Here is a 72,089-nt window from a genome sequence, read left to right on the forward strand (position 1 = left end):
CCCCTCGCGGCAAACCTTACCACCCTCCCTTAATAAGATTTTTCCGTTATTTTACATTCTATGGAACATATTTTCCGCAAAGGAGCATTTCGATTATTTATTTTTTTCTTTTCAATACAAGATCAATACACCTTACGTTTACTTTGATTATCGACCGGCACTAAAACACAACAGGCCATTAACCATTCTAACACACTGCAGATGTGGATAAAAATTCAAAACAGATCATTTTTTTCAAAAACAAATACCTTTGTAAAAATAATGTAGACAATAATGATTTTTTAAATGAAACAAAAAAATATACATACTTAAAACATTGCTTTTTTAAAAGCTTTGTTTTCGTAATCGAGTATCATTTATTTAACAGAATTAAATAAAATACCCTTCATTTACCAACATCAAAACAGTTGCTAAGTGAACTTATAGCGGTGAATTATGAACGATATAATTCACTTCTTTATTAAATGTATTGTGATAATTTCGTATCCCTTAAGTTTTGCGTTTCGCGGATCAAGCACTTAAACAAGTTAACGTTTCAATGGAGTAATTACTTTGCTTACGAGAACAATATTAATCCAGGCTGTCTGCTTACTACCCATACATAGTACTGGAGTAATGAATAATATTTGCGCCTTACTAAGCCCGCTTTGTTTCCTGAATCGATACCCGGAAATGCAAAATGAAGGATGTGAAATTTAATCGTATCGAAAAAGGTTCAAGTCAGACGTTGCGAGGGAGAAAATATTCAGAAAATATTCTTGTTTACTGTAATTAATAATATAAATTGAACGTAGTTGTGCAGAAATTTTGAGAAAATTAGAAATTGGTGTTTTCCGGCGCAGTAAAGTCAATTCTATGTTCTGCTTAAAACATTCAGACCGCTTTTATACAAAAAACTGTTAAAATCACCTTCTGAAAATAGTGTCGATCACTTGCACGGTATTTCTCAATTTGCAGAAAACACTTAAAATACAAGAAAAATTTAGGGTACTTAAAATATTATAAAAATTGGTCAAATGCATGATAAGACTCTTGTTTGTGATATAAACTAAACTCATGTTTTCATTTGTCAAAGACAAAAATATTGCAGCGATTGTGTAGATTTGATTATCAACTATTTTTTTATAAAAGTGCTATTATCTCCGTTTTTCTTTTCTATGGCTGGCTGCTTTCTACATAACAACGTTCAATTGTTGCTGCTTGTAGATGATACCAGCAAAAAAAAACCTTGCTTAAAATTGTATTATTTACATTGTTAAACAGTGCGGCAGCTGGCAACCGGGGTGTGACATACCTTGAAAAAAAGTTTCTGCTAAATACTCGATAAGTAGACCAATTCATGAAAAACTGAATAATTTTATTTCATGATCCAAATATATTTGAGTAACATGAACTCATCCGGGCCTAAAGAGGGTATCTACATTCGAAACTTTGGCCAGTTCACACGAATGCTTCTTTCTGTTTGGTGGTCTGTTTCCAGCGATATCCACAAAAATCCGGATTTCATGGGTTAGATTTTACATGGATTCACCTTCTCAATTCCAGGTTGTACCTCCCCGCTACCAAATTGCTTTGCTTTAAATGAGTGTTATTTAACGAGTAGCGCCAAAAAGACCACGATGTGATATAGTATTCTCTCGAAATAGTATTTTATAAAAAAATAATGAATTTCGTAAAAAAATCCAAATATTCTGGAACAGTTTTATTAACACTACTATGAAAATAATAAATATTTAATTCAATTTAATTTTACGGTCACATAAATTCGATTTAAATTGGAGTATTCCTGGCACACCTCTCAGGAATTTACGGAATTTTTTCTCGCTAAGGCTCGGAAAGATTAAAAAAATAATTTAGTTATACATATAAAACACACCTTTTCGCATTAATATCCGCAAGCACACATTTAAGCTTATACTATAAACTGCACTTGTCTATCTATAATCTTAAATATGTAGTTGATAATTTTCCACTATTGAAAAAAAAACATTGATCTTAAAATGGTGTAAAGTTTTTCAACGTCACTGTTATCAGTATGTTTATTTTTTGGGTACTACCGTTTGTGTAAGATTTGTTTCGACGTTCAAACAGTTCACTTTAAAGACGGTTCCTGCAATGGTAGCCGGAACGTCAGAACAGATCCAACACACAAGGTATCACCCAATATTGATTTTTCGCTTTTATTTATAAAATTCAATAATTTTATGAAAACCCTGTGGTGATATCCTAAAATGGTATCATATTTTCAGCCATAAACCGTGAAAAGTCCCGCGGGTGATGTGCAAAACTAGGGATGCCACAGACGTCTCACACAGAAGGGTAAGCAGGTGTTCTTCTTTAAATATTTAGGGGTTGGAGGGTATATAATCTTATCGTGATGCAACTTGACATACACTAAGAAAATTCAGGTGATAATGAACTTTAGCAAACCGAAACTATCTTTAATCTTAAACACTCAAAATATTATATTTCAATTTTTAAAATGTTTTTTTTTTTTATTTTTGTTATTAAAGAAATATTGTTGGAATTTTTTCACAAGATATTTACTTGTCTAGATTTTGGCATTACCTATCATTTTGTTATGGATGTTACATTTCTTATTCTCTCTTGATTTATTGGTTTAATTCAATATTTTAACAAATATTGAGTATTGGAGAGTTACGTATTTGTTAATATATTAGTATGTATATTTATTGTTTCATATAATAATATTTTACCCTGAGATTGCTCTTCAGCATGAACTGTGAAAACTGTTGAAGTCGATCTCTGCGATCGGCGACTGTCTGTTTAAAAATCTGTGATGGATCCAAAGAAAATGAGATACGTACATTATGCAGGGCTAAAACATGCATTATCAACAAAATGAAACTGGTGCTGCGATGGTGTGAACAAGTTGAACGGATGGACAGCAAAATAACGTCCGATAGGTGTGTTGGTAGATAAAGAAAATAAGGAAGATTGAGATAGACTTGACCGCGAGATGAACGAATATAAAAGATGTGAAGTCTGTATGCAAAGACCGAGTGATGTGGCGTTTTATCCACGTCACTCTCCTCCACTGGCTCCTACGGGCAAACGGTATGATGACTTCTTTCTTTGTTTGTGTATATTTAAAAAAAACATATTTATTGCACGTTGAATATCTACGATGTAAACTTCAACATTATGTGTGAAAAAACTCCCTCGAGTCACTGAGTGGTAACTTAAAGTAAGGAAACAATCACCCAAGAATCACTGCCTTCTTTAATTTTATTTAAATTATATGCGTGTCTTATCGACACTCTCCAACGAATGAATTATATTTTTGATTCAGGGTACTCGATATTTTGTATTTTTCGTAGATCCTAATGGACAAAATATTTTATTTTAAATAACCTGATGTACCTACCTCAATATGTTACAACCATTTTTTATGAGAAAAGAGACAAGATAAAAAAAAGTGTGGTAATATTCACAGTAGTTGCCAACATATTAATAAATTGAGTGCAAGTTTACAGGAAAAAAGTGGCGGGTTAAAAATCAGAAATTTGTATTTATTTCCAACATATAAATGATTTTATAAAGAACAGTCCCTATAAATTTTTGTTACTAGATTATATAGTATTGTTATATATTATTAAAATAACACAAACAGTTTATGCTACTGTTCATGAGATTCCAATATGTCGATATCCGAGTGCCATTTCGAAAAAGAAAAATGCTCATGTGCTTGATGTATGCAAACGTGAAATAGTATATCGTCGACGGTAATCTATCTCCGCGGATGTAACACTCGTATCGCCTCCTATGTCATCCAGTTATGTCGTTTGGCGTATTTATCCGAGTTGAAAAATGAGCACCGAAGTGAAATAAAATGGTAAAGGTTATAAGTTATTTAATATAAAAAATTCAGTTCTACAAGATATTGTGTTTATTTTTACGTTACATAATTTATTTTATTTGATTATGAGCCTTTCAATTTTATTTGATTATAAGACTTTAAAATGAAATATTAAGTAGACAAAAATAAGCATTTTTAACACCTCCGTTTGTTTACGTTCCATCAAGAGAATGAAGCTGCTAAAGCAGCTCGTGTTATTTGCGCGGTGAACGGTGAGGATGCTTTAAATTATTGACCAATTTATATCAAAACGATGAAGTGGAATACAGTATTGACAAATTTGTCATATTTTTTTTATTTTGCCCTCTTGTTCTTTTTATTTGGAAAAAAAACTAACAGAACTTATGTTGATATTTTATATGTTCAAATATTATTAATGCAAACAAAAAAACATGTATAATATGTAATGGTAAAGTAAGATTGACAAAAATATATTTTTCAAATACATCATTTGACAGAACACATGAAAAATAAAGTTTGAATCTCTCTCCTCTTAAGTGGTCAAATTTGAGTTGGGCGGTGATGGATTGAGGTCGACGATATTCAAGTTTGTTTTTAAAAATTATTGATCAAAGTTCAATAGAATTCATTTTTAAAATCAAATAAAAATTATGCATTTTTTTAAAACAAATAAATAATACAGTTTCGTGTGAACATCGAACCAGAACTCTAAGCGACTGTTTTTGACTCAATGGCTACTCTCAGGTAAAAATTCTGAAAAAAGAAACAGTTCGCTCCGTTATATAATAATTAAAGCATTCAGCCATGATTTTTAAGATCCTAGGTTCGGATTCTGGCCAAGTGGACACGAAACATTTGTTGAAATAGTGTTGAGAATGAAAATTTATGTAAATATTTTATTGTATTAGGTGTAAACATACATTGTGTTCGTTTTTTGTCAAGTTTGAAAATTGAAATTATGATTTTATTTGAGGACAGTTGGTGTTTACTAAGTTTTATACTAATCTTAGAAGTTCTAGTTTAGGGTCATTCAAATATCTTGTATGCATATTTTTAATTTGATTTGATTTAACGGCTATCATGAGATAAATCAGAAGATATATAAGCGCAAATTCATGCAAATTGTAGTAGTATTTTGTTTTTGGCTACTGAAAAGGAAAACGATAAACTTACCGTTCTACAGAATATGAGTTATTTTTAGAAGGAATATATACACTGGGATTAAATTGAGGAAACAAACAAAAATTATGACAGTACCTCAAGTGATTTATTTTAATGTAATGTTTTTCGTTCACAAAATGATTGATGGTTATTCCTCAAAAGAGTTGACTAAAAAGGTTTTTTCTAATCAATGTGAACATGGATATGAAAATGAAGTAAGACTGCGATTTCGTAAAAAGACAAAGGCACAAAACTCGTTGATGCACCGAGCTGTACAGTAATATTATAAGGAAATATCATTAAAAATAAGAGAACAAAAAAATAATTTAAATGTAAGTTAAAAAAACATGTGTAAAAGTTAAGTTAGCTCTTAGAAAGTAATCGAATTCGGGTTGACTTTACAAAAGTTTTTGTAGGTTTTCCAAAATTATGATTAAATGATTTTTTAAACAAAAATCATTATACCGAAGGGTTTTTCTTTGTTTACAATAAGTAAGTACTTTAGGTAAGTAATTAAGCATTGACCTTACCCTTGTGTTAATGTTTTTTTTATTCTTGGGATTATTTTTAGAGATTTGTTTTGTAATATGATGAATTTGTTTTAAATGTTTTGTTCTCAGTAATATTTTTGAGATAGCTTTCAAGTGTTTACATATTGTTTAGAAATATTATGAATAAGTACATATTTTAATGATAATTAGATATAAGTTTATATAAGGACATGCATGTATTATGTTTGTACTATTTTAAGACTAATTTTTTTTTTAAGTTTAAAAATATAATATTTTATTACTAAACATATTTTTTGAAGCACTGTCCTTTGAAAACGTAAGTTCATAGAAAAATATGTAGAAATCGGAACTTTATGCGAAAATTTATGTGACGTCTTTGTTTTATAGTCCAAAATGCGCAATACCAGGAAACCATAAGGCGTAATTCCGCTTGCACTGGAAGTGCACCCTTGAGAATATAACCCTACCTGAGGAGACGGGTTCCAATTTTGGAATCTAATCCTTAGGAAAGTAATTTAGTTTAATATTAGGAAATAACTTGTATTTCGTGAATTATTTAGTGAATTTTTTTTTTACCCATGATTTATAAAAAAAATGAACCTAAAAATTATCCAATATATTCAGTAGAAAGTTTAAACAATTTTAGAATAAATGTAAAAAACAAATTATACAATAAAAACATTTAAAGTAACATAACAAAAAAATCATGAAAGACTATTTCATACAGCTGGGTAAAGTGAACAAAAAATTGTATGTATTATGAAATGTATAAATAAATAAATATTATTACCATTCAAGATCTTTGAAAAAGTTCAAAAGATTTGTTTTATAAGAACAATACCCTACACTAAATATATCCGATACGTGGAAATAACTATTGCCGAGTTCATATAATATAATGTTTAATACGATATTACAAGTATTCACTACATTAATAATTAAAATAATAATAAGCATTTCTAATTAAGAAATAAAACATAAATATGAATAAGAAAACAAACCGATAATAATAATAACTGAAGCATTAATATTAAGTTCAATATATATCGATAATAATAAAAATTGTAGAACAAATGAACGTAGTTATGCAGAAAGCAGCCGGTCCACAGTTTTGAAAAAATGATATTTTGGTGTTATCGGATGCAGTAAGGTCTATTCTATGTTTTGCTAAAAACTGCCGGGTTGCTTTCGTACAAAAAACTTTTATAATCCCCTTCTGAAAATAGTATCGATCTCAAAATCGGCATTTCTCAATTTGCAGAAAACACCCACAGAACTAGAATAATGTAACGGTATTTTAAAAATCATAAAAACAGGTCAAATACGTAATTAGATTCATGTTTGTAACAACAAAAAACTGATGTATTCATTTTTTATCATCTGCCAAAAGTAAAAATATTTCAACTGTTGTGGAGATTTGATTATTCACTCTTTTCACAAAAGTGCTATTATCTCAGTTTCACTTTTCTATGGCTGGCTGCTTTCTGTATAACTTCGTTTTAATGTAAATAAGAGAATATACCATTTAAAATTAAAAAATGAAACATACGTGTTAATAGTAGTAATGCTTAAAAAATTAAAACAAATGTAAATGTCAAAACAAACAAAGTAAAAATAATGTAGCCGACGTCATAGTCCTTTATTTTATTATTGTATGTTCGTATAAATGTTTCAATTATTATTTTACTTGTATTTAATATATAACCTAGTATGTATGAGTCTGCGAGGCTAATTCCGTGCCTAACCGGCCGCTGCCGTAAAAAGGACGAATTGAGCGGGAGCGTGTCAAGCTAGCGGCCCTTTCACGTCCGCTCTAGTCGGCGCTCGATTGTGCAATGAAGGGACGGAGGCGGGGGTCGGGGCTTATACGTTGGCTAGGGGGCGCCTATTTACGTTGGCCGCTCGGGAGAATACTTGACAGGAGTGGGGGGCCGGCACCAATCCCATACCTAAGTTAACCGTAGGGTCAGATTTTGTAATCTTGTATAAAACTGTGCACATGTGAGAAATAAAGACATCGATCGAAAACAGTAAACACTCTCTTTTAACTCTACTCTGCCCGATTACTTCGCCACTTCGTCTTCAGATCTTCACTGCATCTTTCCTGGACTCAGCCGAATCCAGAAGCGGATTTACAACCTGCTAGCCGCCACTGTCAGCCGACAGTATTTGGAATAAATATTCATACCTACGGGCTACTGATACCTATCGCAGCTCGCAGTAGAATACCAGCGCCTTGCCGAGATTTTTACAGTCTCACAATTCTTTATACGAGGCGGAAACGCGTCTCGTACAAAGTGGTCCTTCACTGCCGAATCTTCTACTGAATATCACAGCCGCCCAAGATGACTCCTGTATTGCGATCGGGGAAGAACGCCGCCGAACTGGTGGACCCCGCCATATCTGAAAGAGAATCATCCGACGACGATGCTTCTGACAACGCTTCTCAAGCATCAGCCAACACCATCAGATTCCTGAAGGCACAGAACAAGGAGCTTCGCATCCAACTGAAGCGCCAGAGTAGAAGAGAGAGCCGCCCACAGCCGTTGGACGGAGAACAGGGACCATCTACACTCCCACCATTGGAAGGATCTGAGGAGAGCGCTGCTGGACTCACAGAGACGTGGGTCAACCGCTCCGCAGATCCCATGGCGCAGATGGCCACCGCTATTGCTGAGATGGCCTCAGCAATAAGAACCTCGTCGATAGGGAGCCCCAGGCCGCCTAACGTGGAAGACGACAGCAGAGTTGGGGCCATGATGGCCCGACAGTCCAGCGCCAAGGACCTGCCCGTCTACACAGGAGAGCCGCTGGAGTGGCCCACCTTTAGCTCTCAGTATCATCAATCGACTGAGATGTGCCGCCTATCAGAGCCGGAGAACCTCCTACGTCTGCAGCGCGCCCTGAGGGGGCGAGCGAGAGAGGCGGTCTCAGCGCTACTCGTAGAGCCGCGTAACGTCGGACAAATCATCCGAACTTTGGAGCTGCGCTTTGGCCAAAAAGAAGTCATCGTCGCAGCCATGCTGGATAGAGTAAGGAGACTCCAATGTCTTCAGGGTACTGGTTCGACGGAGTCACTGATCGAGCTATCTGGTGCCATCAGCAACGTGATCGCCACTCTGGAAGGCTTCGGTGGTGAATATCTTACTACCCCGCAGTTACTAAGCGAGCTAGTAGCGAAACTACCGCTATGTATGCGTACATCGTGGTGGGGGGCCAGAAGAGGTGATAATAACAGAGCCACTGTTAAAGATTTTTCTGTCTGGCTAGAAGAAATATCGAGCGCCGCAATGTTGTGCGGAGGTATCGAACCGAACATTTATAGTGGAAAAGGCAATCGAAAACGCGAGTTAGTTAATACCGCGGTAGTGCCTCAAATACCTACAGGTGAGAAGAACAAGTGTGCATTGTGTAATCGATCTCACCCTATTCAGTCGTGCCGGGACTATTTAAAGTTATCAGTGGCCGAGCGATGGCAAATAGTTAAAAGTAAAAACTTATGCTTTTCGTGCTTAGGGGAATCGCATAGGGTTACGCAATGTAAACATTCGCGTGAGTGCAGCGTTGATAGGTGCCGTTCATTGCACCATAAAACGCTTCACGAATCTAACCGCGGAGAAGTGCGCGAATATCGACCTACCGCCGAGGTCGGAGCCTCGAGCTCATCGTTTTCGCGACAAAACAATTCCTTGAACGGAAATCAATCCGCAAGGAGAGAATCAAGTGAGAATTTAGTGAGTGAAAGTGAAAACCGCTATGACAATGAAAACTCACGAAATAGAACAGTTGTGAACACGTGGTCAACGAACGGACCGATTCTTTTAAAATTATTACCGGTGGAAATAAGTGGACCAGCGGGAACAGTGACTTCGTACGCCTTGTTGGATGAAGGGTCTACAATCACCCTCATCGACAGTGAAGTGGCGGACCGTGCAGGTGCGTCAGGGAAAATACGAGGACTAAAAATTCACGGGGCCGGTGGCATGAATGTGACGGACGAGTCATCACGTCGCATAACAGTAAATATCCGCGGCGATAACAGTGAAATATACAAAATGCGAGCTAACACGATGCAATATTTAAATTTACCGCCTCAAGCCGTAATGGACGCCGGACAAATTAAAACAGTGCGCCCGCAAATTTTAATTGGCCAAGATAATGCTTCCTTGATTGTAACGAGGGAAGCAAGGAAAAGCGGGAGATATATTATCTCCGTTACTGCATTAGGAGAGGCGATTCACGGCGGTACAAATACAATGCCGTTTCAAACAATCGCCGCAATACAAGACAACGCCCGATTAGAAAATCTTGTGAAGAAAAATTATGCCGTTGACTCGTTAGGTATTTTGCCGACAATTAGAATATCTTTTAGTGAAAAAAGAGCAATTGATATTCTTCAAAACACTACTCGACCTCTGATATCGGGACAATGGGAAACAGGACTTTTGTGGAAAGACGACGTCATAAGCCTCCCAAATAATCGGCAAACGGCGCTACGAAGACTAGAACTTATTGAAAAGAAATTTCGCAAAAACGAATCCTTTGCTATCGCGTACAAATTAAAAATAAATGAGTATATCAGTAAGGGATATGCCCGAGAGCTCACATGCATTGAGAAAAATACATTGACGAATAGAACGTACTACCTACCGCACTTCGCAGTTAGTCATGTGAATAAACCCGGAAAGCTACGTATTGTCTTCGACGCCGCAAGTAAATATCGCGGTGTTTCGTTGAACGATTGCTTACTAAGTGGACCAGATATGCTAACTTCACTTCTAGGGAACGTGATACGATTTCGAGAGGGAAAAATCGCCCTCGCGGCGGATATTAAAGAAATGTTTCTGAGAATCCGAATACGCGACGAAGATCAACAGTCACAAAGATTTCTTTGGCGTGATAATGAAGACGAACATATCCGCGAGATGGTCATGAGCTCAATGACGTTCGGAGCTACATGCTCACCGAGCAGCGCTCAGTTTGTTAAAAATAAAATAGCGGAGGAACAATCACTTGGAATGATGAAAGCAAAGATGGCCATTTTAAATAATTTTTATGTAGACGATTTTCTAATAGGAATCGACTCGGTAAAAGAAAGCATTCAATTGCGAAGCGATATTACCACAGTGCTCGGACGAGGTGGTTTTGAGTTAACAAATTGGGCCTCAAATAATCCAGAGGTAGTACGAGCAATACCGGAAAATCTGCGTGCGAATACATCTATAAATATAATAAGTGGACAAGATGTAACCGAAAGAGTGCTCGGGATAAAGTGGAATCCAGTTAGTGACAATTTTTTGTTTAAATTCAAAGAAACTCCAGCGGTGTCCGAACTCTATATACCTACCAAGCGCGAAATGCTTAGTGAAGTAATGAGCATTTTTGATCCCCTTGGATTCATTGGGTGTTTAACAATCCGACCTCGTATCTTACTACAAGAGGTATGGCGTTCGAAAACTAATTGGGACACTGAAGTAGATGGAAAATACGCGGTAAAGTGGCATAAATGGTTGAAAATCTTACAAGAAACAAATTGCGCGATTCCGAGGCAATGCACAAGCTATAAAGAAGCACCGGTAGAATTACATGTGTTTTGTGACGCTTCGGAGCAAGCAAGCTGTGCGGTGGCATATTTCGTCGAAAGGACAATGGACAAAAGTTTAATCACATTCATAGGCAGTAAATGCAAGGTGAGCCCATTGCGTGCCTTATCGATACCGCGGCTCGAACTGCAAGCCGCTCTTATAGCAGCGCGTCTAGCGGCTACTATTAAAAAGGAATGTGATAGCCGTATTATAAAAACTATTTACTGGACGGACTCGACAACTGTCTTAATTTGGGTACAGAGTGATGCGCGAACATACTCACCATTTGTCGCACACAGATTGGGTGAGATAGACGAACTTACTAACTCAACGGAATGGAGATGGGTGCCCACAAAGCAGAATCCAGCAGATTTAGGTACCCGAGATGGAGAGATACCTGACCTTACGATGAAAGGAATGTGGTTCGGAGGTCCTGAATTCCTCAAATATTCTGAAGATATGTGGCCACCTGTCAAAGGTTTAAATACAAATCGAAACCTGGCTAACACAGAGTTGCGGACCGAAACAATATGTTTGAACAGTGCAATAATGCTGAATGCTCTCCCGGATCAGAACAGGTTTTCGTCGTGGCAACGTTTAATTAGAACTACGGCGTGGATTTTTCGATTCGTCAACAGGTGTCGCAAAAGAGAGCGAATCATTAGCGCTACACTAACTGCTCAAGAAATATCAGCATCGGAACTTACATGGATTAAGATTGCGCAATCCGATAGCTACAACAAAGAGATAGAAATCCTTTCACGGGGGGAGTCTCTCCCGAAAGCTAGTAAAATTTCATGTCTAAATCCATACCTGGATAAGGATAATGTTTTAAAAATGGGTACTAGATTAATGGCAACAGACAACATGGCCGCCGAAATAAAGTCACCCATAATTTTAGACGGAACTCATGCTTATACACGCCTGCTTGTAAGAAATTTCCACGAAAAAGCTAATCACGCAAGTACAGAGAGGACGATGAGTGATCTAAGGCAGCGTTTCTTCATCACAAAATTAAGATCAAATATTCGACAAATAATACACCGTTGCCAATTTTATCGAAATGAAAGGAGTCATCCGATTGCGCCATTAATGGGACAGTTACCGGTAGCACGCCTAGATCATCACGTTCGTCCGTTTACACACTGCGGAGTCGATATGTTTGGACCTTTATATGTAACTGTTGGGCGACATAAAGAAAAGCGCTACGGGGCCTTATTTACATGTATGACGATACGTGCGATTCATATCGAAATAACTCACTCTTTAAGTGCGGACGCGACCATCCAAGCTCTTCGAAGGATGGCCGCGCGACGCGGACACCCTAACACGATGTATTCCGATAACGGAACTAACTTCAAAGGAGCGGATAAAGAAATATCGGAAGCAGTACGACAACTCGCAGACAATCCTGAGCTTCAGAATGCAGCCACCGTGCGGGGAATTCGATGGAAATTCAACTCTCCGGCAAGCCCATTTATGGGGGGTAGCTGGGAAAGGTTGATCCGAAGTGCAAAGCGCGCGTTAATGGCAATATTAAAAGAACAGGCCCCAAAAGAGGAAGTCTTATTGACAGCCATTGCAGAAGCAGAGTTTACTGTGAATACAAGACCTCTGACTCACCTGTCACTTGACGCGAGAGACGCTCCACCACTAACACCTATGCATTTCTTGATAGGTGATGACGGTAGCCAACCTCGCTTAGCGGACTACCGAGACACGCCCCCAGAAGTGTGCCTTAAAAAACAATGGCGAATCGCCCAAAGAATGGCCGATCAATTTTGGAAAAGATGGCTTCGTGAATACCTACCAACCCTGGCCCAGAGACAAAAATGGAGGGAGATTACAAAACCGCTAGAAGTAGGAGATGTAGTGATAATCACGGACCCAGCTCTACCTCGGAACGAGTGGCCACGTTGGATAATTATCGAGGTCAACCCGGGACGAGATGGTATCATCAGAACCGCAAGGGTCAAGACAGCGAAAGGCGAATTCACGCGACCAACGGCCAAACTCGCAGTACTTAATGTAAAACAAGATGACGTCTGATTACTAAGGAGTGTCTCTCGACAGGGGGGAGTGTAGCCGACGTCATAGTCCTTTATTTTATTATTGTATGTTCGTATAAATGTTTCAATTATTATTTTACTTGTATTTAATATATAACCTAGTATGTATGAGTCTGCGAGGCTAATTCCGTGCCTAACCGGCCGCTGCCGTAAAAAGGACGAATTGAGCGGGAGCGTGTCAAGCTAGCGGCCCTTTCACGTCCGCTCTAGTCGGCGCTCGATTGTGCAATGAAGGGACGGAGGCGGGGGTCGGGGCTTATACGTTGGCTAGGGGGCGCCTATTTACGTTGGCCGCTCGGGAGAATACTTGACAGGAGTGGGGGGCCGGCACCAATCCCATACCTAAGTTAACCGTAGGGTCAGATTTTGTAATCTTGTATAAAACTGTGCACATGTGAGAAATAAAGACATCGATCGAAAACAGTAAACACTCTCTTTTAACTCTACTCTGCCCGATTACTTCGCCACTTCGTCTTCAGATCTTCACTGCATCTTTCCTGGACTCAGCCGAATCCAGAAGCGGATTTACAACCTGCTAGCCGCCACTGTCAGCCGACAGTATTTGGAATAAATATTCATACCTACGGGCTACTGATACCTATCGCAGCTCGCAGTAGAATACCAGCGCCTTGCCGAGATTTTTACAGTCTCACAATTCTTTATACGAGGCGGAAACGCGTCTCGTACAAATAACTAATAATTAAAAACAATATTGAGGGAGGTATGTCAGTAAGTAAATATTGAAAAAATCCAATGTCATTCGACCCGCGAATAACTGCATAGGAAAGTACAGTGTTTTTATTGTACTTTGTATTTGAAGAGTGTAAAGGTCAACGAATCTCGCTTTTATCACATGAAGTTTATATATTTTATTTCACACACGGCCGTGCGCAATCACTCCAAACAATGGCGACCATAAAACAGCAAGGTAAGCGACACGAAGATACCGGTGTTATATCGCATAATTTCGGTGATTTATTCCTTCGCCCGCATTCATATTCGCACTATAAAACTTATCAATGCCGTAAAAACCAATGTTAAGTTTTTAACGCCTGATCGTAAACCATTTTTGGGCGTTTGACCGATTTTACTGCCCATTCTTGTGTCACGTACCGATTTTTCTCGAAACTGCTCGGGAGCGTAACTTGCAATTATCCGGTGTCCGTTATTTGAGGCAGTAAAATTGGCAGTATAACTCACACTGAGATTAAATTATACAGAGATTGAAAATAAACGTGATATATAAATGAAGATCTTAACATAATAAAAAATATAACATAATTTTTTTTTTCAAAAATATTTACACTATAGTTCTCAAATTAAAGTCCTGCTAAGTTGTTCGTCAGCAGGTTCTTATATATTGCTTCGATTTTTCATACTTAACCTACATTAATTATAATTTTATTTGAAAAATTTTACATATTTCACCAAATTTTATTACATTAATACAATTAATACAAAATTAATATAAAACTAGAAATTCTCGATTTTAATAAATTAAAAAATTAACTCGAGGTAGAGTTTTTTTATTTATTACTATTTTTTTTATTTATTTTTTATTCATTAGATATAAAACAGAGTATTAAAAAAATAAAGCAAAGTTACATAGCAATGAAATACATACTAATAGTAAAAATAGTAAACAAAAAATCCCACAAAGGCATGGCCTGTTCGTGGGTATACAACTAATTTATGAACATATTACACATGTCCATTTTCCATTACTATACCTATTATAATATATTTTTACCCTTTGTTTTTCAAAAATCATAATTGACAAAAATCACCCTAAAGAAGGATTTTACACTAAAAATAAGAATAATATACCTAAACTCATTAATAATATTACACCAACTCATTAGTTAACCCGAAAAAAAATTCATAATGATCCTTAAGACAAAAATAACTTTATTTAAGAAACTTAATTCCTATCTTTACCTTTGTTTTGTATGAATACATTGAACTCATTAATAAAGATAACACTCGCGAAAATGTCGCGAAAGCGATGAAGCCGGCCACTGGATATTACAAATTTGTGGAAAGTATCACTCGTCTATTATTTCCATAATAAAAAAACTTAATTCCACTAACCATATTTGAGCATATGTCTCAATCCTGTAAATCACTATTTTTAATATGGTTTGTTAACATGTAAAATATCTTAGGTTTACTGTATTGCAGTGTCCTTTTGCCATATATAGTACAATTTCTAGAAGAATTTAACATATTACAACAGAGATGAAGAACATTTCAGAGAAGGTAATACAGAAGTCTAGGCATAGACAAGGCTTATGACGTATCATTGGCTCGTTTAAGTGACCACTTAACACACTACGTAACATTCACCATTGTGCATCTATTTTATATATATGTTCAAATGATTAATGTTACACAGGGTGTAACATTCATTATTTTGTGGTCACTTAAACGAGCCAACGACAGTTTATAAGCTCTCTGGATTTCTACACTTCTATATTCCACAACAATAAAGGTTTCCAGTTCCTCACTTCAAAAACGCCAACAGATGGAAAAGTTGAAAGCACATAGTTGTTCAAATATAGGCAGGATGGCACATGTTACACAGTGGGTAAAATAGTCACTTAAACCGGCCAATGTCCGGTCATAAACCCTGTAAATGCCTAGATTTCTATATTGCCTTTTTAAAAATGTTCTTCATCTGTGTTGTAATATGTAAATATTAATAGCTACCCAGGTAGTTGAATCCCGTCCTTGTCAAAACAAAAATTGACAAACTCAAAATATTGTTGATAATTGAATTAAATAATTATCTTCATGTATCCTGGAGGTGGTGAATCGCGGATAAGATGTTCAAATTCCAATCCCTATTTTATTAAATTTTGTTACCTTTTTTCGGTAGGTACCGTTGTTATTTACGACACGTGTGGATAAAGCATGAAAGGGTTCGGAAAAGATTATATTATCATTTTTGGATAGTTAGGTTAATATATTATTGTCAATAAACTAATATTATACCAAAAACTATATCTTAACACGGGGTCCTTCGCCTCATGGAGTTTGGGATACGATATTATTGTATTTTTTTGGAATATGTATGTATTTGTATGAATAAAATAAATAAATAAATTTACACAATTCATAGAATATTGCACAATTAGAACCGACTCATGGATCCAAGTTTTAAGGTTCGATTCCTTCCATCTGTCACAACTTGATTCCAATTTTCCAATAGTGAATTATTTACAACTTATTAAAAATGACCCTGAAATAGGGTATTTTCACAAATCTGGAATAACTTAAAACATACTTAAATCCCTTTCTGGTGCAGTAGATGTAACTATCACAGCTTTCATTAATAGTTTTAGAGTTTATAAGCTAATACATACATACTTTTGTCACTCGTCAACTTCAGGGTGCCTGGAAGGATAACTAGGCGGGTGCCACCGTTTTGCAGTAGTAACTCACGCACAGTGTATGATTGTAATGCCGTATTGAGCCGACTTCATGAACTCGGCAATAGTTGTTCCCACATATCGGATATATTTAATGTGGGGTATTGTTCTTATAGAACAAACCTTATAAACTTTTTCAAAGATGAGCAGTAATCATATTTAATGTAGTTACTTCATATATGATTTTCTGTTTTTTTTTTTATATATATTTTTACTATAAACCTTGTTATGTTTAAAATCTGATTTACTTTTTATATTAATTTTTAAAGTTCTCGTATACTTTTTATTTCAAACTTTTGTTTTATTTAAACTTTTTTTTAAAAAAAATATTATGTTATATAATTTTTAGGCTTGATTATTGTTCCTTAGTTTTGAGTGCAAATATGTAGTTTAAAAAATATAAAAACTTATATGTTTATATTATAAATTCGTAAAAGGCAATTATGCCGTGTATGTTAATAAATAAATAAATAAAAAACGGTTTCAGTGGGCGTTACGTCAATTTGACGTCACAAGTCATGCCCGTTGAGTGCGCTTCTAACAAGCATTGTGTACAAGTATGGCGCAGAATCATAATATATGCCATTTGTCTCAAAGGGCACGTAGCGTCTCATTTTCAGGTTATTCAAAATACGAGTATATGTATTTAAACCACTGTAAAAAAAAATTTTAAGTCGCTCGGAAAAAATTATGAAACAATTACCATTATTAATTCTTGTTCATTTAAAACTTCCAATATATAAAACAAATAAAAAGGCCTAATTTAAATCTATAGACAAATCATAAAAACACAAAGAGTGATTTAAAAATTTATGTTTGAGTAAAATTGACCTTTTTCCATTTTGAATTAACATTGAAAAATTTAATTTTTCTTTTCATTTCTTCATTTGATTTTTTAATTATTTTTTTTAAATAACAAAAAAAAAATCTAAATAACTAAGACTATTTTTTTATATTTTTAATAACTATTAGCATAGTTTTTTTCTATTATTATTTTAACTAACCGAAAATAAATAATAAGCAAAACAATTAACCTACATCACCTAAGAATGTTATATAATATGAAAACATCACAAATTCATCAAAATTAAGTTGTTATTCCAGAAATAGCATCAAAATAAAGTGCATGTTTCCTAAATAATATAAAATTAACTAATAAAAATGTGTCTTATATTGATGATGAATAAAAATGTACATAAAAATATTAATACGCTGAAATTGTCTTTATTTAAAAACCGTAATTAAAAATTGCTAAATAAATGACAAAATTTATTTGACAAGCCATACAATTTATCTTCTAAATATATTTTACACCTACCGATTGTTTGAAAAAACAAACTTCTAGAATATTATATCGTTAATTGATTGAATTTATATTTCAGTCTATTCAGGACAAATAAACCCAATTATTATTTACCACAAATGCGAAAATGTTTTTATTCCATTTTGGATCTTTTTTTAAATGACTGAAATCCCTTTCAAGATGAAAGGGTTTCCTAAAACATCAAACGCTCTAAGAAGTTTATCGTTTAAAAATAAACAAAGAATAATTTATTTCTTTTTTTGTGCTTTGTTTTACTCGCTTTTAGAATGCGGAATAAAACATTTTAAATACCTGAGTACATAAAGGAAGAAATAATTGTAAAGATCCACGTTTATTTTTAGTAAAAATATTCTCATTAGATCACGGTTGAATTTTCGGCACGGTTGATAAAAAAATATTTATCTCAAAATGTTATATTTTATGCTGGAATATTTATTTATTTTAAATCTTTAAGTACAAATAAAAAGCACTTTGGCGGACTTCTTGCTTAAAGCAACATCTTCCAGCCAATCAAAAAACAAACTGGTCAAAAAAAGAGTTGATAAAAAAATTGTACTAAAAAACAAAAATTTATATAAATATGTCAAAAAATACACACATGAAAAAACCCATTTAATTGAAAAATTAAACTTGTTTTTAAGCGGGGAGATAAGGGTTGCATATATATATACTTAAATAAAAGTACTTTATGTTATACATATTGACTTAGTCAAACCAAAAGGGGGGGGGGGGTTCAAGCCCCTATGGATCGATTTTGATTAGATAAGTCGAGTTTTTTTAAAGCTATTTTCCCTATATTTTTTATTATCGTGAAAATAACATAAATAAGCATTTCCCTGTTTTCGTTTTTTAATTTTTAAATAGTTTAATATTGAAACAAAATAAGACGTAAATAATACGAGGGCACACATTTTCGATGTTTTATTTTCGCCACGGTATATACGAATAGACGCTGGGGTCATTTGGTCCCCCCGTTCGGATAATGTGTAATTTTGGGATGCTTAGTGAGGAAAAGGTTAAAAGATGAAGAATGTGGAATCAGATATTAAGTTTGAAAGGAGAGAAAAAGTAGAACCAAGGAAAGAAAAGGAATAAAAAATAAATATATTAAAACAATAAAATGCGTTCAGGAGATCATTATTCGAATATTGCTTAGTGTCTGGCCTAGAATTTGAAATTAAAGACTGATTATCTTTCCTTCGTGTAACAAATATGATCAATAAACGCTGCAGGGATGTACCAATGTACCATTACAATTTATTTTATTTATTTTTTTAAAAGTTTTTTTTAAAGCCAATCAACGGGTTTAAGTTTGCCCTAATAGATTGGCATTTATGAATAATACTTAATCGTAACAGTCTTAAAATTAACAAAATGTATAATCAACAAAAGGTTTAAATATGGCATAATCTAGGCGGAAATGGCAAGTGTGACATCGCCAGTCAGGAGAGACAACACCGCTTGCTTCTTGAATGCCTGCCCTTGCTGTAGGAACACATCGACAGTACCGTTTAGTGAGATTTCGTTCACTATTCTGAGGATCCTTAGCAGAGGGTGAAAGGAAATCCGATGTTAGTTTTATAATTTTTCACAGCAAAGACAGGATTGGTACACAAGTAACGGCGAGGTACATTAAAGTTTATCTGAGCAAGGATATCATGGGTATCTAAACAGTTAAATATTAATTTGTGTAAGAATATCAAACCAGCCAAAATCCCTCTGAATTCTAAACTAAAAATATGAAAGTACTCTAGACAATCATAATAGTTGATTACGAAAGTATTTGATCCGATTGTAAATATTAACGATTTAAATTTTTTTCGCTGTACCGATTCCATCCGCGTTATATGAATATTAACATACGCGTAAAATATAACAGTGAATTTATTATATCTATTTTTATTTGTTCTAAGTACTTTATTTTAGATTTTTTGAGATATACCTAGGTCTCAACTCCAGTGAAACAAAGCCCTGAGTTGGTTTGGGACGAATAAATACCTAAAACAACATAGCACAACAAACATTAAACGAAATATAAAAAATATATATCTATTTATTCAATTTACCCATAGTCGCTATCATGTTATAGCATTTTAGGCTGTGCCAGTGTTAAGCCATAATAATTAATCTCAAAAATACGTTAAAATACATTAAAATAATAAATAATCACAAATGATATTATTTAAAAAAATAAATATCCACATAAAACAAAACTAATCTATATATATATATATATATATATATATAATTCCTCGGTACGCGTGATGTAACTGAACTCCTTCTAAACGGCTCAACCGATTTACCTGCGGTTTTCAGAGAAATATAGATCTTTGTGTTAGGCGTGTTTGTAGATATTAAAACCGTTAATTTAATATGTAAAATAGAAGTGAGGAGCATAAATGTTTTATTCATCGATCTACCGGGACTGCATTTGAGGTGAATTCATTTACAAAAAATGGAAAGATGTCGCTTTTTTTGTGTAAAAAAAGTTTTTTTTAAATGTTAACCAACAACATTCGTTTTTTGTGGATCTCAATCAGATTCTTTCTTTAAATTCCTTATAATTTCTCCCCCTATATTTCTTTTAACTGGATTTTTAGTAATACTAAAATAATGTGAATTTCAATATATTTAAAAAATCGTATTCCTATATAAATACACCCCTCTGTTGATGAGAAGACCGCAGTTTGACATTTGCAAAAAAAATGACATATTTAAAATAATATTAATTTTATGTTTTGGGATTCAACCATAAACAAGTACCTACTTAAATTCAATATTTGAAAATAAATTACTTAAAGTTTTGGAATTTAATCACAAACAAGTACCTAGGTACCTATTTATCAATGAAAAGTCATTTTCCAAGATAATAGCAGGCAAACCAACGTTCGGGCAGGACAACGTCTGTCGGGTCCGCTAGTAGAATATAAATCATAACAGACATAAACCAGTACACAAAATAATATTATCGTTAAAATTAATAAAATAGAGTACAAAAAAAAAACTTTTAATTTTTTAAATACAGTACATAGATTATAAATTAAAGGAATCAATAATGCAAAAAGTAACTGTTTAAACGATATAAAAAATAGAACGAAACATCATAATGTATTGTATGGATGAGTGCGCGTGAATTGATTTGAGGTTAAATGAGAAAGATGGATAACAATTGAAGTTATTTATTGAGTAGATACATCCTTATATCTTTGCACAGAAGGAATTAACAATAGCAAACACTGGCGAGGAGCTGGCGGACGGGTGACACAAAATGCCAAGATGAAATGTGCATATTCTTTCGCTGCACGACGTTTAATTACTTGTCCGAGCTGACGTTGCGTCTGAACTGATTATTAGGGCAGTAGTCAGCTAGAGCAAAAAATATATTATGTCTTTGATGGTTGTTAAATTGATCACTTTAGCCAACCAATGACAGGACATAAGCAATAATATATGATAATATTTCCACATATTATAATGAATGCTTAATTTGATTTCCCTTTTCAAGATTTTTTTGAGATTTTAGCCATCCCGTTAAAAACATCGTTTTCTTACCCCTTAGCATTTCATTCCTTCGTTTCGTACGTTCATTCATTTTCCATACAACTAATTCACTTTAATGATATCCAATTTGAAATTTGCCCTTTTTTGGCGCACACTAATAAACACTGTGGTAATTAGGTTTTACGCAGTTATTAATTAAAAAAAATATATATTTATATGAATTAATAAAAAAAACAAAATTAATTAAGTATGGAAATAAATTATTCAATTTATTTATTACATTTTTTTAATTCACAATATATTCATGTAACATTTATTGAGACACATATCTCAATTTCATTGAACCAAAGTAAAATGAAAACAAAACGAACGACGAGTCACGCTATTTTTCTGAAAAGTTTGGCTAAAATAATAGAACGCCACGTCACTTTGTCGTTACTAAATACCTCGTTTGTAAATAAATTTTATTTGCGCGTACGCCGAAAAAAATGGTTATCAGTTGACGATTTCACAACCAATGTTTATCTAAAACTAATCTGTTTGCAATACTTTGGTAGAATTAAAATTACTTTTTGTTCCGTATAAGGATTGCACCTATAAATTAAACACTCGGATTATTTCTAGCAAGTTCTAACCCCTCCTCACGTGGGCCGAGTTCTGTGAAGTTGAGCAAATTGCTTTTGTTTTTCCCTGAGCCCCACTGAGCCCAAATTTTAGACAAGCCCCTTACAAATATGAGGAGAGCGCTCGGATTAGAGACCGGACTGGACGTGTAGGTATAAACTTAGACCAGTTATTTGCAGAGTTTGGGATACGGTACCCGGAAACGTTCCTTGCTATTGAAAATCCCCCCATAAACAGCTGGTTAATTAAATTCATCTTATAATAACAAAAAAACATAATGTTTCCAAAAAAACCTTAATTTTGTTTTTCAGTGCTATACGAGAGTGATTATTGATTATATTTTGTCATCATCAGCTGCATTAGTCCACTTCTCGCAGCGTTCTTTGTCGGGAATTGACCCGAGACCTTTTGCATGGCAAAAAAACGCGCTAACCACTAAATCAGAAGGCCAATTTATTATATTTATAATGACTTAAATAAATAAAAAAACAGCAAATAAATAGTAAATCATTTTATTTCATTTATTTATTCATATAAAATTACACTTGTTTAAACATCAATGAACTTGTTCAGGCTTTTTAGGCTGTGCCCGTGTCAAACTATAATAATCAACCATAGAAAGTACAAAGTATAATTGATTTAATTAAATTATAGTAACATGTAAATAACAATCCAGAAAAACAAAGTATAAATAATATTTTTTTTAAGAAGACAATGGAAAAAGAATAATCAGGTTTAAATATTAAAATAAAAAATTAACAGATTTAGATTTATAAATAATGAATTATTACACAAAAAATTGGTATCATTGAAATGAATATTATTTTTTAAATATAAAAACACAATTGAAATGATAATTGAGACATGGTTTCTAAAAACTCACACTATACTGTAGTAAGAAATGAGAGTAATAAATAATATGCCAAATAACAGTGAGTACTAATTTCAAAAATATAAAGTGAATAAACATTAAAATATCAAGATATATTTATTTATTATATATACGGCCTAAGCCAATTACAACAGCTACATGAAGAAACATAAATGCAAGAAACTGAACAAAAAGAACATAAAACTATTTATGGGCAAACAAGGGCAAAACAATATTTGTACACAATATATTCAAAAAAACGAAAGACCTAAAACTTTGAGCTAAACCATACCATATATAAAAAATGTATTAAAATTTTGTTACCTACTAAGTCTAGAGATTTTCAGTGGGACACTTTTTTTTTAATCCGGTTTAATTCACACGCATACATGTGTTATGTAGGTACCTGCCGCGGGTGAATCATCAATATAAGTGATTATGCATAGCTTACCACTATATTTGACAATGTATACCGATAATAATGTTTTATAGTAAACACGTTTATGCGAAAATAAGTAAAATAATTTTTATTTATTATAAATCACCATTACCATTTATTTCTTCCTACAAAAAAATATACATCAAATACGTCCAGCCCGTTCTCAGTGAACAATGAAACTAGCCAATTACCTCAGTTTATTTCTCCATACAAAAAAAGGAGACTTTATTTTACATCTTTAATCCAAGTCGGCTCTTTTAGTACTAAAAGAAGTTGTAATAATTGAAGTTGTACCATCAAACAATGAAATATTCTGGTGAGAAAACACCCTTTTAAATAAATATTTCATATCAATCATGTCGCGAATCAAACCCGAGACCGCTCGCATGGTAGGCAAACGCACTGACATTGACATTGAATTCATTTTATTAAGAAAACGCATGAAAATATTAAATTCGCGATTTTATATTTTTGTTTTATTTGACTTTTTGTACGTAATGTAATTGTACATTTTCAGGCTTATTGTCTAACTAACCAATAAAATAAAAGTTTAATCCAAGTAAAAACATATTCAAAAGAAAATAAAGATAAAAAAAAGCCGAAGATATTTAAAAATAGGAATATATATATATTTGTGTATACCTTTAATCAATACCATTAATCAATGGTTATTACGTTATTTTTTTTAAATTCAGTTTTTTTTTTAAATGTTTAGTTTATTTTAAGTTTCACATCGGATTTCAACTTATGTTGTAATTTGTTAATTTTAATGACTCCCGAGGGGGTGAAATCCAGTCTTTTGTCTTCAATTATTTGGACAAACTAAAATATTGTAATAATTCAGTCAGATAGATATCTTCACAACAATAAAAGTTTCAGCTCTTGAACTTTACTAAAATCAACATATGGAAGAAATTAAGAAATATGGATGTTCTAACATATGGATGGCAAAGTGGTGAATGTTATACAGTGTGTAAAGTGGCCACTCAACCAGCCAATGACAGGTCATAAGCTCTGTAAATGCCTAGACTTCCATATTCCATTTTCTAAGGTATTCTACATCCCTGTTGTAATTTGTCAATTATAAAAATTATGTCAAATATTGGTTTCTAAGAAGTATATTTTTCTCTATGAACGTCGACGCATAAATGTTTTTAGAAAAATGTATGCTTAAGCTTAGGAGGGAAATTTTCAACACATTTCCCCTCGCCTTTAGTTTGAATAACCTCGATTTTCCAATAAACTTTCTTCCTTCTTTTCGTTTCTAAGTCTTTTCTTTTAGGATAAGGGATGTGCGATATTCTTTTATAAGGCGTCACTCAGTTCGTACGATCGAAGATCTTTGTCATGATGTATTAAGCCAGAATTAGTTAACGTTGTAAGAAAATGTACCTTGAAAAATAATAAAGCTGGATTAAAAATAAAGACTTGAAATACACCAGGAACCTTAACAACGCGCTTATGCTTAAATAAAAACCGAGAAAATGAAATAAGGTGCATGTAAATAGAATAAATGTTTCAAGAATACTTCTTTAATAAAGAGTATAAATTTACATTTGAGAAATTATAATGAGACAGTTGATTAACTTAAACAATCTGAAATTTATTCATCAAAGCGCAACTCATGCTCAAGCTTTTATATTGGTAAAACAACTAGAAATTTCATTATTAAGACAAGAGAGCACAAATGGTATTTAAGAAATAATAACTGTTCGGAATTCGGCAATCACGTTATTGAAAATAATTACAGCTATGATAATATCAATTCATTAAGGGGGTATTTCAACATCTATTTTTTAAGCCCGATTTACCGAATGTAAATTTAAAAAATAAGCTACCTGATTTAAATTATGTTTGCAACTAACCAATTTCACTAATGAAATAATGGTTGATCAATCAAAAAAAGCTACCTGATTTAAATTATGTTTGCAACTAACCAATTTCACTAATGAAATAATGGTTGATCAATCTTTTAACTAGCTAATCAAGACATTCGTCTGGCAACACATTCGTAGAAAGTTCCAACCATAAAAATCTATCCATTTGTTGTCAAAAATTGCGCATCTTTCAAAATACACATTCCCACGGATACCGTTATTCTGTCATTTTAAGTTATTATGTTCTACATTTTGTCAATTTGCCTAAGTTTTAGAAACGTCGTTTTTTTGTGTTATCAAAAATTGAATTAAATAATTAAGGTTACTTTTTACGACGCTAAGGTTAATGTATCTACATTTTTTCTTTCGTAGTTGGCTTTAAACGGTTATTTTTCTATTTAAGTATTTTCTCTTTGGGTTTTCCAATTTTTTAATACTAAATATAAAAAAAATAACTTTCTTTTAAATAAACTTTATTTTAGTTAAATGTGCCAGTATGCATAGAAAAAGAACAAATGTTACCAGGAATAAATGTTATGGGTTGAAAACTGATTGTTATTATCTTAAAATTCGATAAACAACTCGGCTAGGTTACGAAATCGTGTCAAGATAAGGTTTCCTTATTCAAGCTCTAATCAAATTTAATTCTGTTTTATTAATATGATACCAACCTCATTTAACACAAAATATTGGAATTCTGTCCAAAAATAATTTCGAATATATACGGTTTTCAATGCTATTAAAACTTGAGCAGAGCCGTCACAATTATAACGTGGGTGACGCCACAAATAAAATGTACTTTCTACAGAGAAAATACATCTATTCCACTTTAGCGACGATTTAAACGATTTAACTTTTTTTTTTGCGATAATAAACATTAAAAGAAAGTATTCTGATGCTAAAATAATCTTAGTGGGTGACTTTAACTTACCAAATGTTAACTGGAACTATGAGGTTAATGACTTGCCCACTGTATCTGCAACAGGATGCGCTCGTGAAATCATGGATATGTCTAGCTTTGTAGGGTTATCACAAGTGTGTTCAGTGTTTAATTCTATGGGCCGTCAGCTTGACCTGGTATTTACTAATATACCTAAATTTGTGCCTCGTGATTCTGGTACTTTACGCGATAGTGAAATTAACGTGTCAACATCATCTGCAGAGCTTCTTCCTCAAGATCTTTTTCATCCTCCTCTGGACATTGTATTTTTTAGCTTAAAAAACAAAATTAATCGTGTCAAGGAACCCAAACTTAACTTTCATAAAGCGGACTACGCAAAAATTGTAACATCACTCAGCGATATTGACTGGTCTTTTACAAATCAAAATGACATAGAAGATACGCTAGAAACTTTTTACTCGAATTTAAATAATATTATTAATAAGTATGTCCCATTATGCACTGCCAAAACTTCTACATTTCCAATATGGTTTAGTAAAGATGCCATTGTTGCTGTACATAATAAAAAAAGTATCCACAAACGCTTTAAAGAAACAAACTCTCTTTCACATTACTTGGAATTCAAAAAGTCACGTGCCGATTGTAAAAAGTTATCTAGGGCAAGTTATGAATCTTATATTAATAAAATAGAACTTTCTGTCACTAGCAATCCTAAAACATTCTGGAATTTTACTAATTCTCTTAAAGAAGGTGAATCCAGTATCCCCAGTTCAATGTTTTTGAACGACATTAGAGCAGATGACCCACGTAAAGTTGCTGACTTATTTGCAGATTATTTTAAAAGTGTTTTTGACGATGTAATAACCGATAACGACATTCCTTCTATGGCCTTAGATAGCGTCTTGGATATTTCTAGTTGCCAAATTACTCTTCAAGATGTCATAAATAAAATAAAAGCCCTAGACGTTAGTAAATCTGCAGGTCCCGATAATATCCCACCACTGTTTTTAAAATCTTCTTTACCTATAATAGCTGAACCAATAAAAAATATTTTCAACACTTCTTTAACCTCAGGCTGTTTTCCATATAAATGGAAATCTAGCTATCTTATCCCAATATTCAAAAAAGGCGATAAGAATGACATTACAAACTACAGACCAATCTGTATCCTGTCTACAATACCGAAGTTATTTGAAAGTATTGTTCTTGATAAAATATCGGTGCAAATTAAGAGTATTATTGTACCTCAGCAACATGGTTTTACATCTAATAGATCCACTCTTACTAACCTCCTTATTTATGAAAATTATATTAGTGAATCACTAGGTAAGAAATTACAAATTGATTCCATATACACTGACTTTTGTAAAGCTTTTGACAAGGTCTGTCATAAATTACTATTAGCTAAATTATGTAAAATGGGTTTTGGAGGTAAATTTCTAAACTGGTTAACTAGTTACTTGAACGATAGACAATTAATTGTAAAAGTAAGGTCTTTTTCCTCTTATTCTTTTAAGGCTACCAGTGGTGTACCTCAAGGTTCTCATTTGGGTCCGGTGCTTTTTTTACTTTTTATCAACGATATTTCAAAAATTTTTAATGACGTCATGTTTTTACTTTTTGCGGATGACCTTAAAATTTATAGGGTGATAAAGACCTTTGAAGATTGTCTGTCCGTTCAACAGAACCTCAATTCTCTAGATGAGTGGTGTAAAGAAAATAAAATGTACTTAAACACTAAAAAATGTCAGATCATTCGTTTTCATCGAATAAAAAAACCGCTCATTTTTTGTTACAGTATTGGCGGTGTCAATCTTTCTACCGTATCAATGATAAAGGATCTCGGGGTATTTTTTGATGAAAAATTGTCTTTTGTTTATCATGTCAATGAAATTTCAAGCAAGGCATTAAAAATGTTGGGCTTTATTTTGAGAAATACAAAAAACTTCAAGTCCATCCGATCATTGAAAATATTATACTGTTCTCTTGTAAGAAGTAATTTAGATTTTAATTCATCAATATGGTCACCCTGCTATAATGTTCATGTTTATAATATAGAAAACATTCAACATAAATTTCTACGATATATAAACTACAAACTAAACATTCCAATTCAAAATGTGAATTATGACTATTTATTAACACTGCTTAACCTAACAACACTTTCTGAAAGAAGAACTATTAATGATCTCATTGTACTGTATAAAATTGTAAACTCTCTTTTTGACGCACCAAAAATACTTGAATTGATTAATTTTAGAGTACCGGCTGTCAATACTAGGAGTACTTTATTGTTTCATTGCTCCAGTACTTCTTCCAACCAACAAAACAATTCATTGATACCGAGACTGCATAGGTTAGGTAACACTTATGGAACGGCTGCAGACATTCTGTCCAATTCTTTACCATCTTATAAGTCCAAAATATCAAGTTTATTTGTAGCTGCTCGTCAAACCATTATTGACAATTCAATTTCATAATTTAAAAAAATACTTACTTGTTTATTTTTATTACCTTATACTTGTTTTTTTATTTTTTACCATTATATCAAATTGCACTGTAGTATTGGCAAATACGTATTTCATAGATACATATTTTTATTTCTTATTTTTTCGTAATAATATATGCTTGCTTGTTTATTAATTTAACTTAAAAATGTCTTTCTTGCTTACCGTAACACTTTATTTATTGTTTGCCTTACAGAATTTATTTCATAAGCTTATATCTTTGCATTTTTTGTTTATATGCTTACTGTTTTTTCTTGCATACCTTTGTTATTATTGTTTTTTTTACTTTGTAAAACTTTTTATCATATTCTTTCTAACTAATTTCACATATTTTTTCTGTATATTCTGTTTATTATTTAGTATGTTAGCATGTAATTCATTTTTATTTTTTGTAAATGCCTTTTGGGCGTTAATGAACAAAATAAATAAATAAATAAATAAATAAATAAATAATCAGAGATTACAAAATCGATTTTTAAACTTAAATGTGATTTAGCAGGACATGTAAGATAATTAGGATTTTCTTAAGATGATAAAATACCCCCTAATGCTAAAGGTAAGATAATTACGAAAAATAAGAAATTCAAAAAGCTGTCATTGGTTATATTCCCATAACAAATAACTAAATCGAAAATTAAAATAACAATCTATTGCTAAACAAACGTTCAATTACTAAAAATTTATTTTATTCTAAACTCGGACAAAAAACCCTGGAGACGTGTTAAGAGATGATGCATTTAGGTATAGTATAATTCTTTTGTAAGAAATAAAATATTTGGTGTTATTTTACTTAAAGCCTTGACAATGGAACACTGTTCTGAACCCACTTGCAGATTTAATTTATGCTGTGATTGAACACAAAGAAAATATTTAGTTATTTATTTGGATTAAAAAAAACTATACTAATAGTTTACCAGTAATTCACAGTGATAAATTTGTATTTTTTGTTGTGTGGTAGTTAGCGCTTTAGCCTATTATTTTTAAGGTCCTAGGATTATCTTTGAGTGCACCTGAAATGTTAGACTGATCATTTTACTTTCCATGCAACAAAAATGAGCTAGATACGCTGAAGCTGGAGTGGTAATGAAGTTCCCTATACATTACTGGGTGCGGATGAGAAAATGATATTTTAAAATATTTAATGTGTTTTTAAGTGATATTTTTTAATCGAGTGTATCTACTACTTAATTCAAAAATAAAATAGACAACTGTAATATTGAACTCAAAATCAGAACACACGCTTTTCTTAAAGATCCCTTAAATTTGTAGTTAATATGGAATTTATTTTTATTATTATTATTAATAATAAAACATATAATACAAAAAGTACATATTGTACTCCCAGGAGTTATTAAAAAAACTCATTTGGGACCTTACATAAAAGAAAAACATTTTTCTGACAAAACATAATATCATACAAAGTCTATACATCCGAAATAGTAAGAAAAATTTATTGTATAAGAAACATAAAACACAATACTTAAGACCATTTGTATAAATTACATTGATAACTATCACTATGAAAAATATTTATGTAATATTTTTAATTGCGACACTTCTGGATTTTTTATTCGATTTTTCATGTTTTAGCTCATCGGGTAGTTTATTATATTTGGAATGGCCAATGTTTTCCAAAGACCTACTGCCGAACTTTGTTGAGCGAAACTTAGACACATGAAGATTCCCTAAGTAACGCATATTGTAATTCTGAATATTATGACCAAATGTGTATTTTAAATTTGTGTGAGCAGAAAAGTTTATAGTATTTAAAATAGTATCGGTTATGTCATGCAGTGGCATCACCTTGAAAGGAAGTATCTTTGTTTGTCGGTAGATATCATTGACATGGGAATCCCATTTAAGTCTAAGAATGTTTTTTAGGGCTTTGTTCTGAAGAACTTATATTTCCGAGATTTGATTTTTGCTGGCACTTCAAATTACATCGTACGTCATATTTTCAATTTAATTCCAACTGACATAAGATATAAGATTAAATGTTATATGCAGGTAAATCTCTAATGAAATGGCACAAAAAGTGGAATGGTGGAATTAGTTTATTTATTTATAATATTTCTTGTTTTGTGTCAGTATCATAAGTCTATACTGATATAATATATTTTAAACATTATCTACTGTAAATTATTGTCGAAATTCTCAAACAGTAGCTTAATACATCACACTAATAATCAAATACAAAAGATATTACTGGCAATAAATATGCTCTGTATTCTGATTCATTAAATTTATCACTACCCAACTACAAGATTTGAGACTTTTTCAGATGCGCGACGTGGTGGACAAGCTACATAATTCCAAAAAAATATATGAACGTATTTTTGGCAAAAAGACGGAAAAAATTTGCATAGATTGGATTTAATTAGTTAGAACATGTGTGATGTACTTAGTTATTATATTGGATATCATTCTGATAAAAATGACAAATGTTAAATATAAAGTTTTTTCTCATATGTTTCATAAACACTTTTTTACTGCGAAAAAACTTTTAATATAATACTCGAGAGTGTTTTGTCCTCTCTGTTGTAACAAATTTAGACCTAAATAACTCCACCGGAAAGAGATACAGCTTGTCTGCAAACATTTGGACTTACTCAAAAATTGTTAAGATAATTTATTTATCTTTCTCTCACTTATGCAAAAAATCATTAAATATTTATTTTCCTATTATTTTAGTTTTTTAATTTTCTCCTCACAAGTTGACAATTATTATACTTTTTGTTTTGTATTTTATTTATTTTCTGGATTTTTTTGTCAATACGTTTAACATATTTTACAAAACTTACGAGTTATCTCTGCATCGTTTTATAAAATATTTCTCTTCATGATTTTTTTTACATCATTTTATATTTTTATACATAAAAATATACTATTTACCTAAGTATATATTTTTAATGTTATTCAAAATTGTTTCCTCATTTTTTTTAACTGGTTCAAAGTATTTTTAATACCAAATTATCTTTCTTTTATCGATAATTCTATAACTGGTAATATTTTATTCTTTTGTATAGTTTATCTTTTTTAGACTTTCTTATCTTGTCAATTAATAAAATTATTTTTAATGCTCTGTATTACTTATAATTATGCTTACATGTATGTTTATTTAATTGTATTTGTAACTAATATGTAAAAGGACCTAAGTACCGTTTATTTCAATAAAATAAAATAAAGTAATAACAAAAGTTAAAACTGTTTTTATTTTATCTGATAGAATTGTTTCTGCAGCATTTAACCATTTATTTGGAAAATAACTGTTATTACGATAACTAATCTAAATCGAACCAGTCAGATGCTTAGCCTTAAAATCAAAGTACTTCTCTGTAAAACTAGACTAGGACAGAGACAAACACTATTCTTTGTTCCCAGACTATACAATGTATTTACTGTGAGAGACTTCAAAAGTTTAACTAATCACACCTCTAAAAAAAAAAACTAAAAAATGAGTCATGAAAAAGAAAGGCATTTTTTTAGCTAAATTGCTAGCAAAATATGTTACTTTTTGGTTTTTTGTACCAAAATATTTAAATTGTATATTTTTATATGTGTATGCGTAAATGTAAGGTTGTGTATATATGTGTATGCTAGTATGTAAGTATATACACATGTATGTTGTATATGGATATGTGTATGTGCATGTATGTATCAGTATGTATGTGTAATTTTGTTCATAAATTTGTGCTGTCACGTTAAACTGATTTAACAAACCAGTATGCCTAGGCTATCTCTATGTGGGATTTTTTTTCTTATCGTTTTGTTTTATTATTTTTCACATGAATTTTAAACCAATGTAATTATAAGAGAAACAATTTCAATAAATGTTTTTTAAAAAAACGTGTTAGGTAAATGGCAAAAATACCGTAAAAAAATAAATATTTCCATTCGTCCCTGGACTTTTGTCATATGGAGTTGGGACTTTTATCCACAAAAATTTAATAAATTAATACTTCGGAAAAATAATAAAATAAACATATTTATAAATTTAAACTCTAATTATAATTGTTATAAAGTCGCCAACGTTCGCATGCGGTAATATTTCAAGAAAGATACGCGCGTAAGTTTGTTTAGTGGGGTTTCGGAATTTTAGCTTGGAGACCAAAAAGTGTCGAAAATGGCCGATGGCGACGATAGACCAAAAGTGTGCCCGGCTGTAAATCTATCGCATTATTATTTACGCCCTGGTTCAAGCTGTGTTCCCGCCATAAATATGGAAAGCCTAGCGCCATTATGGCTTTGTGGGACCGCGGAGCGGACAGGGGGGAAGCTACCGTAAAAAAATCCGGCACGCTTTTCCGGGTGCGATATTAAATCTTAAAGAAGGTGGAACTTAAGTTTCAGGGCTAGCTCGTGTGGAGATTACTATATTCGAAAAGAATCTTACGAATACCGAAACTAAGAAAAAATATTATTATCAGCTTATCCATTACCCACAACATACTCAATAATATTGATTTTATATTCATATTTTGATATGGGTTTGCTCCGTGTTAATTTGGTTTTTTTAAATTCATTTATTTATTAAAAGCATACAAAAATTAACATATAAATTATCAAGTCCTACTGAACTGAATAACATGCAGTTCGTCAACAGGTGCCTATAGTTAAGTTCTAATATATAAACATAATCGTATCTCTTAAATTCTATAAACATATAAAAACTCTTATTACTATGGAAAAAAACAAAAATATGCTCATCAAAAATAAAAAATTGTCCAAATAAAAAACAAAAAAAAATTTGATATAAAAAAACACGTTCTAAAAGCCAGATTCTAAACAGACGTCTTTCTCTTGAGCCAGATAAGTTTTTTTGATTTTTCATATTTAATGGGGGCATATTATACATTTTTGGTATATTGTACTCTAGTGTTCTTTTTCCGTATTTATTATTGGCGATAAGAGTTTTCAATAGTTTGTTCATTTATTTTATTTTGAGTTCAATTTGATTTTAATATGTTTTGGAAGTAGAATTATATGGAGTAGCCTTACATTTGAGTAATTATGCTTTTTTATCATGGTATTTAGTGAGATGTAGAAACTATAACTATTGGCATCAAATTTTGGTTTTTTGCAAATTATGTATTTTATTTGTAATGGTTATTATTGGGAATATGGATTTTCACGTGAATGCGGGACGAGAAATAGGTGGGAGCGAAGCCCTAGGGCTTCTGCAATATTCTTGAGTGGAGTGCACTGTATTTAATTTTAGTAAAAAAGTAAGTGAATATCCTCGATATGTGTCAATCAGTCACAGCCCTAACAAATGAGATGGATTAGGAATGAATGCCACTCACCTTATTTTCGTTCTTGATGGAGTTGCTGTAGTCTGACTGGTTACTTGCGAGCGGCACAAACACTAGGACAGGCCCCAGATCTGAAACTGAACACTGGTGGTTGGTGGAAATAAAGTTTATGATGCGGTACGCGTTCAAACAAATTTTGTCTAAAGTAGTGGTCATTATTTACGACTATTACGTTTTTTTTTTTAATAAGTCTCTATTTCTGCAGATTAATGTTTTAGTTAGTTGGACAAAAACGAACTGAAACGACGTTGTGGTGCCGTGCCTAATGTCACAGACTCACGGATTAGAGGTCCAAATTTCGTACCTTGCTGCACCCCAACTTGATTTCCGTTTTCTAATATTAGGTTTTTTACAACTTTTTAACAGCAGCCAAAGATATTTTGTTTAATTAAAAAAATAAAAATAGTTCTAAATAGAAAATACATTTTAATTTTATGTTTTTTAGTAAATTTTATTTAAAAAAATTAATACATTTTTTAACTGTGTATTTGTTGCAGGTGCTGTCTCGGCTCAAAGCATTTTTTCTCAATAAAACACCCGAAAGAAGTTTAATTTTTAAATTTTATTAATCAGTAGGTGCAAAAAGTTCTGAAAATCGGTAATCGATTTGAGTTATTTTAAAAACAATATTTTCAAATGGTCCAAATGAACAAATGTTTTTAAACCAGCCAATGACAGGTCATAAGTAAGGTCTTCTGGTCGTCTTCTAGACTCATTATCTTAACCCATAATCCGCATCATAAAGTACCTGGTCAGCACCGTGCAAAAGAACTGATAAAGAGTACTCGCAAAGTTATGCTTTTGGCCTAATAAAACTCAGCAGAAATTAAGGGAGGAATATCATTGGAGCCTGTACAGGGCACTGAAGATTGAACAAACACCTTGCTAGAATGAATATTTCCAAAACTTATAGAAGTTTTGGAAATATTCATTACATATAGATGTAGATTCTGGAGTGAAGGATTCAATTAAATTTTTATTTAGTCATATATATGTACATTACAAAATGGAATATCTTAATTCATACATAAAGAAAAAATTCAAATAATTTGGTAAAATTTGGTATATACACAAATAACACATAAATATACATATTAGCAAGAGAATAATATGTTAAAGAAGTAACAGAATCTTGTAACAAAAAACTCCCACAGAGACGTAAAAAATGTAAATGTCCGAAATAATATTGTTCAACATAGAGATAGCCCTTCCAACAGCCATAACAGCCAAAGTGAAAAAATCTATGCTGACCTTGTCTACGGTAATTATCCGAAACATAAAAGCTAATGCTCCGCATACTTTCAGGGCTGTCAATAATACCGCGCAACAATCATAAGAAGTGCGTAGTTAAATACACATTCCTTCTGGTTTTCAAACTGCTATAACCAAGTATACTCTGGAGGAACTCAGTAGGATAAAGCCATGGATAATATACGCACTCCGTCATGTAGAGAAACCGAAAAAAATTCTTCTGAACCCTCTCCACCATAAGAGAGTACTTCAACTTACACGGTCCCCAAATCACCGAGCCACTCTCAAGTCTACATTGCACCAACGAGTTATAAAGAATTATCAGTACTTGTGTACAACCAAAAACCCTGGCAGTACACAAGACGAATTTCAACATCTTCAACGAACTACTACAGACTGTTTCGATCTGATCATGAAATGTCAGGGAACTCACAAAAATAATGCCTAGATCTTTAACCTTCGAAATCCGGATATGATTTTGGTCATTCGTTCTTTAGTGGAAGAAAAGCGTTTTGTGTGCCCTGGTGAAAGACAAAACTAAGCATTTTGAAATATTAAACAATAATTTATTTCATCTTCGTTATTCAGAAACGTTTATTATATCCGCCTGGAGAGTACGAAAATCATCCAAAGTTTTCACCCTCAAAAATAGCTTCAAGTCATCCGCAAATAATTAAAAACCCTATTCGACCACAATTGTTTTAATATCATTGATAAAAATAACACCATAATGAGGAAACACCTATGCAAATTTTATGTCAATGAGATGCTTTACATCATAAAAGAAGCATTATTCTCAGGGGACCAATGGTTAAACCTAAGGATGTTGAAGAACTCGCCCCCTACCTAATAGTCCGATACTTTACGGATCTGGGCTCGAAGGGGGAGATTTAGCCAAATTTAAACTCTCGCCTTCCACACAGTAGCTAGCATAGACCTGGGCTTGGAAGGCGAGAACTTTTCACGGGGACCCGTCACAATAAATCTTCAGAGGTCGCAGTGACGTCAGGAGCTTGCATAGCACTGACCCCCCTACTATGAATAAAAATAAGAAAAATCCTCGTCATAATGTGTTAAACAAAGTACTTTTACTCATAAGTTTACATGTACAAGCTCTATCTGCCCACTCGAAATAAACATAAGCATCTACAGACAAAAATGTTTTTTTTTACCAGTCTGTTTTTTTGGTTGACAGGAATATATTGCTTTTAGCAATGAGTTTAATTTTCTGGAAACTTAACAAAAAAATTGATAAGTCCTTGAGTTTTATACTCTCTTTTCTTAAACAATCTCGATCTCTTTTGTAATATGCAGAGGAGTTTTTTTCTTAATTATTGTTCTTTTGCATGAAGTTTGTATCAAACTATATAAGACAACATTCTCATCCACAGCCTTGGTAAAATGTGGAGGCCCTACATTCCGCTTTCAGATAGATTGCCTATTTTTTTATTCAAAATGTTGTCGCAGGTTGTAACATCGCGTCGGTGTGAATTAAAATTCGAAAGAGCTTATAAACGCTTATCCGAAACCGGTCGTTTGTTCTAATAAAGCTCTCACGGAAATTACTACTTCTGGGAGCAATCGTAAATCCATCCGCCAATTTGTATGAATAAATTATTTATTTATTTATTTATTTATTTATTTATTGATTTACACGCCCAATGGGCTTTTACATATTTTAGAAATTACATTTAAGTGCAGCAGTGAAACATAAGTATGTAAATTTGGTAAAAATAAAAGATAACATAAGAAAAGCTAAAAGATACAATAATAAGTAAAAATCAGGAAATGTACCAACATAGGTATATGGTACATAGAAAAATATTTAAAAAATTTACATATGAAAACATACACGCATACATATACATACATATAAGTTTATACATTATTAAAGAGATACATGAGAAAAAGAAATAGTAAAAAAAGAAAAATATTAAGAAATTTTACATAAATTAATTTATAACCTTTTGAATACTTAACCTATATTTATATAAAGACAGACAAAATATATCAACTTCACCATACTCGTTACCTAGCCGGTGTAGTCTAGGTATTGGTGAATTGTAATAATAATTGTGACTGCCAGGAGATTCAAAGAATAACGTTAGCTGCCGAGTATTTCGAAGAGGTACTTTCAAGCTGATAACACTAGTTAATTCCGGGACGTCCAATACGCCATTCGCTATTTTATATAAATTTAATAAGTCATTTATAATTCTTCTTTTACATAGAGTTGACATATTTAGTGTACATAATAAATTATCATAATCAATATTTTCAGCGGGTATATTAAGTTTGTAATTGATGAATCTAAGGAATTTACGTTGTACTCTTTCTAACTTTAAAATATGAACATTGTAATAAGGTGACCAAATTGTTGAATTGAATTCTAAATTACTTCTAACCAAGGCAGTAAATAGCACTTTGAGGGTAGTGATGGAATTAAAATCCTTTACGGTTCGCTGCAAATATCCAAGACATTTCATTGCCTTATTAGTGATGGTATCAATGTGAGGAATAAATGTCAATTTTTCGTCAAAAACTATCCCCAAATCCTTTATTTGTGTAACTCTTCCCAGATTGATATTATTAATGTTGTAATCGAATATTATGGGTTTTTTACTTCTTGTAAATGATATTACACAACACTTGTCGACATTTAAATAAAGTTCATTTTTCTGGCACCAGTTGTACAGCCTTACCAAATTAGACTGAAGAACTCCACAATCGGTATCAGAGGTAACAGTTTTTGAAATTTTAAGATCGTCGGCAAAGAGAAGAATGTCTACTTTCTCAAATATCGACACAATGTCATTAACAAACAAAGAAAACAGTACTGGTCCCAGGTGGGAGCCTTGGGGTACCCCACTAGATGCCTCAAACTGATACGAGTTATAACCGAATACTTTTACTAAGATTTTCCTTGATGACAGGTAGCTTTTAAACCATTCCAAGATATTACCAGTAATTCCCAATGAACTAAGTTTGTGTATTAAAATTGTATGAGAAACCTTGTCGAACGCTTTACTAAAGTCAGTATAAATTGTATCAGTCTGATGACGTCTCTCCATTGATGTGATCAACCGATTCTGATGCAACATAAGGTTTGTAAGAGTTGATCTACCAGTTATGAAACCATGTTGTAACGGAGTGATAACTTTACTAATTTCATTGGTGAACTTAGTTAGCAAAACAGATTCCAGTAACTTTGGAATGGCTGACTGAATACAAATGGGTCGGTAATTGGAGACGTCAGTTTTATCTCCTTTTTTATAAATGGGGGTTAAGTATGAGATCTTCCATTTCTTGGGAAAGTTTCCAGTTTTCAAGGACAAGTTAAAAATTTTTGTAAGTGGACCAGTTAAAGAGGGACAACATTGTATAAGAAGAAGTGTAGGGATATTGTCTGGCCCAGCGCTTTTTTTTGGATCTAAGGCACAAATCCCCTTTTTTACATCAGAATCAGTAAATACACAGTCGTTAAAATCAATTAAATCTGTATTATCAATACTGTGTAACCTAGAATTAGAAGTAGAACTATAAACACTGCTAAAGTAATCAGCAAATAAATTGGCAACTTCCTGTGGTGTGTCTGCCATTTTGCGTTTGTAATACACTGTGGACGGAATTCCAGATTCCCTACTGTTAAGAATCTTGGAAAATTTAAAAATATGTTGCGGCTTAGATGCAGCATCGACTTCAAATTTACTTACATTATGTGATAGAATTCAACGCCACGCTTCCTGTAATCGCTAGGATAACAAACGTAATAACAAACGTACTTCGTTTTTTTTGGAAAAATCGTGACAATTTATGAATAGGGTGTTACTATAGAGCGTTCCAAAGATTTTCACTTCAAACTGAACGGACGAGAAACATGCTTCTATAATAAAAAAACCGCTTTAAAAAATAATGTTCCTTTGATCAATTATCAAACAACCTTTCAATATAGCCCGTTACACGATGTTCCAATGTAATGGTTACCCTAAATCAGTGGTCGGCAAACTGCAGCTCTTTAGCCACTCGAGTGCGGTTCAGCGCAAATATTACAATTTTTGTTTAAATTATTTAGTCTACAGGTTCAAAAGAAGAACTTTTAGGTCTATTTGCCTTTTAAATTATTGAGGTTATTGCAAATACTGTAATCGAATGCATAGAAAAGCATCATATTAAACTTGATGAAATTATTTAAATTTCAACATATGGGGTTAAAATTGTGATCAAAGTGAGAACGATTTTTTTATATTTTCGAAACAAAAATTAATCACGAGATGCTTTTTTGCTAATGCATCATTCATGAAGAGGTGAAAATTTTCAAACGTTATGGATTTTGTGATCAATATTGTCAACACAGTTGTTGTTAAATCTCCTTTATATCACTAATTTAAAGAATGTTTACTCAATAACAGAGCGTAAATACGGAGATCTTTACTGCAAAATAAGATTTGTTGGCTTTAAAGAAAAAATAGTTTAATGAAAAGAAATTTGGCTCTTAAAAGAAATCTTAATCGTAGTAATGCTGATCTTTGTCTCTTTTGCCTTATGAGTTTGCCGACCACCACCCTAAACCAATTTAACTTAGGCCCCTCCCACCATTCCTCCCCCTTTTCTTCTATTTCTCAAACAACGTCAAATATTTTCAAAATCTTATCAGTGCATCTTTGTCCTAATCAGTGCATGTGTTTATTAAAATACATGTCGTGTTGGTTTTATATATTTATATATATTTTTATATTTTTTTTATTCAGGAAACATACAGTACGGATGCAAAGTTTTATATTTTACACAGTTAGACTTAACTTTAAAGGACCAGTAAAGTTTCTATATCAATAATTATATCTAAAGTTATCAAAATCATTATTTTAAAAATAATTTTTAATAACAAAAAAGAGAAGGAAAAAAAACATATTTGGAAGTTTTTTTAAAGTTTACAGTTAGTATTTACAAATGAAAATAAAATTGAAAATGAAGATACCTTTTTGTAAAAGTAATTAAAAGGTAAGAATTAAAATAAAAAATGAAAAACATGCTCAGATGTAAAAAAACAAAAACATTTTCAAAAAGAAAAAACATATACATACATACATATTTTAAGGGATTCAAAGAAACGATGAGAAGAATTATATGAAATATAATACAATAAATTTTAGTCAATTCAAAAAACATCTTTAAAAATAACGACACATTATAGTAAGAGCAGCAATATATTGATTTTATATACATACACAATATAAGTAATTAGAAGTAGTTTAAAACTATAAAAATATGTCAGTGCAGCAGAGAAAAAAGGAAGAATAACAGGTTAAGCAAGTAATCTCTAAGATTTGAAAAAGCAATATAAGGAGAAGATTTGAAACCAAAGGCAGTTGATAAAATTTCATTTAAGCGATATTAGCAGTAACGAAAATTTCAGTAGAGAAATTTTATTTAAAATACATTTTTTGTCAAATTATGAGGAAGGTGTATATTGTATTTTGCATGTTGGTTAAATTAGTGTCCTGACGAAGAAACGGGTACGTCTCGAAACCGGTAGACATAGAAAAGTCGGTAAGTGGTTATATAGATATATTTAATAACATATAGTAAAGTGTTTGACCACAAAGTTAACGTATTATTGTTATCATAAAAAAAAATCATTTGTAGAATGACATTTTACATTTATATGTTTGTAAATTTGAATAAACCACTTTTATTTAGAGTTATACTTCTAAAGTTTAAAACCGGTCGAATGCTTTAAATATTAATAATATACAAAAAAATATTTCAGTTAACAATAATATTTGAGGCTTGTACAAATGCCTGCACTTCTATATTTCCTTCTATGAAATGTTCTTCATCTATGTTGTAATACATTTTTTTTACTTACTCAAAATATTTAATAATGTTTTGAGTAAGTCAAAATGTTTGCAAACAGGTTGGGTTTCCTCATTATTGAGTTATTTAGATCTAAATTTGTTGTAACAGAGAGGGAAAATAAGTAAACAGATGAAAGAGTTGAGGAAATTTAAATGTTGGCAGTGAAGGCAGAATGGTGAATGTTACACAGTGTGTAAAATGGCCACTTTAACCAGCCAATGACATATCATAATCCCTGAAAATGCCTAGACTTCCATATTCCCTCCTTAAAAAAAAATTTTTTTCTGTTGCAACAAATTAACATTTGTATAACTTAACATTTACATACTTTATTATTTAATTATTAATACATAATATTTTAATGGCACGATTTCAATAAATACACCACATAGTAAATAAACACGGCTTAAAGCGGGATGAAATTATTCTTGAGTGCTGTAGAGTTATATGATGGATAGCCATCTGGCGCATCGAAGCACCTCAACACAACACACGAGAGCAATGTAGTTCACCTATTCAATATCCATTTAAGCATTACGCGCTAGATGGCTTCCCTGCACACCACTCCACAATATACGAGAACAACGTAATCCTACCATAATAGTGACACCCAGGAACGGCCTATGTCTGTAAACATGCGTAATTGCTCTAGATTTTATAGATATGTGAATAGGATTAAATTTTTGGAACATTAAAAAAAATCTTATAATTTTTGTTATTTTTATTTTAGAGGTATTAGGGGAAAATGAAATGAAATTTACAATTTAACCGTATCCTCAGACTTTCAGGCTTCTATTAATAATGAATTTAATAACCGTTGCAAATTATGTAAATCATTCATATCATTCCCCATATAGTCCTTGTTTTGGTGGAATTTGGGAAGCGTGCGTTAAAAGTATTAAGTATCAAAATTATCCTTTATTAGGCACATAAATAATATTACTTGTAAATCTCAAAAATTTTAGGCTTCATGTTACGTGTGACTAAGGAATTCAAAAACATAGGCACTTTGAAATTGATGTATACTTCATTAGTGAGAAGCCAGTTAGGGTATAACTTTTCAATATGGACTCCTTACTACAACTGTCACCAAAATTATCTTGAAAGAGTCCAAAAAAAATTCGTACGGTTAATAAATTGTAAACTTAGAATCAGTCATGAATTTTTAAATTACAATTTTTTACTAAAGACATTAAATTTTTTAAAACTTACAGAAGAAAAATTACAGACCTTTTAAATTTATTCAAAATTGTAAATTCAATATGGGATTGCCCTGAACTATTATCTTTTATCAACTTCAGGGTGTCTGGAAGAATGACTAGACAGGTGCCACCGTTTTTTAGCAACAATTCACGGACAGTGTATACTTGTAATGCCGTATTAAATAGACTTCATGAACTCGGCAATAGTTATTCCCACGTATCTGATATATTGAGTGTAGGGTATTGTTCCTATAGAACAAACCTTTTGATTTTTTTCAAATATGGTGAATGGTAATTATATTTATTTATTCATGCATTTCATAATATTTATATACAGTTTTTGTTCACTTTACTTAGTTGTGTAAAACATAACTTATGATTTTCTTGTTGTTTTACTGTATAATTTTTTGTTATTTAAACTTTCTACTGAATATGCTGTATAATTTTTAGATTAATTTTTTAAATATAAATCTTGAATAATTTTTTATTTTTTTTATTTTTTTAAATCTTGGGTATAAGGAAATTCATGTTTCTTGGGTAAAAGACACATTTATACTTTGATTGAGGCATTGCTCAATTCACGACGTCAATGCTTATTATCCAAGGATCCGTATCCTGACTCCTGCACACTTTTAATGTTGTCTCCACTTCAATATTGCCGCGCCCGAAGTAAAACCGAGATTATTTTTTTACAATAAAACCACAAAAAAAAGTTCGGTTTCTTACAACTACTGTTTTCAACCACGTGAAAAAATATTTTGTGTTAAATATTAGGATAGTGACATTTGAAATAATATTTTTTATCTTATACATTTTTACATACTTATTAGAAAAATGTGTCGTGTTAATGTTATTGAACAAAATAAACGCTTACAAAAATAGAATTTTTAATTTATTTTATTACATTAAAACTGCACTTTGTCAATATTTTATATAACGGATAGATACATTATTTAGTAAATTTTATTTACCACTTGATTATGCGTATCATTCATTATGCACGATAAAAGCGTGTAATTAAAATCTGAAATCTGTGTTTTATAGTCTACGCATTTATGTGATTTCTGTATTAATGGGTAGCAGGATAATTTTAATCACATCTCATCGTTTCTGTTTATGTTGTCGTGTTTATAAATCTCGATGGCTTCTTTAACGATTAACAAGCTGCATATAGCAACGAATGCGACACGTTACAAATCCTAAATACTTAATATTAAATTAATCCTGACGATGGATGCTGTAATGCGAACAGAAACTTTGGAAAAGAAAGCAAACGACACAGGGCACCTAGAAAAAATCATTGTGCCAATGATTGTAATTTTAAAAATAAATCAAAAACAGCGTTCCTCTATAAATTAGAAGTAAGTTTTTGTCAGTAATTAATATGTTTTGCCATTAGTATTAATTTAACTTTGTTGAAAAGGACACAATTAATTTGTCTTCGTGTTGAAAATTATAGCAAAACTCGATTATGTCGCTCATTATCAACTCTGATATTATTACATCTAACGTACGAAACTAACTTTACGGAATTTTGAATATCAATACACGGATGACATAACTCCACAGAAAGGGAAACGCGAATCAAAATCACAAATTCGGGGTTTGTGCAAACCCCGAACAAAAAAGCTTATCACTTACAATGTTTTAATATTTGTAACGTACCGATCGTTTGCGATTTCTGCGCGAAGCCACCTGCTATCGGAAATTCGTTCTACTTTTTAAGTAAAAAGTGATGCGTAGGTGAGTCGCGTGCTTATAATTTTTTAGTATAATTTGAACATTTTAAGTTGTAACGTGTTCCTGATGTTTCTGACGTAAGAAAGTTCTAAATTAGAATATTTCAATAATAAATTAAGATAACTTTGCGAGTATAAACATGCAACTTTGAAGACAATTGAATAATTAAATAATGTTTGTTGTAAAATGTATAGGTTTATTACGGTATCTAACGACCTTATAATGAATTTATTATGATTAAAGACTAAAAGAACAATAAAATAATTAGTTTACGCTATGATTCCAAGGCATATTATTTACAAACGTTAATACAATAAAAAATAAACAGTTGTATGACAATATCGTATTCAATAGAATTTTGGTATCTTTTACTTTACACAAAAGAGAGGAAGTATACTAGCGAGCATGGGTGAGGTATTTGAAACAAAGCACAAAAACACATTTTTTGTTAGAATTTCTCAAGTTACGCGAAATTCATCCGGCACCTACGTTAATCTCAGATCTTATTTTGAAAGAAAAAGTTTGCATTCGATGGAAAACAATATTATTTACAAGGATCACTCCGTAGAAATATATATGAAATTCGCGCACGGCAAATAAATGAAAATTAATAATATTGAAAAAATTGACAGAACATTTAATTATTTTTGGCTTAATAATTTTTATGACTATTGAAGGAACTTTTTAAAGTTAACTAGCATGTAAGACTTTAAATTAATGTGCCTAAAGCGAATTTGTTTTTTTAGTATTTTCACCCATATGATATATTTGTACGATATATCCGTACGATATGTACGAGATGTACGATACACCCGTACGATATATTTGTCGGATTTGGGGTGTAATAGTCAGCGCTTTGGCCTACCATGCAAGTTTTAATGCATTTTAACCCCTTTATCTGCATGGTCAACAGTAACTTTATCATATGCATGCCAATAACTGTGACATCGCAATTTTTTTTTTAAACGAAATTTTGAGTATGTTTTTTTTTACTTGAGTTAAATAAACCTTTCACGTGTGCATACAGCAACTTTTTTCGTATATAACTTCCGATTTTTATGTGAGACAAAAGTAAGGGAGCTAATTCAGTAAACAAAGAACGCTCAAGCGGGCAATAACTATACCCTTTCCCCCATATGTCAGTAGTTACGCCCACAGCATACCTTGTTTGCATATTTCGTGCCCTTAAATGTTCCGTGTTTAGTGAAACTCCCACTGTGGTGGGTAAAAATTATTTAAACCAGTTAATAAAAGGCCTTTTAATTGACTAGTTTTTCACATTCCATTTTTAAAAAAATCTCTATCTCTGTTAAGTACCTGTAAAATTTGTTTTTTCTTACGAATATGTAACGTAGTATATCAATATTTGATTTTTATTATAATTAACTTTGATGTCTGAGTACCTGATGACAAATTATCAGGTGATAGTTAATAGGGAAGAATCCGTTAAAAAAAATATATGTTTTTTTAAAATGTAAATAATATTTTCATGAATAAAGACTCACATTAAAAAATATTATACATTATATTTATATTTATATTTTCTTGTACGACAACAGGCTAGGAGACCAAATTACAGTGGTGAATTACAGAACAGAATACCTGGGCTTGATAAAAACATTTAATTTTTGTGTTCTCACAGGGAATCAAACTCGGAACCCTTCGTGTGTGGGTTGAGCGTCACACCACGAAAGCCGCCAATAATACTTTTGGGTAACTCCTAAACAAAAATGATCATTTTACTTTGACTAACGGCAAATGTTTTTTTTTTTTATTGTTGCATTTTTACTAAAAATAGACGTTTGTTAATAGAAAAAGCTTAAACAACTTCTAATTCAAACGCAATTTAATCTTAAACTTTTTACAACATTACGGCTTGTGGCACCTTGCCATAAAAAAAAGGAAAATTTAAAATCCTTTTTATTTGTTTTTCGTTCAGATGAAGAATACAGTTATGTTACGACTCTCTCACAGGTAAAAAATCTTGAAAGGGAAAATTAATTTCAGTAAAATTTGCCTCGTAGAGTAATGATTGTTTGTGTTCGCCTACCATGCATGAGGTCCTGAATTCGATTCCTGGGAGGATCCACATAATTTTTGTGTTTATAAGGTGATTTCAAACTGCAATATTCCACTATCCCTCGTTGGCACTGAAAGCGTAAGACTGATGTCCTTGCCTTCCTGTAATATATTGATTAAGATACACTTCATGTAATTTTTCATTGCTGTGCCTTATGCACCACCAGGTTCGTATAAAGGTTTGATGATGAAACATACATTTCGTATTTAAATCAATATCTTGTTGAAACAACAGATGGCGCTGCATGTTACATTGTAAATAAAATATTGTTGATAATTTGTCGGTTTAAATCCTCGCTTAGTACACACGTACTTAATTCAAAATAAAATTATGTTGTAATTACTTACATTTTGTATTGAGTAATTTATAATAACGTTTTAATTTTTATTGTTTCTATTATTTTTATTCTTAGAGGTGGGGGGTCAGTGCTATGCAAGCCCCTGACGTCTGCGACTTGTAAAGATCTATTGTGACGGATCCCCAAGTAGCCTCCCAAGAAGTATGTTAATTCTCCTTCAAGCCCAGCTACATAAAGAATTGGATTATTAGGTAGATGGCAAGCTCTTGAACATCTACAGGCTTAACCAGTGGTCCCTCAAAAATGAGGCTCCCTTTATGATGTAAAGCGTCACATTCACATATAATATGTATGGGTGTTTCCTCATCTGCACTGCAGAACCTACATCTAGAAGTTTCGGAAAGGTTCATTCTATCAAGGTGTTTGTTCAATCTGCAGTGCCCTGGGCGGACTTTAGTGACAACCCTTACTTGATTTCTCCCTGAGCTTCATTAGATCGAAAGCAAACCTCTGCGAGTACCTCTTTTACTATTAGTGGTTCATTTATTTAAAATAAATATGCAACAAAAAAGCTCTTACATCAGTCCAGCCCTGTCAGGACACGCAAAAAAGATTCTCCACACATAGTAAAAACATTGAAATAATAATAAAATAAAAAAATACTATATGTACTTAATCACGTTATATGTAATACACAATTATTCATAATTTACACTTTACTCGGGTTTTTCTAAAGAGCTGAAAAAATGAAGTTAACGTCATACACATCATCATTCATTTTTCACACCTAATGGTGCATTGGGCACTGTATTGGTACACCAATCGCACTGTATCTTGATCATTTTTGTCACATGAAGATAAAATGATCAGTTCTACGCTTCAGGTAGGTAATATATTTTCAAGATTTTTACTTGAGAGTAGTTGTCGATCGGAAGACACTCGTTCAGGATGTTGGTTAGTTTAATAAATCAATACAAATCGTTTCACAAACAAAACTGTATTCTTTATCCCACAAATTTTATATACAGGTAAATATAGGCGGTGTTATGAATGTGTATATAAATTGGGGGGCGATATTTTGAAAGAGGAGTTTATAGGTTTTCTTAATATATTTTAAGAAATTTTTTTTTAACTTCCAAATAAAAACGTTTAATTTTATTTCGAAATGAAAAAAATTACTACTACCTATTCTAGATTAAGCTGACGTTTCTATGACTGATTTAAGCCGTGACTTCAGAATAAATGCATAAGGTACATTTTTGGTCTTAGGAAATATAACAACATTTCTGATTATTGTAGGCAACTAAAATGGCTCGAAATTATCACCCAAATTATCAGCGGAGAAACTATCACCCCCTCTCACTTCTGTTTATTGTTCTTCATAGTCCTAACGCTCCTATATACCTGCGTTAGGAATTTCAACGCTAATCAGTTCATGGTTTACCTCTTTGTTCTAATTCTCAAGACACTCTCTTAGTACCCGTCCACAATTCCTCTTTCTTCTCTAACTCATATAGCGGCTTGACTGTGTAATCATCTCCCATTCACCATCAAATATGTTACTACAGTATATCTGTTCAAATCACGTCTGAAGAAAGATCTCTTTTCTCTTCTTTAATCTCTTCTCCTTTTCTTTTTCCTCTTTTTTTCTTTTTTCTATTGAGCAATGGTATTGATTTAAGGTAATTTATAAACAAATACGTTTATTTCTATTTTTGTATATCTTTACCTTTTTATTTTTATTTTCTTTTGAATTTGTTTTGTAACTTGAATTATAACTAACTTATGAGTCTAACTTCTTGATTCTAGATTCTGCCTCTTTTTGGTTTCCCTGCGATTGCCTTTAGTACTTTCATATCTGATGTTCTGAGCAGTTATGTGGTTTTTCTATTTAGTTTTTCTACTTGGTTTTTCGTATTTTTTATTTTCTCTCTATCTATCCTCGCCTCTGTTGTATACACCATGTTTTGGTCTGACACACGTTTTGTATATCCGAATTATGTTTCCAATAATCATGTGTTCATTGTTCTATATATTTCTTAGGCATCCAGATGTTTACTAACTGAGATGGATATGTTCTCATCATCACTATGGCAGCATCATCTTCATGGCATGTGATGTTAATAACCTTATCTCCCTTAGTAGATTCACTACTTTTTTTAATCTTAAAAGCGTTTTTTTATATATATTTGTTCTGTTTGTGTAAGGAAAGGTTTTAAGCGTATATATTGTTGTTGTATATTTAGTTATAAAGGTGCTCAACTTGCTTTGTTTTTTTGTTGTTCACAATAAGTGTTATTTTCTAAATGCTGATATTATTTTTGTCCCAAATTGAGTTGTTGTAACTCCTAGGAATGTAATTCAACGTATTTTACTTGTAAAATACTTTGTGTCATATGATTTTTAAATAAAAATAAAAATATTATTTTATTGGTTGCTTAGAAGAATTTTTTTTATTAGTATTAAGCCCGCCAATGTACAAATAACATTATGTACAAAAAATTGAATACATAAATAACAAAAAATTACACAATATTTTCATCACTTTTCTGTAATAAGCCGTATGATTTTTCAATAAACAAATAACATTTTTAACTGTTTACCGAAATACAATTATGAAGTGTTAATTTATACCCGTTTTCGAATTATTAATTGCATAACTGGGAGAGCAAAGTGATTTTTATCGCATAACCGGGCTCTGAATCATGTCAAGCGGCCGTGAACATTTAATATCTTTTTAATAATCTCAACGTCATCGTCATGGCGGCGGAGGCGCGCCTTGCTGCTACTAACTGCAGGCAAAATATGCATAACTCAACGGGAGGCCGTCATATTTGCAAACAGCGAAATTAAGATTTATACCAAAGGCGAAGATTTTCACGAGATACAGAAGCTGCACGGGCTTTAAAACTGAACACATTTTAAATATTACGTGTTTATTAAGTCTCAACAACTCAACGAAAGTTTATCTTCTTGGCTGGCTGATTGATTGCGTATTCAAGATTCATCACCGGAAAATCCGATTATTCATACATGTTGTTATAATAATTTGCATCTGAATAATATCAAATAATAGAATTCGGAGTTTGGTGTGCAGAACATTATCAACTCTTTGAGACCTCAATTGATTTTGTATTATATTTGTACTTAATAATTGACACTGAAATTAGTTTTTACTCGACGTATACGTTCCACGCGATACCATGTAATAAAAAAAAAACAGTTAAAAAATGTGCACTAAAAAATAAAAAAAGTGTACAAATTTTCTAGTGAAAAATTCGATATATTGTTTGGTATTTCCTGTAGCTTCTTTTTTTTTCTTTTCTGTCCAGTGACAAATTTTAAACTTGAAATAAAATATTAGAATCTCAAACCGATAAATTAATAAACTGATATGTTTATTTGCTCAAATTCGTACAATTTTTATGAAATTTATTTATAACTTACTTTAAGTGTCACTTAGAAAAACAACACAAATTAGCCTAAAAACAAACAAAGCAGCCATAAGATAACCATTAAACAAAAAAAACGTAATTTTTTGGATAATACTTATTCAACAAAAATAAATTATTTAAGTAAACCAAACATTTAATTTTGGTACTTTAGGAACAAAAACTTAAAATTCGTGTGTATTTTATACGTTTATGATTCATATCATTAATAAAAGCGCTTTCACACTCATAGATTACGAATACAGGTAAAAATGTAAGTTTTAAACTGAGTTTGAATGAACATTCGGTATGAAAGGATTAAAACAGTTAGCAACACAAAATTCAAAGCGTCAACTTTTTGTTTTATTAATCGTGCCAACAATTTTCGGAGTGAAACACCAAAAAAAATAATAACGGTTTGATGCCATACAATTGTAATAAATGCATATTTATATTGTAAATATTCTAAAGGTCATTATTATTTTCAGAATTAATTGAGAGGTCTTAAGAGTAAACACGTTTTATTATTTGTTAGCTACTATTCGGCCGACTTCACTGGCGTATATTGTTCCTAATATTTTTTATTTATATCCGTCTCAAGCATTCCCTTGTATCTGTTAAGATTTTTTCATTCAATCCCTCAGCGCTTAAAATCTTCTTGCATTATCCCTAATCATTGTACTGCGCAATCTTCTGAACACATCCGGTGGTCTTGTCTCTTTCCCCCTCTCAATGATTACTAAATGGAGCTTTTTGCTACTATCCGTGGTCCTGTTATAGGTCCTGTCGGATAAACAGATCTAGTGGCTTCCAGGTAATGAATGTAATGTAACTTCTTTCAGCACAAAGATGTTAAAGCTACCAGATAACAGAGAGCTCCTTCGGGTAGCTTTTCTCGTTCAGTAATGAGAATATTTTCCGTAAATATTTAACACATGTCCTTAGATGCGGTATGAGGTATGTGGTGGGCAAGCTATCTATATTTTCTGAAATATTTAGAATTATTAAATACCAGGCTTTCGTTTTTACGTCTGATTCACACTCAAAAACCCGTTTAACTTTGTTGCTTGAAAAACGTGTGTATTTTTTTACCATGTCAAGCAGGTGAATAGGCGAACTATTTTTTTTTTTTAAATGACAGAAACGTGTGAAATTCGTTAATTTTTAACTATTTATATGTTTTTACGGTACGTTTAAGAAAAGTTTTACCAAATAACTAAATATTCGTATTCTGTCAAAGAAATAGCACGAAACTTCTTTATTAAACTTTAGACATTGGACAAATATGTTTAGACGACAGGACAAATTTTACAAATGCAGTTCTTAGACATATAATAAATAATTGTACTTAATAATAAAATATAATTAGGCTTATACAAATAATCGAGCACATGAAAATAACGGTTAATTCGAGCGAAGAGTAAAATTGTAATTTGAGAAGCATTTAATGAGAATGAGTATGTAGTTTTAATTGAAAAAACAAATTATTTTCAGTTCCGGTGTTGAAATTGATAAACATGATTTTATCGGGGTAGTTGGTAGTCATCCAACTAATAATTACACGTAGTTGTGCAAAAAGCAGTCATAATTATCATTAATTTAAAAAAACTGTAATAATCAACTTCTGAAAATAGTGTTTATCACAAAACGGTTTTTCTCAATCTAAAGAAAATACCCATAGCACGAGAAAAATCTAATAGTTTAGATGCTGACGATAAGATTATTGCCTCCCGAAATCTATGAAAGTGGATTAATATTTATATTCGTATAAATTCCAATTTTATAAATTCTTTTATTTAAAATATTATAAATACCTATAGTAAAAATACCTATAATAGAAAATTATGTTTTTATACAGAATATCACCACCTCATACATTCAAAGTTTGAATGACGTATCATTAAATATGGTTGTTTTCTGCAAAATGTATATTTTAGGCTGTGTGGTCTGCCAGATTTAAAAAAACCATAAATATTATTTTATTATTTAAAAAAAATATTATGTTTAAAGTAATTATTATAAATTAATAAGGTGTTTCTTTACGATTAAGTACCCTTAAATAAATATAAAATTAAACGTTGAATACATAATGCCACAGCAAACATTAACGTTTTACTAGGACTGGCTGTTTTCGGCAAAATGCACATCATAAGTTGTGTGGTCAGACAAACTTTAAAAATCACGAAAACTGGTCAAAACAATAAATAAATTCTTTATCTTAACATTAGTCGAAGAAAAAACATTCCAACTGTTGTATAGATTTGATTATTCACTCTTTTCACAAAAGTACTTTTATCTCAGTTTCAGTTTTCTATTGCTGGCTGATTTCTATATAAGTACGTTCAATTGTAGAGCGGAGTTTCGCTTTAAGAGCTGATTTTGTAAAATACCATGTCGTGTTTTGAACGAAACCGCAAAATACTGACAAAAGTAATAGGATGCTGATTTTAATGAATTCGACTGAAAATCGATAAACTATTTTATAATGAGACAACAATCATGTTTTTTAATCATTTACATGATACGGTTTTAGCGAGGGTGGATTCGGTCGGTACAAAGCGGGCTAGCCGGGAGCGGTTATCAAAGTGTAATAGACAGACATAAGCCAGAATTAATGATGCATTTTAACCCTTTGTCAGTGGAGCCAGACTTGTATCGGAATGCGTTATATTGGCGGGTGGTGTGGACATCACCCACATCAGGCCGACCTAAGGGTGGGATCCAGTGGGCGCGCGTGAAGGGAGATTGTGTTTCACAGTACTTGCACAAAGCTGGTTGTTTTAAATTGTTTCATCGACGCTCGAACACTCAACTCATGTTCAGGTGTTGTAAATACGAGGTATTTAACATTACGCTACTCAACTGTGATATTTCAACACGAAATGATTCTCGTTGAGATCCAATCTTATCGAATACCAACTAATATGACGCCATATTTTATTCGCACTTTGTCAAAGCGGATGAATAATACAGTTCTGTATGTAAAATGGAACCAAAACCCTGAACTACTGTTTTCGACTTGATATCTGCTCTCAGTCAAAAGTTCTGACTAATAAATTGAATCTAGGTAGGTCCACCTCGTTAGATAGTTGTTGAGGTATTTGTTTTCAAATTCTGAGGTCCCGGGTTCGATTTCTGGTAGAGTGGACGTGAAATTCCGATTTAAAGGGTTTTTTTAATGAAATATTTCATTTTTCCTGGACTAGACTGGCACCTAAAGAGTGAGAGTAATCACCTTACTTTCATGTAAATTATTATTGAAATACTCTGCGTTCGGTATACAACTTCAGTGCCCTTTACACCACTGGATGTAAAAAGAAGAATGGTAATGACTGTGATGTAACTTAATATGAGTGTAAATAATAAAAAGTTTTTACGCATTTCAAAATTTAAGAGTAAAACCCTGTTTTTTTGCCTCGAGAATCCGCCGATCTTGCCTTAAAAAGTATGGCGCTTTTCAATGTCTTTTTTTACAACTTTGTTTCCGTAAGATTGTTTTAAATTAAAAAGTATAAAATTTTCCTAAAATTTAATTAATTTGCGAATTACACGGCTTAAGAATAAAACAATATGAGTGTTTTTGCAAAAGGATGTAAACGCATATTTTGTTTATTTATTGATTTTACGTATATTTTGTAGACCTCCATATTTTTACTTTTATTATAAAAATTAAACTCAAATTTGAGTCAACTGAACACTGAATTTTTTTATACAAGATAAAAACAAACATTCAAATCACAATTGTTTCACCATGGTCAGGCATTTTCAAATGAATTTTTATACCAATCAACGTTTACAATATTTGAGTTTGTCCAAATGTTTGTAGACAAAAGACTGGATTTCACCCCCTCGGGAGTCATTAAGATTAAACAATTACAACAAGGATAGAGAATACTTAAGAAAAGGGAATATGGAGGTCTTGGCATTTACAGGGCTTATGACCTGTCATTAGCTGTTTTAATTGGCCACTTTACACACTGTGTAACATTCACCATTTTGCATTCACCAAGTTAAAACATCCATATTTCTTCCATTCGTTGATTTAAGTGAAGTTAAAGAGCTGAAACCTTGATTGTTGGGAAGAGATCCATCTGTCTGAATAATTTCACATACCAGGCAACGCTGTTTGATTTTTATATTAAACGTACATATTTTGTTATTTGTTTTAAAAAATTGTCAATCGATCTACAACTGGAAATACAAATTATATTACTTAAAATATTTTAATGATATAAAAGATCAGATAAAAAAAAAAAATCGTAAGTATGTTTTTATAAATGATCAAATATTTCAAATAAATTATTAGTAAGCAAATTTACATAGCCAAACCCAAAACATAAGAGAAACTTAAACCATAAAACTCAATTGATATTCATAATATACAAAATTACCCAACAGATTTTCACCATTAAAAATAACTTTATTTCCTTTGTTATTTAATTGAACTGTTTTTACTTATTATTTTCTCACAACAAAATGCGAAAATGTTCCAGTGTCGACAATATTTATTGGTATTTGTCTTGTTGAAAGGCGTTTATTAATATGTTCGATAAATTGGTTAATCAACCATGTAGATTTTATAATATTAACGATGGATAATATCTTATATTAATAATAAATAAAACACAATACTAATGATCAATACAGATACAAAACATCAGATGATCTGATTTCAAGAACATTTATTATTACAACAATGTTTTGGTTAGGTAGGAAGAAATTGTCTTAAGGCAATATGCGCGCACTTATGAAGTAAATTGAGGTGTTAAATAAATAAATAATAATTAAGACACTTGCCTCACAAATTATAGCTTTAAGGTTTGATTTCTGGTCGAACCACAACTGTGTTAAAGTTTTGTGCGGTAATTTGTCACTATGATTAGACCCCTTGGCCTGTTGTGTTGGAAAAATAAACATGAACATAAGCATATTCTTTTGTTTTTATACCAAAAAATATTAAAATACAATGCTATTAGTGTTTCGAATCAGTGCCATATGCACCATTACTTGCGATTAGGGGATTATAATAAAGATGAAAATGTGTTAAAAAAGTATTTTCACAACAGATCAAAAGGCTTATCTCACAACACCCAGGCAAAAAAAATATTATTTTTATTAACAGACCAAGGCTGTTGCGTTGTAAAAATAAACATGAAGATAAGCATATTCTTTTGTTTTTTCTTATAAAAAATATTAAGATACAATGCTATTAGTGTTTTTATCGAATCAGTGTCATGTGCACCATTGTTTGCAATAAAAGGGATTATAATAAAGACAAAAATGAACAGACTAAAAGGCCCAGCTCACAACACCCAGGCAGAAAAATATCATTTTTTTGTGTTTCTTCCAGGAATTGAACCCGGAACTCCCCGTGCGTGAGGCAGGCGTCTTAGCCAATACACCACGGAGGCCGCTTGATTATAGACTTGTGCAAATAGAGTTTAATGTTCTAATGTGTATCGTGTGAGAAACGTATAACTTACGCTTTTTCGCTACGGGGATCCTTGGTTCGATCACGAACTTGGCCGCAGATTTGTGTGCGAGTTGAGATTTATAAGCCAATTTGTAACTAACAACTGACTGACAGCGTGTTACAGTTTATTAAAGCACTATTAGATACACTGAAAGTCATGCACAAAACAAATGGGAGTGCGAAACCTTTTTATCTGCAAACTCGTAGTACGATTCTTGCAAGAATCAGAAATACACATATGTTTGAAGGCTTTACTTTCAAAAAAATATTTATCTTAGTAATGTCGACCCATAGAATTAAGTATAGTCCAGAAGGAGCGTAGAATCATATTCGAATACATAGAACTACGTCCGAAAATTCCCCCACTACGCCGCACTTTCACCGCGCGCATTCGTGATGTCGCCGCGTAATGTTGCACAATGAAAAAAAAATAATTATAACACAAATTTAAGGTAATAAAAAGGCAATAAAAAGGCAATCTGTTAATTTCTCTAAAATTTTATTGTGCACGCGGAAACATTGATTGACACAACAGAATAGATAAGTAAAGCGTCATTTAAAAATAATAATTGAATTAATGAGCTTTGAACTTAAAATATAAAACAAATTTAATTTTACATAAAACTGATATTTTTATATCATGTAAAATAATATTTTGATATTTTTAAGATAATGTCGGTCAAATGTCCACTACAGAATTGTTCAACCCGAGGTCCAATTTTCATGAGTTCTCTCATTAGATGAGCAAAGTAGGGTAAAAAAGGTTACTACCCTGGCAACACCAACAAAATGTTCATTTTGATTTCTTCGACAATCTGACAGATGGAAAAATTATTAAATTTTTAAGTAATGTTTTTGCTACTTACACATTTACTTGATAATTACACCTGCAATGTGATTGCATTCTGTTTCTTATAGATCCTAGCAGTATTTCTACACTTTAACAAAACACAACACAGGATAGTTGAATTCAAATCAGGAGTTGCGTACTGAGCGACGTCTACAAAGAAACTAATGGGTCAAAACGTAAAACTACTCATTTATGAGTAGTTAAGTCACCTTCTGTTTGATGCTCGTATGCGGTTTCCGGACTTTTCTTAAGTCTATGTGTCAACCACTTGAAATAACATGGTTCCATCTGAAACTGATCGTTTAACTAGGTGCAGTTGAAACTTTTAACAATTCCTTATTCCTTTAATATCCAGTAGATGGTGTTTCTGTGTACAAAGGAATAAATATTGTTGCAAATGGAACTGTTTTCACTCGGCAACTCAAATAAACTCAAATTTTAAGTTGAAATCTTGTTATTTCAAAGCGTCGCTGTAAAAGTATTTTTACATGTCGTTTTTTCATAAAAATATTTACGATATTACTTGTACATTTGTTTTTTTTGTAATGTGAAGTGAGATTGTAAAACTTGTTTTTTCAAAAAAAATTCTCCAACTAGAGTTACATTTTGTTTGTCGTATTTTGTTATACAGGTAAAAAGTTTAAAATTGTGTTTACCATACGGCTTTGATTATACCTATTATCAGTGTTTAGAAAAAAAATATTGGTTTATGTAAGTAGAGATTCATACACAATAATATATCACTCATATGTAAGTTCAAGGGTTCGAACTGTCAGTAGGGTTGCAGTGAGTCACATCTTGCTGGAGGATGTGATTCTATCAAATGCTGCGAAAGCCCAGTTGCATTCCACCGGCAACACTACGGACTAGTCCAACTCGTTAGCGTCCACGTCGCGAACCCCGGACAATGGGATCACACTCATAACGGTGTGATCACAGCAGATAACAAGGTGATGAAAGGTTAGTTTTTGGCGCCTAAAAAAGCCAAAACCAACCAGCTAAGGGAAGGTAACCCGACAGAAAATTCACCGAAGAAAGTGGCCACTTAAACCAGCCAAAGACAGGTCATTAGCCTTGTAGATGCATTGACTTTTATACAACCTTTTCTTAAATGTTCTTTATCTCTGTTGTGGTATGTTAATATTGGCAGCTCCCCAGGGAGTCGATCCAGTTCTTGTCTCCAAAAATTTGGACAAACTCAAAATTTTGTTGTTTCATAATATTTCTAGTTTTTTGCAATTTTTTTTATTTTATTAAATACATTTGCCAGACTTAAAAAAAATGAGACTTTCAATTTCAGTTATACAGTTCATAGTAAAAACCCATGAAAAATTCTAAAAAATAACTTAATAATTAATATACATTCTTTATATTATAGGATAGGATTACTCAAAAAAATTAATCAATCTGATTATTAAGAAAAAAGTTATTGAAAAAAATATAATATTCTGGGAAACCTAGATATCTCCCTTAGGCTCACAAGGGTGAATTTTAAAAATATCCAGCCCGACAAAGCAGAATAAAGATTGTTGTGCAACGCAATATGAGTCAAGATTATAAGATTATGTTTATCAAGCAAGTGTAGACAAGTTTCTACAAAGGTCTACAGCCGAAATTACTTGCCTTTCCCATCCTTTCTTTTTCTATTGTAAAATAAAAACTTTGCGCATTATTAGCTAGGAATACTGCAACTCCCATTTATTTATTTTTAAATATAAACATGTATATAAACTTTATTATTATTTATACGTGTACCGAAAGTTAAGGGCATCTGAGTAGACATGAATGAAGGATTAAAATGTCAGCAGCAAGTGAAAATTTTCTAGCGAGATAAAGCAGCATGAACCTTGGGTAAAGCACTGCTTTAAGTATGGCTTGTAATCTCTCTATCCGCAAACATGTAATGTAACATTAATTTAGATAAAACATTACTTTATTAAGTTCTCAATTTGTTAACAATATTTTCTACATGCAATGTAAATTGACATATTTATCGACGGTCTTTCTCATTACTGCAAATGAATGTCTGATGGTAAGGCCCCGTGTAGTAATAAATACAATTTAATTCGACATAATAAATAAATGATTACTCATCGGAATGAAAAACGCTATCTAGTTATAAATAAATCATATCGACTATTCCGCCAGATCCTTATACAAAAATAGAAGGAACATACCTTTTGCAGTTAATATAATCCGTAATAAGTATAGGAAAAAAGCAATTTCTACTTTTAAAAAAATATCATAATTTGATAGAAAATTTACAGAAAAATAAGTGTTTTTTTTTTTTTTGTAAAACGTTAAACAAAAATATGTCTACATGAAATTTTTAGTAATTACATATGTATTGTATATTAAGAACATATATCTGGGGGGGAAAAAAACGAAAGTTTACAGAGTTTTCTTTGACTGTCCGTAAAGTAAAATTAATATTAATGTACGAAAATGTGTATTATATGTCGATTACATGAAATTAAACATGTTAAGAAAATATAATTCACGCAGAAAACCAAATTTTATTATGTATATGGTATTTCAAACCTTAGTAAATAAATAAACGTTATTTGGGTTAGAAATCAAATTAAGGCTGTACGTTATCTATCTTTATCTAAAATTTACCCATTGTTTATGTACTGTTACTAAGGTACAAAAATGACGACTATTGGCTGAAAAAAAACGACAACAGACCAGAAATAATTAAAACATAAATTTGTTAAGTCGTAAAACATCAGCTTTGGGATTTTATAAAGTGAACAAAGAAAGGTGTGATGTTAAAATTAAAAGAAAATGTATACTTTCAATCCAATTTGCTTTGCATTAAAAAACCTAAAGATACCAGCTGATACTATGCATGGCAGCAAAAAAAAACTAGTGAATTTTAACAAACTCTTCTCATTGTATCATAAATATTATTATTTGATTCATTTCTGTATCTTTTTTGTTAAAACACATTGTATTTTATTATAAATATTTTTAAAAAACTAATGTATTTTTACCAAAATCTTAAGTATGGTCGTGTCAAAAGTAGACAGAACCGAAGGGCGTGTATAACAAGATGTATGAATGTGGAAGAAGGTAGGAATGTATGCCAGGATAGACATGTGTGGCGGTCCATTCTCCCTGCCTACCCCTACGGGGAAATGGCGTGATGGTGGTAGTAGTAATATTTAGAACAGATTTGCCATTTATTTTCTCAAGTCAAACGGTTTAGGTAGATAGGCAAAAATTGCCTTTAGGTAATATACCCGTTCTAATATGTCTGAGAACTGTGTACAAAGTGTTTAAATAAATAATATAAATTAATTTTATAAAATGGATGCTTGCACAGGTACGAGTTAAAATACGTTTTTTCAAATTGTAAAAAAGTGAAAAGTAAATAAAAAAGCTATTACACGACATCAGGAAGTAAACAGATTGAACGTTTTGAACATGAAAATAATACAATCTATTGAAAAATGATATCGATATGTAATCCGAGCTTCCGCCATTATTCAAGAAGTGCAAAAGTAAAAAGAACCGAGCTTTCTTACATCGAACCTGTCAAATACGCGGTACATGATTTACAATGTCATTTACGATATCGCAAATATTCGCTGACTCACCGTGGATTTACAACTATGAAGCTTTCGTACTAGACCCATGTAGAGCTTTTTCTCTTTTCAAGGGCCGATCGCATGATCCGCGAAAGAGTTTTCCTCGCTGCACTATGCAGGTTATTTTTCACACAGTGTTATGTGAGTTTGAAGGCTTCGTGGATATTAATGGATGGGATTAAACGCTTTATGATTAGCGCTGCCGGCCGGCTGAGAAGTATGCTTTGGCTAGTCGTGATTTATTGCGCTGTTAAGGGCGAACAAAGGACTGAGAAATACGAGTTAGTAATGTTTCAACACGTTTTCAATTGGCAATTAGAATAGCTAATGTTCAATCATTACAATATTGCAGCTTCTTGCTGCCGTGCAGTATCTTATTCATTATTACAGTAATGTTTTATAAGATTAATTATTCATTTACTGAAAAGACGTATGCATCACTCTTTTTACATTCTGATTGTGAACAAAATTTTGAGTTTGTATTTTGTATTTTGATCATCTAATGAGAGAACTAATGAAAATTGGATTTCGGATTAAACAACTCTATCGTGGACATTTGACCAACATTATCTTTAAAACATCAAATTTTATTTGACATCATATAAAAATATCCGTTTTATGTTAAATAAAATTTGTTTTACATTTAAGTTTAAAGTTCTTTGATTCAAATTCTTTTATTAAATGACCCTTTACTAATATACTCTGTTGTGTCAATCAATATTTCCGTGTGCACAATAAAATTTTATAGAATGAACAGATTGCTTTTTTTTTACCTTACATTTGTGTTTAAATTTTTTTTTTTCCCATCGTGCAATATTACGCAGATACATCACGAATGCGCGCGGCGAAAGAAAGGAATAGTGGAAGAATTATTGGACACAGTCCGATGTATTTAAATATGATTCTTCGCTCCTTCTGCGCAATTCTTTTTTCTATGCTTACACCCTTTCTTGCGTTGTATGCATTCAGACACCAGTAATTCTCTTTGCATCATCTGGCCATCGTGTGAAAGGTCTCCTTCTACTACTTTTACGAGGTCTTTACTCAACTTCCCTTTTAGTTCATCTTTGGTCTTTTCATCTAGCAACATGTTTCGCAAATGACTGTACTTAGCCGTTCTTTCGACTTCGTTCATCAATATATCCCTGTTATTATAAGATGATATTGATAACTAGATCTTCCCCGTTTCTTCAATAAACTGTTATATAAGTGACGAGATTGTTTATCAAGCTCTAATAAAGCTCATCTGAAATCAAGTGAGGGCTATCACTTGAGCCCTTACAGGGTACTGCAGATTGAACAAACACCTTGCTAGAATGAATTCCGAAACTTCTAGATGTAGGTTCTGTAATGCAGATGAGAAAATGTTTTACATCATAATGAAACCTCATCCTGGTTAATCCTGAGGATGTTAAAGAGCTCGCCTTCTATCTAATAAGCTAATACTCTGCGGATCTGGGTAAATTTAGCTAAATAAAAACTCTCCTCTTCCACACAATAGCTAGGCTCTTTATAGACCTGAGCTTGGAGGGCGAGAAATATCAACGGAGACTCGTCACAATAGATCTTTACAGGTCGCAGTAACGACAGCAACTTACATAGCGCTGACCCCCCTCTAAGAAAAAATATATTTGATATTGATAACTAACTCCCCCATGAGTTACATCCAGTCCTTCTCTCTAAGCGTTTGGATGCCCTCAAAATATTATTAATATTTCACCTATAATCTTGCTGGAATCCTTAAAAGTGTAAAAATCTGCTGCATAAGCATTGCCCACTAGACTGGAATGCACAAAAAAGCCAGCGAAATATTTTGCTAATCTGAACCGTTCATAAATCACGCATTTGGCCAGACGTGTTATCCACCGTTAGGAAATTCCTCACCATGCACTCCGATAAGTGAACCAAAGATTGAAATAAAGTAAAACAATGAATCGTGACTTTCAAGGAAACTCATAACTCATTCGACTCAAAAAGGAACGTGCATGGTCTAACTGTAACAGTTTTGAGTTGGGTTTATGATTTCAATTTTCAAATATCAAAAGCACCTTCACTTACGAGTATTTTGCTTTGTTGTTCATTTCTTAAGATTGTTTTTATTACGTTCTAGTTTAAAAAATACTTGGTAGGTGTACCAAGTATTTTTTAAATAATTAACTTTTTTGTAAATACAAGTTATAACATCATTATAACTGTCCATTATTTATTATGGGAGCAAAAATTCATTAATATTTTCTTGTATACCCACGAACAGGCCATGCATTTGTGGATTTTTTTTCCATTAATATGTATTTCATTAATATGTAATTATGCTTTATTTTTTTATACTCTGTTCTATTATTATATTTATTGTAAAAAAACAAAAAAAAAAATTATAATAAGCATACGTTTTTTATTTATCAATAAGTTCATAATTCATACAATAAGTAATAATTTATATCAAGAGTTCTGATTTTTTTTACCTTTTGAAGAACACATTGATTTGAATCATTTATTGAATTTGAAAAAAAAGACTGTTTACAAATAATTTTGAAATGTATTTTTGGCTTTTTTTTTAGATACTATAGATAGTTCTTAGAACCATTTTCGTAAATAGGTTTTACTATACTGCATTAGAAATTATTGAAATAAAAAGTTTGTAAAGATAAATCATAAAAGACTATCAAAACCGTCACACAGAATAGACAAGGATGAATCTACTACCGATCTGAAATACTCAGAATACTTCTAAAAGAAAAAAGCTCATACTTTATTATTAACGTGCTTCAAGAACATTAAAAAATATAAGTAAACCTTCATTATTCCCTTTCCGCACCTAATGGTGCATAGGAAACTGCATTAGTACACCGGTGGCAGCGTATCTTGATCATTTTTGTTACATGAAGGTAAGATCAAGGGTACCTGAAGCGTAAGACCCTTTATAATATTTATTTCTTATCAACCATGGCAGGCAAACGCACTAACAATTACACCACGAGGACAAATAATATATATACATACTTATTAGTTTGTAACCATTAGGTAATTAAATAAATATTAAGTGGTTAAAAAGCAAAAAAAGATAATTAAATAAACGTATTTTCATTTGTATATTTAGTGTATAGTGTAATATATTTAACACTCTGTGTAAGATTTAATAAATGTAATTTCGAGGATATTCGAAGATATTTTTGTGACTCTTCAGACATTTTACTGCTCGAATCACGCACCATTTTCTTGATAGAATGATTCAGTGCTAGGAATCGATTTTGCTCGGGTGAATTTACTCCCCAATTACATGGCCATAATGGGGTTGTAATTTAAATTTATCGTACATGAACAGGTAATTGATATATCTACCGACTGGTACTTCCAACTACGAAGGGCTTCACCTATGTGTAACATATATTTCGCATGGAAATGTAAATTGGAATCATTGTAAAGTCGTGTGAAACCACGAATCAACCAACCACTTTATCATTCTGTAATTGTGAGTGAAAGTTATTGGTTGAAGTTTAATTTTGTAGAATAGTTATGAATAGCGTAAAGCGCCATTTTCGTAAAATACGAGTCGTAAAATCGCAAATGGGTTTCACAAATCAATACGAGTAGATTGAAAATTATTATTTAAATTCAGATGCTTTGGTTTGGAAAAGTGAGTTGGTTCTACAAATGGTTTTTGGCGTATATGTTGTTGTGCTATATTTAGTTATACATGTGCTAAACTTGCTTTATTTCTGTTTTGTTCTCAATATGTGTTATTTTTTAAATTTTCATTCTATTTACGTCCTAATTTGAGTTGTTGTAACTCCTGGGAATGTAATTCAACGTTTTATACTTGGAAATTAATTTGTGTTGTATGATTTATAAATAATATTTTTTTTTTAAATAATAAATAAAAAAGGTGAAAATATGTTTCTCGGGAATTGGGTTTCGTTGGAATCTTATCAAAAATATATTTTCAATATTAATTAGTTAAAGAAGATTTTGAAAATTATCAAGGTTGTTATTATAAGTGTTTTTTTTTCAAATTTAATGACATGATTCCACTGATGGAGAACGTTTTAGTGAAGGAAACATGGAAGTCCATACATTTACCCGTATGTATGGTGCGGTACCCTACCGATACCACACCATACATAATAAACTTGCATCTATCTTGGTACGGGTTTACCTACATAGATAGATGCAACAAAAAACTGATATTGGGAAACATACAAAGCACATTGTACTACTTTTAGTGATAATATACATATGTGAATTAATATATTTTTAATGTAAACATTTTTTTTTTTTTGTTTTGTTTTTTTTAATTTTTTTATGCACATTGTTATTTTTTTTTTAAGGAATAACCCGCTAAGCTGCTAAGTGGGATAGAGAGGATATGGAAGGAGGTAATGAAAAACACACCACTACTCCCAGACCAATTGAGAAAAAAATATTTCTAAATTTTTTTTCTTGCAGCTGGCTGGAATCGAACTCGCGACGCCAGTTTCACAGTTGGCCGTCTAACAAACTGCGCCAAGGCACATGTTCTTTTATTCATATTAATTTTGCTATGTTAATGTGATCTTTTCCTTAAAATGCCTAAAAAAGATTAATATTATTACTACTACTACTACTACTAACATCACGCCATTTCACTGTAGGAGTAGGCAGAGAGAATGGGCCGCCTCATACGTTTATCCTGGCATACAGTTCTAGCTTCTTCCACATTCACAAATCTTTTTATCAATACTCTTCGGTTTCGCCTGCTTTTAAAATGAGCAAACTTAAGATTTTAGTTTATCTGATCATGCCACGTCTTCTTTGGTCGTACTCGTCTCACGTTACCATTCATTTTCGCCATATATACATACTTGTTTTACCATTCTTTCGTCATCCATTCATTCTACATGATCAAACCATATGATCATTATTATTTTTATTATTATTATTATTTACAGGAGTTCTGACCCGCAATTGTCTGGTGTAAGGGCCACTTAAAACACATTGTAAAATTTATGATTCTACCTATGTTTAAAGTACACCCACTAATCCAATATTTGATTCTACCACTGATTTGAGGGCTAGTTTTTTTTATTTTAACTCAATCGTTCTGAATAGTAGTTTGCTTTTTAATATAAAATTTGTAAAATATTTTGAGTTTGTCTAAAAGTTTGTAGACAAATGATTTGTTTCACCCCCTAGGGAGTCATAAAGATTACCAAATTACAACGGAGATGGCGGACATTTAAGAGAAGAAAATATGGAAGTCTAGGCATTTACAGGACTTATGGCCTGTCATTAGCCGGTTTAAGTGACCACTTTGTGTATCATACACCATTTTGCCTACGTTTGAACATCCAGATTTCTTCTATTCTTCCATCTTTTGATTTCAGTGAAGTGAAAGAGCTAAAACCTCGATTGTTGTGAGGAGATTCATTTGATCAAATTATTTTACATACTATTTCACGTATATTTTACATACTATTATTTCACATACGATTAAATAAATATCCTCACAAAAATAAAGGTTTCAGCTCTTTAACTTCACTTAAATCAACAAATGGAATACTTGAAGAAATATGGATGTTCAAACATAGGAAAATGGTGATTATTACACAATGTGTAAAGTGGCCGCTCGAACTTTTGAAAATAAGACAATCATATTGTTTTCAATGTTTGTAATATATATTTAAGAACAAAAATTTATTGACAAGGAATTCAAATATTTTAAGTTAGACAAAAAAGGAATTGTGTGCTAGAAATACCACATTATAAAACAAAACTAGCACAGAGACATGCATATTTTATAGGCCCAAAAATGTTTAATTCTTTTTTTACTGATAATATTTCATTATTTCCAAACCTTCAAAATTTTTCTTCTTTTAAATGACACGCACTATCCTGGATTCAAACCAAAGATATGAACTCTTTTTTTTCCATAGTATATTTTATTGCCCTCTAATAATAAAAAAAAAATTATGTTTTTTTTTATTCCCTTTTTTAATAACTAATTAAATATGAAGTTCCTCCTTTCCTCCTAAACCTTTTACAGAAAATTTTCATTTCACAGTATTATATTGTACAAAAATATTATACCTGTCTATTTATTATAGGAGCCAAAAATTCATAAACATTTCTTGTATACCCACGAACAGGCACGATTCTCTCTGTTAATATATATTTCATCGGTATGTAATAATTCTTTATTTTTTTAATACTCTGTTTTACCTTTTATTTAATTGTAAAAAAAAAAACATAAGGAAAAAAAAATATTTAAAAAAAATAGTCAACGACCGTTCATAAGCTTTGTATATGCCTAGACATCCATATTTACCCTTCTAAAATGTTTTTCATCTCTGTTGTAATTTGTAAATCAAATATGTAATTTGTCGTACGTTGGGCTGCCGCAATTGTCACTACCCGAAGTCACCAGATACGCCCAATATTAGACAATCTCGTACAGGTAAAAATATTTTGTGTGTTTGCCTCATCGCCCGTCAAAGGTGGTGTGCTCCTTTTAAACTACAATTATGTTCTATAAATTAAGCTTTAGTAACATTTTAAGGATAAAACTTGTTAATTCAATTATTTTTTATTTATTTCGTATTTAGATTGGTCATGCTTTAATCATTTTCAAACCAATGTTTCTAGAAATTTTATTCTACACGTTAGTCAATTATAGCGGACCAGACAGACGCAGACGGGGTAAATGGTCACAGCCTAGAGGCGGTTAACCTTAACTTAAGTCTAGGTAAAATATTCAATCATAATCATACAATAAGTATTTTTAAGGTTAAAATTTAAATCAGTCATCGTATTAAATCTGTGAAATAATGTAGTATAATGTATACATGGGAAAAAAATGCTGAACATCTATTATAAAATATCAACTTTTGATTTGCTTTTTTAATTTTCCTAAATAATATCTTAAAACAACTAATTATAATATTTTTAATTGAATCGGCATTCACTTCGTAACACTTCATAATAATCAACTTATTATATACTATTTTATTTTATTTGGGAAATCAACAGTTCTACATACATTATTTTTTTTACTTTAATTTTAATTTTTAAACAACTTCAATTGATGTTTTTTTTCCTTCTCTTTTTTGTACTTATTAATAACCTTACATATAATTACTTTATAATATGGAAATTTCACTGGTCCATTAGAGTTAAGTCTAACTGTGTTAAATATAAAACTATAAAACCATCCTGTATGTTTCACAAATAAAAGAAAAATAAAAAATAAATAATACATATTTATAGTAAACAAACAGATATAGTGTATAAACTCAAAACTTATAACAGATTTCCACAAAGTTAGTGAAATATATATTTAACATATTAAATAAATAAATATAAGTTTATACATATAAGAATGTTATTTTTATGTTCTCGTAAATATTTTACAATAATCAAAGAATTGTATGATATTTTTTTAAGAACACTAAGTTATTGTAAATTGGGCAGGATTAGGACAAGAATGCTTGAAGAAAAGATAAGGAGGGGAAGAGAGATGTACATATTTATTATTATAATGTCTACTAAGTTACACAATGCATTTTTAGTGTAAATTTTAACAGAGTAATTGTTTGTGTAATCTATATCTTTAAATTTTGTATTTTACACTGAAAAAGTCCTATGAAAAAAAGCATTTTTAACATACGATGTTTTACTTATTAGTACATGAAACAGGTGGTACTGTCTACAAATCCTGGCTGGCACATGTATTGTTATTAAACTAAGTCGTTCAGTACAGTCAACTATATTATTAATGTTTAAGTAACATGTATTCTTGGCACATATTTATACTTTATATTTGTATAATAACGATTTTTAAATTCTTATATTTGACTCTCTAGGCATTTATAATTGAGTAGTTTTAGTTTTTTTTGTTGTTATTTTCATATAAGTATAAAACTACTTATGCTTTAAAAGCCTCCGTGGTGTAGTGGTCAATACGCTTGACTGACGCACGGTAGGTTCCGGGTTCGATTCCCGGTGAGAACACAAAAATTAAAAATGTGATTTTTCTCAAGCCTGGTTGTTCTGTAATGTAATTCACCACTGTTATTGGGCCTCCTGGCCTGTTGTGGTGCAAAAAAATATATATATATATATTTAAAAAAATGATAAAAAATCTCCATCTTAGAACAGGCTGAGCCATGTAAAATGGAGACTATCCTAAACAGAAAACACTCTCCGTTTTTATTTTCTATTCACTAGTTGTATATAGATTCCCTGTTACTAAATATGTATACTTATTTTATGCAATAAATTTATAAAATAAAGAAAATAAAATTATCGTCTTTTTTGTTACCGCAAAGCCAAGGCTTGTCTGCCGATGCACTTTTTTTGCAATAATAATAATCATGGTTTATTTACAAAAATAACAATAACTTTATCTACTACATACACACTTAGATTATAGATTTCTCTGGATCATGTCAAGTCTGCCTAACTAGGTACAACCTGTTTTAAGGCAGACATTTTTATGCAAAATAAACAATAATATTACTACCTTCTAGTTTACAAACTATACAGTTATATTATATGAATTTATACTATTCATTATGTAAGAATGTTTTCGAGTAAATTTTCCGATTTTTCTCAGCCTAAGCCCAGTAACCAATTTTTTACAAATTTACTAAATTGAATCCGGGTCATGGTTTTGCAATGCATTGTATTTTTTAAATATAAACTATTTTACTCATGGAAGTACACATTTTATGATTTTATTTTATGGTTAACTACGAAACGCTTATAAAGTGGATATATATATTGAATATATTTCACTTCTTTAATATTATTTGCCATCAAATTAAACAATTTTGGAACCTCACGTGCCTTGTCCCCGTAATTATTTTGCAGTCAAAGTACCCTCAAATTCCCAGAAAATGGTTTTGGTTCTTCTTTTACAATTTTAATTATATGTGTTATTTAAATCCCCCATTAACGGCCTGATTGACGCATTGGTACGCCAAAATGTAGTGTTTTTCTTTCCTCTGTTTCATGAAGGTGTGGTGATCAGGGTTAAGTTGCAAATGTAAGTCAAGAGAAAATGAAATATTACAGTGACCGACCTTTAAAATAAATATTTCAAATTGAACCTGGAACCTTTACCATGGTTAGCGAACGCGCCTATCACTACGTTACTAATCGGACTTATCTTCACTTGATTTATTTTTTTAGAATTTTAACAATCACTTGAGTTTAAAAAATATGCAAATAATGATGACTCATTATTTGCATATTTTTTAAACCTGACGGGAAAGAGATGTGCTAAGATTTCATCAAAATTGATAGTATTTTTTTGTTTTCTATTCAGAGAAAGTTTATTGTGTTTTTATTAAAATATAGATAAGAACATAGTGTGTTTTTTTATCATGTGAATATAATCATCATCATTCCTTTTCCGAACGTAATGGTGCATAGGGCACTGTATTGGCACACAAATCGAAGCGTTTTTTGATCATTTTTGTTACACGAAGGTTAGATGATCAGTCTCATGCTTCCAGTACCAGTCCACAGACTATTAACTTTTTTTTATATTGGCCGATATAAAAATATATTGTATACTTTAATTTGAAATAGTGATTGGGTTTCGTCATGACCGATCTTGTCAGATTGGTGCCTGTTTACATATTTTTATAATTTCATTTTAATTTGCTACTACTAATACTCTGTAAATTTATTTATTAATAAAAAAAAACTAGATTAAAATATAAACAAATGAATGCAATTGTTTGGTGCATTTATTTATAAATGCTTAATTATCTACGCTTTACCGTGTCTTTGTGATCTTGGTGAAACAGCGTAAACTTTTTTAATAAGACTCAGACATCCTGATCGGAAATATTATGAAACTTAACAAATAACATTTTACTACATAGTTTCCCGAACATTCGAACAAACATGGCTTCAGAACGCAGCACAGGTGCCATGAAAAAGAAAAGACTTATAAAATGTTTATGTTCGAATCCGCTCCCGTACTTCGAGGGTAGTAATAAATTTAGCAGAGGTCAGAATATTCTAATTAATAATAACGGAAAAAGTTTTGTAACTTTTTTTTGTAACTGATATCGAGATGGGCACTAAATTTTTTAATTAAAAAATATTATTTTATCAACAATATTTTAAGATCGTATAAATGCTTGTAGTCTTTTCTGCCATAATAAAAAAGAAAGACGTTTCTAAATAAAACAAAAAACGGAGAAAATAAATATTTTGTTACTCGGAGATTGAAAAATTCGCTGAGTGAAAAGTACTCCAATAATTAAGTATACTTTTATGAGACAGTATGTATTATAGTTTGCCTTTACGGAATATTAATACCAATTTCAACAAATTTTACGATATATATTTAAAAATAAACATTTTCATTTTCTTTTAAGTAAAAAAAATACCCGAAAATATGTTTTACTTCAATAACAAGACGTTTCTAGCTAAAGACGTAAACGTCTTTCTTTTTTGGTGTAAATATGCCAATTGATTTTACTTAACTTAATAAAATAAACGTCACTGGCCATTTACTGTTTTTCAAATGAGTAACGCTGACCTAATAATCTTCGAAATTACCAGCAAATCTTAAATTTAATTGAAAACTAGTATGTACATTCATTTCCGATGTTTTTAAAAACGGAATAGAAGAAAAAATAAGTATTTTAATCAGTCTTGAATAATTATATGAGTCAGAACCATAGGGCGTCAGAATAGCCTTTTATATTTAGTAATCTTCGGGACTTTTCGCAGTTTAGTCTCATTTATTAGTGAAAATAATAGGGTTGTGGTTATTTTAGGAAGATATATGTATTTTTAGTAGATGCATATTTTTTCCTGATTCCGAATATGTATTTAACTTGATTTTTATAAAAAAATGTTTTATCTCTCTATTTCACCCTTTAAGGAGTCATTTAAAATAACCCACTACAACAGATTTGGAGAAAAATTAAGAGACGGGAGTATGGATATCTAGACATTCACTGGGGTTATGATCAGCTGTCACTGGCTGGTATAAGTTGTCTTTTTATCATATCATTCCCTTTAATAGTGTATAAGACACTGTATTTGTACACCAATCCAAGCGTATCTTGATCGTTTTTGTTACATGAAGGTGAGATGATCAGTTTTACGCTTCAGGTACCAGGCCAGGGACTATGAAATATCCTGGTGTGAAAACACCCTTTTAAATAAATACTTCGTATCAACGATGTCGGGAATCGAACCCGAGACATCTTGCATGGTAGGTAAATGCGCTGATCATTACACCACGAGGCCGACAAACAGTTGTCACTTTACATACTGCGAATCATTTTTTATTTTGCCAATATTTTTTCAATTCTTTAATTTTTTTAAACCTTTATTTATGCTGGTAAGGTTCATCTGACTGATATATTTCACCTTCATGCTTAGGAACGCATGGAAAGATTTTTAAATAATTATTTTTATAGGACCAGTTACCATTAGGATTACCACACTACAATAGAGATTGAGAATTTTTACGAGAAGACATTATGATAGTCTATTAACAGAGCTAATAACATTTGATTAGTTGGTTGAAATGGCTATTTTACATACTGTATAATAGTTATGTTTGAATATATTTCTAAAATTTTTTCATCTATTTCAGCTCTGTAGCTGGGTTGTGGTCCCGAAACTAGTGTCTCAAAATCACGGATCAGAGGTCCATGGATCAAACTCCACTCTTCTACTACTTGAGTTATTTAAAGCTCTTTGAGAATGACCCTCAAAATTTAAATATTTGGATCAATCATAAGAATGTAAATATTTATTTTTAAAAAAAACGCAAAAATCAACACAGAAAAAGAGTCGTTCAAACTTAAGCAGAATGGTGAACGTTAAAGTGTGGAAAGTGGCCACATAGAACAGCCAATGATATGTCATAGGCCATGTAAGTGCCTAAACTTCCATAATATCTTCTTTACAGTGTTCTTTTGTCTTTGTTTTAGCATGTTTATTTTAAAAACAATATAATATTGGGAATTTTCAAATTTTCATTACCAAACAGAAAATCGATTTATCCGTTTATCTAGATAATTAAAACTGATGAAAAACACTGATTCGTTTTTTGATTGTGTATTAAAAATACTTATCGTTCAATAAAAACATTCAAGTATGTAAGGAGACATTAAATAAACTTGCAGTTCTGTTTCAAACATTATCTACTATATTTTCTTTACCCAAATCTACAATACAGTAAGTTTGTAAATGATATCCCCAAAATAAAGGTTGTATGAAGTTAGTTTTAGAGTAGACAAATCGTGGATTGTAAATAAAATTATCATAACTAATACGGAGTTTCATTCGTTCATTTGTTGAAAATATCATGGCCACCAAAAATACTACTCAAACTTTAGTTTACATGAT

General features: G+C 31.6%; 1 protein-coding gene across 1 annotated transcript; it reads left to right on the forward strand.

The window, feature by feature from the left end:
• Window positions 1-7,859: 7,859 nt before the first annotated feature.
• Window positions 7,860-13,148, forward strand: LOC148275501 (uncharacterized). The gene has a single exon (XM_088235620.1). The coding sequence runs from the start codon at window positions 7,860-7,862 to the stop codon at window positions 13,146-13,148; it is 5,289 nt and encodes a 1,762-aa protein (XP_088091746.1).
• The last annotated feature ends 58,941 nt before the right edge of the window (window positions 13,149-72,089 follow it).

This window comes from Micrasema longulum, unplaced genomic scaffold (assembly GCF_059751315.1).
Source record: "Micrasema longulum isolate JH-2025_06_02 unplaced genomic scaffold, ASM5975131v1 h1tg001411l, whole genome shotgun sequence".
Taxonomy (NCBI): domain Eukaryota; kingdom Metazoa; phylum Arthropoda; class Insecta; order Trichoptera; family Brachycentridae; genus Micrasema; species Micrasema longulum.

Coding starts and splice junctions, on each gene's coding strand:
- LOC148275501 (XM_088235620.1), top strand. CDS start 7,860: ATGACTCCTGTATTGCGATCGGGGAAGAACGCCGCCGAACTGGTGGAC.